The following is a 72,089-nucleotide window of genomic DNA, read 5'->3' on the forward strand; positions in this document are numbered from 1 at the left end:
ATGCCCTGCACTGTGAAAGGAAAGGAGACGTCTGGTAAACAGAGTGCTTCAGAACTGGTTTGGACTGGGCAAAGACCCCTCTCCCCTCAGAGAACAAAGGATTTTGGGGTATAAATATTGGGACCCTGATCCCATGAAATTAGATAAATTTTGGACTACAATAAGAAACCTTTACTGAGGAGAGGAACCGGAAGAAACTGAGGTGAGACTATTCCCAAGCTTAAGTGCTGCTTGGGGGATTGGCCTGCAGTGGTTGCCTTACTGCCAAAGGAAGGAGAAAGGAACTTTGTGTACTTTGCTTTCAACTTGTGAAGGATCTTCGAGGGCTTGGAAAAGAGCTTGCCTCCTGCTGAAGTCTCAGGGACAACAGACTTACCCCCAGCTCCCCAGAGTTCTTTGGAAGTGCCTGCTGCTGTTTTGGGGCCTTCTGAGGAACTGCATGTCACAAGTAGCTGGAAGCAAAACTCAACGAGAAGAAGCGTGTCGCCGTCGCAGTGCCTGCCGTCACAACTCCAAAGGAGGGTGTCGCCGCTGGAACTGTCGCACTACACCGCATCGGAGAGAAGCATGCCGCAACGAACAGGAAGCGTGGCACCGTCGCTGCTGCTGCCATCGCAACTCCGAAGGAGGGTGTTGCTGCTGTAGTTGTCACACTGCACCGCATCAGGAAAAGAATCTCGCAACAAAGTCGGAGTGTGTCGCCGTCGCTGTGCCTGCCATCGCAACTACAAAGGAGGGTGTCCCCGCTGGAACTGTCGCACTGCACCGCATAGACCAAGAGCACCTCCCATCCCCCAGAAGCGCACCGCCATTGGAGCTGCTGCCGTCGCATAGTAGATGACGCTGCTGTAGTTGTCGCATTGAGAGGAAGCTTCACGCATCGTGGGAGAAGAGTGTCACCACTGGAGCTGCTGCCGTCACATCGTCAGGGTGTCGCCTCTGCAATCCACGCATCGAACCGAGAACTTCTTGCAACCCCGAGAAGCGTAACGCATCTGGAAGATTTTCACGTCTTTATTTCTCTGAACTTTGCCACATTTTCCATCGCTGCGACATTGCTTGTCGTGTAAACGCAACTCAACCTAAGGTACATTGACGCAGAGTGTTGCATCTAAGAACTGAACTGAACTAAGCTGAAATCTACCATCTTAAAGTAACAGTATTGTGTATTTTTGTCTTTTATTGTCTTGGGGTAACTCTATAAAGTCTACTTATTTTTTATATAAAACCTGTGTGATGTCCATTTGTAGTGTTGTCACTGGGTTACTGTATGTGGACACAAATGCTTAACACAAAACGTCTCTGAGATAAAGGCTTGCTGCTCGTGCCAAGCTACCAAAGGGGGTGATCAGGGGTTATTTTAGAAGTATAATCCCCGTATCTTGACTAGAAGCGAGGGTACCTATTTGTCACAGGTACCTACCTGTGCCAACCAGAGACCCCCAGATCTAACAGGATCTTATTCCTTTCCTGCCAGGCTGCACTGTCATAAAAACCTCCTGCTATACTGTATAAATAAGACACCATTGGGGGGTCTATGACCATGGCCACTCAATCTCTTTTTGACTGTTTGATCAAGAAAGCCTTCTCATGCAACATATTTGGTGAATTATAGTTTATTTGGGCCTGAATTTTTCTTCACTGTGAAAACAATTTGTTCTCTTAGTCTTACAGTACTACATTACATATAACAGAGGGGTGATGGAAAGCTTACTAAAAAGATACCAGAAGAAAGCTACAGACAGGAGAAAGTCAGCTGGATAAACAGGAAATATAGAAAAACAAGATGATGCAGGGATAACAAACATTCCATTGGGGAGTTGAAAAAAAGTTGTTAGTATAAGGTGAGGATAATTAATTTTACTAGTGGAGAGAGTTAAAAGTAAGGAATAATAATAAACAGGACTAAGTTTGGCCAGCAGAACCATCTGCCATGGTGCTGGTGGTAGTCCCACCCACTGCAGCGCTGTTGGTGGCAGCCCCTTTGCCCTCCGATGCCCTCCTGCCCGTGGGTGCTCATGTAAGAAATAAAGAATATTTTAAAAAAATATGAGTTTTACAGATACTCTATTAAAAAAAACTTGACAGGCACACGCAGCAGCATTGCACTTTCTAATTCAGATAGCCTATTGCCTTTTTCCTAGCTTCCTAAACCTAAAATTACATTTTGAACTGCTAATGTGTTTCCACAAATTATTTTTGCTTTGCCCCCCCCCCGCTTGATGAGCAAAGTTGGTGTCCTTTTGCAATACATGCTACACATCAGGATATTGGGACAGTGTGAGCTACATGAAGACACAGACCAGAATGCTAGCACCGTGACACACTACTGTCTTAACAGTGACAGGACAAGACTAGATGGCTTCACTTCTTAAAGCATCCCAAGCGAGTGTTGTGCAACTGGCTTGCTCACATAAATCAGAATCCAGACTGTATCATTCATTTGATCCATTCCTACAGTGCAGCAAACACCTTGTCAGGCTGAGCCTGACACCAGGCACCACTACTCCTAGCCCAGGGCCCAGACTTATTACGGATTTGTTGTTGTGTTGGCCTTGCCTATGAGGATTGTTTTTGTGCAGGGGGGTGTCCCCTACCTGCACAAACAATCCAGGGTACTGTGTAATGTATGTGGCACCTTTGCACAATGGCACAAGGGTGTACCTGCATTGGCTAGGTAGGCAGCATTGCAAGAGAAGCAATGAAACATATTGTGTTGAATTAATAATTATATTGCATTCCTGCCCTCTTCTTTTGACCCAGGAGAACAAGTTGACTTGCTGCCCTGCGCTGCATGAAATATATTTGAATAACTCTGTGTCCGATGCCCTCAGCCAACTATGTAGATGATAAACCTAGCGCATTACTACATCACATGTCCACTTCTTTCAGAAGAAAGACAGTGGACACACACAACTGCAAACACTCGCTGATGCTAAAAGCATTTTTCAGGGGAGCGTCACATACCATCATTAACTACATGCAGGTGAGTGTGTGTTTGAGTCTCTGAGTGCATCTGTGAGTGGGTGCATGAGTATCTGAGTGAGGTCTCTGAGTAGGTGCATGAGTGCCTGAGTGGGTCTGTGAGTGGGTGCTCGAGTGTCTGAGTGGGTCTGTGAGTGGGTGTGTGAATTTCTGAGTGGGTCTGTGAGTGAGTGCGTAAGTCTCTGAGTAGGTGTGTGAGTGGGTACGAAACACTCCAAGTGAGTATCTGAGTGGGTGTATAAGTCTTTGTGTGGGTCTGTGAATGTGTGTGTGAGTATCTGAGTAGGTCTGTGAGTGGGTGTGTGAGTCTCTGATTGGATTTGTGAGTTGGTGTGTGAGTGTCTGAGTGGATCTGCAAGTGGGTGAGACTTTGAGTGGATGTATGAGTCTCTGAGTGGGTCTACGAGTGGGTACGTATGTGTCTGAGTGTGTATGTGAATCAGTGTGTGTGTCTGAGTGGGTCTGTGAGTGGCTATGTCTCAGTCCCAGTGGGTCTGTGAATGAGTGTGACAGTGTCTGCGAGTGCCTGAATAGGTCTCTCATTGGGTGGGTAAGTGTCTGAGGGGGTGTGTGAGTGGGTGTGAGAGTTTCCAAGCAAAACTGAGGCTGAGTGTTTCAATATATATATATTATTATATGTTACAAGGGGGCCCATGCTGAGCATCATGACAAATTCGTGTATATTGTGTGTGGTGCAGAAAAAACTTTTCTTAAACTTTTTCTGCCCATACTGTGTCCCAGAAACACCCCTATATCCCACCCATGGGGTCAGGGTACACATAATCTGACCCCTTATTCAACTTTCTCTATTTTTCTTTAGTCCCGGAGACTGTGCCAATAAACTAAACTGGTAGCTGCAACTATCTGCTCCAGTTACGGCCAGCTAATCACAGCATTCCTGTTGGTGCCTGTATTCGCAAATTGTTACAAAATAGTCGCAAAGTAGTTGTGATCATAGATATACAAATTTGGATATCCTTGCTTTTAAAAATTCTACTGAACATATTTTCACCAAATAACCGTAAGCGTGATCTGTGATTAAAAGCTACCTTTCAGCCAAATTTGGCGTAATTCCTTAGAGCAGTTTGGGCTGTAGTCGTGTTCAAAGCCCTCCCTCCCCAGGTCGATTTCAGCCCCGGTAACCTCATGCCCTAGGGCTTGGCCTTTTTTTTAAAGCTAGCCACTTCAAGTTGCTGGAGGCCCTGCCCCTTCACCACCACTCTGCTAACGCACCTCCTGGTGCACTACTAGTTGGGGGATGAAGTCCCATTATTCCTATGGGTCCGTGGGGGCCAACTACTCCTCCTGTTACCTCCAGTAAGATTCACTCAGCAAGATTGCTGAGGGGTTAATGAAGGCTTGCCGCCTTTCTCTACCACTCTGCAAGTTTGCCGCCTGATGCACTACTGGTTGGAGAATGAAGTCCCCTTGGATGCTGTAGGTCCTTGGAGGCCAGCAACCCCTCCTGTTACCTCCAGTAAGTCCCACACAGCAGGATTGCAGAAAGGTCTTCAGAGGCCAGGCCCCCTTTCTCCACCACTCTACAAACATACCTATTGGTGCACAACTTGGTGCACAACTGTTTGGGGGATGAAGTCCCCTCGGCTGCTGAGGGTCCTTGGGGGCAAAAACCACTTCTGTTACCTCCAGTAAGTCCCATACAGCAGGATTGCTGAGGGTCATCTAAGGCCATGCCTCCTTTCTTCAACAGTCTACAAATGTGACTACTAGTTAAAAAAACCATAGCAATGCACTTAAAAGCCAATGTTTACAGTGCCTTCATAGTTAGGAAATAGAATTTGAAAAACCTTAGAAGTTCACTGAAAAAAACAAGAACACAGGGATGTTATAATTAGGCTCCATATAAATTCATCAGTTATAGTCACCTCAGCTAACTATAACTTATGACCCCTTAACACACTGCTTATGACCTCACATATTACGTCACTCCATCACTGATGCAAGCTAAAATGACATCCCTGATGACATCACTGACAACATTATCCATAGAAACACTCACACCCCCATGCAACCTCTCATATGCCTACTTACATTCCCATTGAAAGGTCCATACAACTACTCACAAACCAACTCACTCATGACTAGACCCACACACGGACCTTGTCTCTCTCCCATACTGCTATTCACACAGCTGCTCAGTCACCCATGCAACCACTCACACACCCACTCATTTACAAATACATCCTCTGACTCACCAATGAAGCCACTGACACAGCCATTCACTCTCCCACAGATCTACTCACACAACCACTCACTCACCCATACAGTCAGTCATTCAAGGCCCCTGTGATCCCAGCCAGCTCCCTCCTCCTGTGTGAGCTGGCAATGCTTTGGCACACAAAGAGCTGCTGGAAGTGCATCCCTGTGTGCAAGAGCATTCGTTTAAACTCCTTCCCTGCCCGCATGTCTGCGGGCAGCGAAAGAGATGAAACCTCCACTTTCATGAGGCGGGAGAACTTTGACAGCTTCTGCTCACTGGAACCGCACTGTGTGTTTTTGCTTGGTCAGAGCTGTCAGCTCCCACTAAGCAAATGCAGACAGTTATGTTTTGGGGTTTCACCCTGTGACATAGCAGGAGCTGCCTCTGGGGGGTGGTGGTCCCCAGGGACATCAATGACACCTGGAGGGGAGCCACGCAGCCCCTTCCTTTTTTGTATTTGACCCTGGGGAGGTGGTGCCACCCAGGGCTGGGGTCCGAGCGCTCCCCTACTTTAATGTTAATTGTATCCCCAGGGAGGTGGGGGCCCCAGGGTTCCAGGGTCCATGTGGCCCCCCACTTCATTTATTATAGTCCTGAGTAGGTGATGGCCCCGGGGCCAGGGTGGATCAGTGCAGTCACCGACATTACATTAAACATAAACCCAGAGGAGATGGTGGTCCCTGGGGCTTGAGGGTTCTGTGGGCCCCCTCATTCATTTTATTTATAGACCCCTGGGCCCAGGGGTCCACGCAACCGACATTTGGTTTATCATAAGCCCTGGGGAGGTGGTGGTCCCTGGGTATTACTATGGCAATAGAGGGGTATCCATGCTCTCCCTCTTTAATTTAATAAAGGAGGCAAGGCCCATCCAGGTGCTTAATTCTGAACAAGTGAAGGAGATCGAGCAATTTTTTTCCTTCATCGTAATTTCGCAGCCAAACATTTTTTACATACTTTTTTTCCCTTTGTGGTCCCTTTGGAACCCCAAAACCAGAGCTAAGAGGTAAAGGTATTTGTACTCTGCCCCCTTTTCAAATTTTTTGCACTTTTTGGGGGGACCTGGCTGTAGTCAGGCCCAAGAGGGCTGCCAACACTTCCTTGTTGAAGTTTTGGCAGTCAATCAAAGGTCTGCAGATCTCTATACGAGTTTGTTATTATTCGCGAATGCTTTGAGACAGTAACTATACAAATTTTATTTGCCTTTTATTTCACCGAAACTACGGAACAGATTTACACCAAATAACTGAAGGCCTGATCTGCGTAACTAAATGTACCTTTCCAACAAATTTGGTGCTATCTAGTTAGCGGTTCGGGCTGTAGTGGTGTTCAAAGCTCCAATGGGAATTAACATTGGTAGCACACTTTTTCTTACCCCTTCCAAATGGCAACAAGCAGAAAGACGTTTTTCAGGGTATCATTAATGTTTTGAAATGAAGGGAGTGTGTAATAATTTTTCTTCTTTGGTGGAAACTTAAATGAAAATGTATGTGAGTCTACCCTCATGTTGTGCGGCATCTGTCTTGTGAGAAGCAGCAGCTTTGGTGGCAACATCAAACGCAACATAGTGTAAACAGCCAACCTGCCAAAAGTGTTTCCTCCAGTTACCAGATAGTGCAAACTACTGGGATGTACATTTTTGTACATCGGATCGCATTGAGGAAACTGCTACCAATGGTGAAAACACCCATCGCAATTGAGTCGGAGTACCGGTGCCGGCGGGATGGACTCCTATTGTAAATCCTCAGACAGGGATCCTTTGTCTATCTATTAATAATCCTGGCAAGGACTAGGTGTCAAATTGTTAAATGGACTAAGATTTAAGAGACTAATGGTCGGTGACTCAGAGCATTAAGCAGCGGCAGCAAAAGTTTTCAAGCAAACATCTACTAATGTATCCAATAGAGCAAAGGATTCAACCCATGGAAAGATAACACCTGGCAGTTTGAAAGAATTATATGTACATCTAAAAAGAACTTATAAAAAAGAGATGTGTAAATGGTGGGAGGCAACCTCTCTCAGAAATTACCTGGAGGACCAACATATACCTAGAGGATTGAGAATCTATATGATTAAACCATATGAGAATCCTGTTTCCCAACCAGTCCAGGAGTGGGCGGAGTACATTGCTGGTTTCGCACATGGTATTGTGAAAATTCTGATCAAGTATGCCTGGAGCAATAGGGTGGAATTTCAGAGGGAAATTAAAAAGATTAAGGCTACTATAACACACGATAAGGATACACAAAGTAGTGAAACTCTGTGCCAACAGATGTAGACACACATATTTGCCTATGAAAAATCATTAAAACAAAGAAAAGTTGCGAGAAACCAACAGAACTATGAAACGGCCACGTTTTGACCTCAGCCAAGAAGTATGAGATTCTAAGGAGACAACTGAACCAAACCAACAATTGGCAAGCATCTACTAGTAGAAATGCCTTGGAATCTGAGGTTGAAACAGATGTGTCAGAAGGAAAATATTTGAGAGGAGCGAGTAAACTCAGTGCAACTGAAGAAAAGACTACTTTTTTTTTAGGAGCATCAACTCATGAGAAAGGCATGGCAAAGAATGCCTCAATGCCAGAGACTACTGGATCACACAAATGAAAAGCAAGGTGAGGCAGAAAAGGATGTGTGAGCTCCAACACCTCAAAGAATAACAAGGACCCCTAAGGGCGGCATATGATATTAAAAACAAGTCAAGTCAAGTCAAGTCAGAGAATTTATATAGCGCACTACATACCCAGAGGGTCTCAAGGCGCTTAGAAAGGGGAGGAGGATTACTTGTCAAATATCCACGTTTTAAGTTGCTTTCTGAATGCTAGGTGGTTCTGGGTAAGGCGAAGGTAAGCGGGGAGTGAGTTCCATGTTTTAGCAGCCAGGTATGAAAAGGATCTGCCTCCCATGGTGGTCTTGTTGATGCGAGGTACAGTGGCGAGGGCTTGGCTGGAAGAACGTAGTTGGCGGGAGGGGGTGTAGAAGGACAGTCATGAGTTGAGGCATTCTGGTCCGATGTCGTAGAGTGATTTGTGTGCGTGGGTTAGCAGTCGGAAAGTGATCCTCTTATTGACGGGTAGCCAGTGGAGGTCTTTAAGGTGACCAGAGATGTGTTTGTTGCGTGGGATGTCTAATATGATCCTGGCTGAGGCGTTTTGGATTCGTTGAAGTTTCTTCTGGAGTTTAGCGGTAGTACCTGCGTAGAGGGTGTTTCCGTAGTCCAGTCGGCTCGTGACCAGAGCATGGGTGACTGTTTTCCTTGTTTCGGTGGGGATCCAGCGAAATGTTTTTTTGAGCATGCGAAGAATGTTGAAGCAGGATGAGGATACGGCGCTGACTTGTCTGTTCATTGAGAGTGAGGAATCCAGGATGACGCCTAGGTTCCGTGCGTGGTCTGTCAGGATGGGTGCTTTTCCAAGGGCTTCCGGCCACCAAGAGTCGTCCCATGCAGAGGGGGATGTACCTAAGATGAGGACTTCTGTTTTGTCTGAGTTCAGTTTCAGAAGGCTTTGTTTCATCCATTCGGCAACTTCTTTCATTCCTTCGTGTAGGTTAGTTTTGGTGGTGCTGGGGTCATTGGTGAGAGAAAGGATTAGTTGAGTGTCATCCGCGTAAGAGATGATGTTGAGGTTGTGTTGGCGGGCGATGGCCGCGAGGGGGCTCATGTATACGTTGAAGAGGGTGGGGCTGAGTGAGGATCCTTGTGGTACGCCACAGATGACTTCAGTGGCCTCGGACTTGAATGGTGGGAGGCGGACTCTCTGGGTTCTTCCGGTGAGGAACGAGGTGATCCATTCAAGTGCTTTTCCTTGTATTCCGATGTTATTGAGGCGTTGTAAAAGGGTGCTGTGGCAGACTGTGTCGAATGCTGCAGAGAGGTCGAGGAGGATGAGGGCGACTGTGTCTCCATTGTCCAGTAGAGTTCGAATGTCGTCTGTTGCTGCGATGAGGGCGGTCTCAGTGCTGTGTTTTGCTCGGAAGCCAGATTGTGAGGAGTCGAGGGATTTGTTGGCTTCGAGGAAAGCGGCGAGCTGGTTGTTGACAGCTTTCTCGATGACTTTGGCCGGGAATGGAAGGAGCGAAATGGGGCGGTAATTTTTGAGTTCGGTGGGGTCCGCTGTGGTTTTTTTCAGAAGGGCGGTGAGTTCAGCGTGTTTCCAGTCTTCCGGGAAGGTGGCGGAGTTGAAGGAGCAGTTGATGACGTCTCGGAGGTGCAGTGCTATGACGGAGTCTGCTTTGTTGAAGATGTGGTGAGGACATGGGTCTGTGGGGGATCCTGAGTGGATGGAATTCATCAGGCGGATTGTGTCCTCTGTGGAGATTGGGTTCCAGTCGTTAAGGGTGTTCACGGGGGGAGAATGTTCAGCAAATGGTAGGGTGGGTTGGTCTCCGGGTTGGTTGTCGAAGCTGTTGTGGATGTCTGCAATCTTGTTGTGGAAGAATGAGGCTAGGGAGTCGCAGAGGGCTTGAGAGGGGGTGATGTCGTTGGAGTTGGCCGAGGGATTGGAAAATTCCTTGACGAAGTTGAAAAGTTCCTTGCTGTTGTGGGCGTTGTTGTCAAGTCGATCCTTGAATGCTGTTTTCTTGGCCTTTCGGATTAGTTGGTGGTGAGTGCGGGTGGCGTTTTTGAAGGCGTCCTTGGTGCTAGTGGTTGGGTCTTTTTTCCAGGCCTTTTCAAGGGAGCGGCAGAGTTTCTTGGACTTCTTAAGATCATCGTTGAACCATGAGGCCTTCTTGCTGCCAGGTTTGCTTTGACGTTTTTTCAGTGGTGCTAAGGTGTTGGCGGTGTTGGATAACCATAGGGTGAGGTTGGCGGCGGCTTGGTTTGGGTTAGAAGAGTGGGCTGGGGTGTTGACAACTCAAGTAGATATGTATAAATACATCTGTAAACTAAATATCCTTAAAATTCCTTTGATGAACCCAAAAAAAGAGAAATCAGGTGAGAGGTGGCTGTCCACAAAGTAGTGATAGCTTAACATGCAATGATCTTGCAACATTGGTAACATTGCAAAAATTACAAGAAATAACATCAACTAATGCTGCGGGAGAGTCGCTGGATTAGAATGAAATGTTGGAAACAGTAGGAATCTCACAAGGAAGTGGAATGAGTAGATTCAAAGCAAAATCGAGGTACATGCCACAAAACCCGCATGATGCTATTGACAGTTTCAGTGAAGAAGTAAGTAAAGAGTTGCAACATTTACAATAAGTACAGAAATACTATATTAACAGTAACACTATGGACACTCATGAGTTACAATTCAATTGTTATCAAGCCTTCAGATAAAGGTGGAAGCGTAATTTTACTTACAAGGGAAGCCTAGCGCAGTGAAGCTTTATGGCAGCTCAATTACAGGCAGTTCTATCACCCAGTGTCTACAGTGGTTTATTCCCAAAGTATCACGGCATTTCATCGCCTGTTCATTTTTTGGAATGTGAAGGGAATTTTGGACTATGAGGATTATCAATATTTGCACAGTAAATACACAATGGCACCAACATTTTAACATACTCCCACAATATGTTAAAATGCCCTTTGTCCCCCAGGGACTTCTATTGTTTCCTCCAAAGTCAGCCTTCTTGAAAACACTTCAGTGTACATCTACTCATTTCTCTCACCCTTTGTCAACATTTTTTAAGGAGTATTGAGGGAATACAATGGTAACAGGGTCAACTCCTTGAGACTCTTGACATCACAAATCTCTATACTGGTATTCTGCATCAGGTTGGACTATTGGCAGTGGAATGTTTTTTAAGACACCAGCTTTGAAGTTCTATGAACCTAACACAATAATTTTGAAACTCAATCGATTTTGCTTCTTCAACAACATTTTCTTATTCTCTGGACAGTTATATCAACAACGGGGGTTTGCTATGGGCACGTGCTTCGCTCCCAGCTACGCAATTTTATTTGTGGTCTGGTAGGAAAAGCACATGGCCTGGGCAGATGTTAGCAAACGGTGATTGGAGTCCCTAGTAATGTGGGCATGTTACATCGACAATATCTTAATAATATGGAAGGGAACACATAGTGAGGCAGAACAGAGCATTGAAAGCCTTAACAGTAGTTCACTAAATCTAAGGTTCACTAGTAACATCAGGAATACAAATGTCACATTTCTCGATGTTACTGTCTTTCTGGAGGGCAATAGATTACGAACAGCCCTCTATAGGAAACCCGGACAAGTAGGCATTACTCCCGTAAATTAGTGATTAGCATTCTGTATGGCGAAATACTATATGTCAAACCTAAGTATTAGACACCCCAGACTTTCCACCAGGCAAAAGAAGAGACCTTACATAGTTTAAGAGACAGGTATATTCATCTCCAGTCCTCAACAGACTGTTGCAAAGGTACAGGGGACTGAAAGGCAACAACTCCTCCTAAACAAAATCAAGGAAATGGATGGCCACTCAAAACAGAAGTCAAAGAGACTAATGGAGGAGGAGATCAAACAAGAAAAGTCAGACAATTGGAGTCTAGATATATAATCGCAATGAAAACAAAATATCCGAGATGCTTGAACTCGGCAGAGGAGTTATGGGTACACAATGGTTAGTGGGTTCAGTTGTTATTTCTGCCAATTTCTAAAATCACTAGAATTTTCTAAGAAAAAGTAAGCCAAGATGAATTCTAAAGATATTATTTAAAGGCCACTAAGAAACAAGGTTTGTGAGATCGAATACTAGCAGGCAACACCTAAAGTTATTTGAAGTGTAATTAGCCCATACAGGGCACAATTGTGAATTTACTGTGTCATTAGAGCATGAAGGGTGAAATTATGTTGAATGATTTTAACACATGAGTAACATGATTGTAAATATTTATACAGGAGAAATAAGATCTAAATGAGATAGATATGATGTACTTGTGAGAGAAAAAAAAATAGAAATGGTCTTAACCTGTGATATTAATGGTGAGTTCTTATTTTTTGTGGCGAAGGATATACATCATGTTAAGAATATGATTATATATTGTTTTAGAGGGGGCAGTGACAGTAACAAAATCAGTCCTGATAGAGAGATAAAGATGCAATGAACTCCCATGAATGCAGTTTCTCAAATATTTTGAGCATTAAAAAAAGGGTTGTATTACTGTAGAATTGTTAAGTTATTTTGCTGCTTAATATAATGCATTCAGGTAAAAAATTAAAGTGTCAGTATACGCCTCTGATAAATAATGACATACTAAAGGGTAGACAAAGGTGGCTGTGGTCCGGCATCACGGACAATCGAGAACTCAGTAACAGCAGCACATTCTTTCCTGTCACATCACGGAGAGAATGGTCTAGCTGCTGAGACATACGTCATGATGACGTTGGAGCCGGGACCAATCAGTGACTTAGCCACGCAGATGCAGGTGGCCAACCAGGAAGAAAAGGACGGAAGTGGGATGAAGAGGGGAAGAGAGGATGCAGAGAAATACCTCTACAGCAGCGGAGAGGCGTGATTGGATCTCAAAGACAACTGCAATGAACACCGTCAGGGAGTGAGTGGAGATAACGGAGCGGTTCCTGAGGGTCCAGGAGAGGCAAAGAAGGACGAGAGTACCCCTGCCACGACCACGGAAGGCCATGGCATCAGGCAAGTGCTGGTCTTTCAATATTTGTTTAGGCTGTAGTGGGAGAGAAGGCCGCGGGATACTCAGGTCCACTTCAGTCCCGCAGACTAAATAACTCTCTCACCCCTGTAAAATATAACGCAGCCCAACCTCAACCAAGCACTCGGTGTGGTGACGGGAGCAGTATAACAATACAACCACTAACCTAATGCCCTCTTTTTTGTACTGAGGACAGGGAAAGAGAAGAGGAGGGGAACACTGCTGGAGTGAAAAGAAGTGAAACTAGAAGGAGACACAAACAAAGGATCATGCTGAAGCCTTCAAACTTTGATTGTTTAGTTTTCTTATAAATATTTTCTTTCTAGAAAGCCAACTTAATAAAATCCTCCTACAGACAAAAGACTGGGTTGGGAGTCTCTTTAATTGCATGACCACAGTTGCCAAAATGAATTTAAGAACTGAATTGCATTTAGGAGATTTGTCCTTTGTCCATGCTTGAGCTTTGGAAATGTGACGCTAATACACAGAGTACAAAAAAGTTAATCATGGTGCCAGTTACAATGACATTGAAAAAGGCAACAAGCCGCAACCTGTTTGTCTGTGTTTCATAAAAGTTTTGAAATTACAGGACCTGTGAGTGCGCATAAACAAGAAATTCTCTTCTTTGGCAGAAACCTCTGTGTGAATATATATATATACATATATATATATATATATATATATATATATATATATATATATATATATATATATATATATATATATATATATATATATATATATATATATATATATATATATATGTATGTATGTATATATATATATATATATACATATATATATATATATATATATATATATACATATATATATATATATATATATGTATGTATGTATGTATGTATGTATGTATATATATATATATATATATATATATATATATATATATATATATATATATATATATATATATATATATATATATATATATATATATATATATATATATATATATCTTTTCCACCACCGCTGGTTGGAGAGTGTAGCTGTCACGGGCGGTCTTGTTGCAGCCACCAGCCGGCTGTATATAGTCACTCCAAGAAACACCAACGTAATGATGTAAACAAGACACCCAGAGCTCCGGTTTTGAAGATTTATTAGGCAGATGACATAATCTCCGCTACACGTTTCGCCATTACGGCCGTAACCAAGCCGTAATGGCGAAACGCGTCGTGGAGATTATGTCATCTGCCTAATAAATCTTCTAAACCGGAGCTCTAGGTGTCTTGTTTACATCATTACGTTGGTGTTTCTTGGAGTGAAGATATATATATATATATATATATATATATATATATATATATATATATATATATATATATATATATATATTCACTGAAAAAACCATAGGTTTGACACCAGTTATAGTTAGCTGGAAATTTTACTGACATAAAACCATTGAAATTCCCACGTTATAGTTAGTTGGACTCACTATAACTTGCACGCCTGCAATGCACTGCTGATGACATCACATATTACATCACTCATGACATCACTGATGACACCATCCAGTGAATGTGTGTCTTTCTGAAAAATAAATATGTTTTCTATATGTATATGAAAAAGGTCGATGTAAGAATAAATGTTTAAGTAAGTGTCTAAATGGATGTTTTTTTTTTTTAAATTGATTGGTTAACTGGCTTATTAAGTGCATCTTAGTGAATACATATATTAGTGACTAATGTTTAAACATTTAAATATATGTATCAGTGTTTCACTTTGTGTATAAGTGGCTGCATAGGTTGGTGAGTAGCTACATGTGTATGTATATGTGTTATTAGATGTTTTTTAGTATCAGTATGAGTGTCTGTATGGTTTGGTGGGGGAATTACTTAGCACATAGATGCATCAATGACTGACTCACTGTATGTGTTTTGAAGACAGCATATGTGCAGGACTGTATGGGTGGATGAGTGTGTATATGTGTGTGTTAGTGAGTGAATGACTGTCTCACTAGTGTCAGTAACTACATTTGTTTTAATCTAGTATATGTGAGTATTGATGTGTATAAGTGAGTATATGTGAGAGTGAGAGATTGTAAGAGTTCCTGTTTAAATAAGTATGTCTTTCTATAAGTGATTGTTTTAGAGAGTAAGTATGTGTAAGTTTCCTTAGAAGTAAGGTGGTAGTGGGAGTATAGCGGTATATGCAAATAAATGGATGTTGAATAGTTTATTTGCATGTGTGAGTATGTGTGCGAGTAACTTTGGATGACTGTCGGTGTGTAACAGGATGTATAGATGTATCACTACATATGATGAGTGAGTATATGTATGAGTGACTATATAGAACTGTTGGTGAATGAGTGGATGTGTATATAGTTGGTTGAATTACTGAATTGGTTGTTGTAACTGGTATGGGTATCTCCATTTTTTTGAAAATTTTAGTTTCTATTTTTGAATATGTGTTTCAAGGATTACATTACACTGAAAGGAGGTCTGTCACTCTGTCACAAGGATGGTGTCATCAGTGATGTCATGAGTGATGTCACTGACTATGTCATGAGTGATGTAATATGTGACGTCATCAGCAGTGCATTGCAGGCGCGCAAGTTATAGTGAGTCCAACTAACTATAACGTGGGAATTTCAATGGTTTTATGTCAGTAAAATTTTCAGCTAACTATAACTGGTGTCAAACCTATGGTTTTTTCAGTGAATTTAATAGGTTTTTTAAATGCTAATTCCTAACTATAACGATTGTGAAACCTCTGGTTTTTTCACTGAATTTCAAAGGTTTTTTAAAAGCTAATTCCTTTCTATATCGAGTTTCTAACCTACGATTTTTTTTTAATTTGCTGTTTTGTGTAGGTATTAATTATTATTTTTTTTTTTATAATAATATTTTTTTAATCATTTTTTCCTGGGGCGCTCTGGGTGCGTGCAGCGGTAAGCTCTCCGGAAAGCGCACCCAGAGCGCTACTTGCGTTCGTGTACAAAAATATGAAGGAAAAGTAAATAATAACGCAAGACATTTAGTACCATACATATAAAAGCAGTATTTTTGAATAAGGAAATGAAAATGATTTTGCATTTCGGTGAAACTATCAAAATGTCACTTGGGCGCGCCGCGTAAGCGCCCCCCGAAGCGCCTTAGTTCGCGCCACGTATGCGCCCCCAGAAGCACCTACGTTCGCGCCGCGTTAGCGCCCCCGGAAGCGATTCGGTGCGCGCAGCGTAAGCGCGTCAAGTCATGTGACCTTAAAATAACACTTTTTATTGGTTGCTAACAGTTTTTTTTTACAAAGAATGAAATCCCCACCCATTTCCTTTACTTTTTCTTTCACTTTTGTGACTGAAAGACCTGCCTTTTTGCTCTCAGTTCTTTGTTGGATATCTTGGATTATCATGGCTGCCAGACCATCCAGCAGTGAAGATGACTCCAATGAATTCATAGATGAAGAGCCTCCTCAGCCAAAAGTCAAAGAACATTTCATCTGGAATTTTTTTTCTTTACCTGATGACCAGAAGAAGGTAAATGCTCCAAAAGTGGAGTGCAGGATCTGTCACACAGTCCTGTCATGGGGTGACCCCACTAAAAAATATTCTTTTGGGAACTCCGCAATGATTCGCCATGTGGAGGGGAAGCACCCCCAGAATTTTGCCCGGGAAAGTGTCAGGGCTCTAGCACAAGAGGTTCCAAGTGATGGGGCCTCTACATCAACCGGAGGACCAACAACATCGGTGAGGGGGAGATCACAAGACCTGGTTCCGAACATTCAGCCTGCATTTATTAGAGGCGTCCTTAAATGCAGAGACTGTGATCAGCTACTTTGCTATGGGGAGCAAAGTGTTCTGCTCATGGTTCGAGCATTTGAGAACCATTGCTGCTGTTCCCAGCCCTAATTTTTTATTTTTTTTGCTCCTGTTGAGCAGTTTCCATTCCCTGTTTTTGTTTTTGTTCTAAAAAAAGAAAAAAGAAGAAAAAAAAAGTTCTTTTCAGAACTACCTCCAATTCTCATCAAAGAGCTATATTCTTAAAAAAATGAAAAAGAGTAAGTGAAGTGGAGTGCATTTATAAAGGAAAGGAAAATGAGTAAGAAAGAACAGAAAGGTATGAGAGGAGAAAGGAAGTGAAGTAGGGGGACTGAAAGAAGGTGAGTGTTGGGAAGGAAAGTAAGGAGAAGGAGAGTGAACATGGGGAATGTGGATATTCAAAGAAAATGTAGAAAAGGAACGGGGGTGTGGAAGGGTAAGAAAAGATGCACTGCTGGAGTTGCATCATTTTTGTGACACACTCCAGCAATGCATCACTTTTGCGCTTACAGATACGTATGAAATACTGACGTATCTGTAAGTACTTGCGACATAATACGTCATATATTTAATATGACGCATGACTAGAAGACTGAAGGCCTCATTTATGAGGCCATGTGTCACTTTTACGCCACCGGCGCGTCACTTTTTGTGACGCACCAGTGCTGTAAAAAATGCACCTTATTCAGTCATATTTACAAAGTGACGCATCTAGGTAGATGCGTCACTTTGTAAATCCCTGCGCCACATTATACCTACACCAGGTGTAAAGTATGCAAAAGGGACGTATTGACACAAGAAAGGGTCGTAGAGGTGACGCAGTAAAATCTATGAGATATCACTGCGTCACTTTTATGACGCTGTTGCATCCAAATCTTGCGCCTGTTTCACAGCAGGCGTAAGACTGATGCAGGCCCTTTCACATGGGCCTGGCCCCATGTGAAAGCATGCATTGCTGGAGTTGCATCATTTTTGTGACACAATCCAGCAATGCATCACTTTTGCGCTTACAGATACTTCTGAAATACTGACATATCTGTAAGTACTTGCGACATAATACGTCATATATTTAATATGACGCATGAGTAGAAGACTGAAGGCCTCATTTATGAGGCCATGCGTCACTTTTACGCCACTGGTGCGTCACTTTTTGTGACACACCAGTGCTGTATAAAATGCACCTTATTCAGTCATATTTACAAAGTGACGCATCTAGGTAGATGAGTCACTTTGTAAACCTCTGCGCCACATTATACCTACGTCAGGTGTAATGTATGCAAAAGGGACGAATTGACGCAAGAAAGGGTCGTAGAGGTGACGCAGTGAAATCTATGACATATCACTGCGTCACTTTTATGACGCTGGTGCGTCCAAATCTTGCGCCTGTTTCACAGCAGGCGTAAGACTGATGCAGGCCCTTTCGCATGGGCCTGGCCCCATGTGAAAGGATACATTGCTGGAGTTGCATCATTTTTGTGACACACTCCAGCAATGCATCACTTTTGCGCTTACAGATACGTCTAAAATACTGACGTATCTGTAAGTGCTTGCGACATAATGCATAATATATTTAATATGAGGTATGAGTAGAAGACTGAAGGCCTCATTTATGAGGCCATGCGTCACTTTTACGCCACCGGTACGTCACTTTTTGTGACGCAGCAGTGCTGTAAAAAATGCACCTTATTGAGTCATATTTACAAAGTGACGCATCTAGGTAGATGCGTCACTGTTTACGCCACCGGTACATCACTTTTTGTGACGCATCAGCATCGTAAAACATGCACCTTATTGAGTCATATTTACAAAGTGACGCATCTAGGTAGGTGCGTCTCTTTGTAAACCCCTGTGCCACATTATACCTACGTCAGGTATAATGTATGCAAAAGGGACATATTGACGCAAGAAAGGGTCATAGAGGTGACGCAGTGAAATCTATGAGATATCACTGCTTCACTTTTATGACGCTGTTGCGTCCAAATCTTGCGCCTGTATCACAGCAGGTATAAGACTGATGCAGGGCCTTTCACATGGGCCTGGCCCCATGTGAAAGGATGCATTGCTGGAGTTGCATCATTTTTGTGACACACTCCAGCAATGCATCACTTTTGCGCTTACAGATACGTCTGAAATACTGACGTATCTGTAAGTACTTGCAACATAATGCATCATATATTTAATATGACGCATGAGTAGAAGACTGAAAGCCTCATTTATGAGGCCATGCGTTACTTTTACGCCACCGGTACGTCACTTTTTGTGACGCACCAGTGCTGTTAAAAATGCACCTTATTGAGTCATATTTACAAAGTGACACATCTAGGGAGATACGTCACTTTTTACGCCACCGGTACATCGCTTTTTGTGACGCAACAGCATCGTAAAACATGCACCTTATTGAGTCATATTTACAAAGTGACACATCTATGTAGATGCGTCAATTTGTAAACCCCTGCACCACATTATACCTACGTCAGGTGTAATGTATGCAAAAGAAGCGTATTGACGCAAGAAAGGGTCATAGAGGTGACGCAGTGAATGAACTGGGTTTTCCCCATGCTACGCTCCCCCGTACGCTCTCCGGTGCAAGTACCGGGTGCTCACCCCGCGAAAATCGAAAAAAACATATTTCTTTTGCCCGGCGGGGCCCTTTTATGGCCCCCACATTAAACCTAGGGGGTGAGGGGGGGTCTACCCTGCCCCCTTTTGCTCATTTCCCCCTTTGTTTTTGCCACCTCTTGTGTCTCGATCCTACCGATACACAAGATGGCGGCCGCTCCGGACTGTTTGGAATGTTGACAGACACCCCAGACCAAATCAGCTCTCCGCTCGTGAACTCGCATAGCGCGCCTGGTGCGCGTACCGGGGCGCGCTTATAGATATATATTTTTTTTAACCTAAATTACTCAAATCCACTGTAGCACATATCTTGATACATAGCAAAGGCACATCGGACTACCAGCCCCTACAATTTTGCCAAGTTTGGTGGAAATCCATTCAGCCGTTTGGGCTAAAAGTGAGGTCGACTGCCCTATGTAAATTAACATGGGGAAAACACGTTTTGGGACCCCCCTTTTATCTCGGCCCCACTTGACGAATCCCCCCAAACTTTCAGGGAAGGACCGGAGCGCCGCGAGGCAAATTTGAGGAAATTTTCAGGCAGATTCTTCAACCGGCGCCAAAGTTATTCCCAATAGAATGTTGCGATTTCCCTATTGAAAGTTATCCTAACTATGACTACCTACTGGCGACCGCCAGTAGGTAATATATATATATATATGTGTACCTTGCATTACAATCGCTGTCATGTGATCAAGGCTCCGCTGAGCCGAAACGTCTGTGACTCTTTCTGCTAAATAAATCTGTAAAGCACCTCGAGGTCCGTGTCCGGTGTCTACTTGCTGGCTGAGGAAGCAGCGCGAGCTTGTGTGTAAACGGAGTTCAGGATATATATATATATATATATATATATATACACATATATTTATATTTATATTCACTGGAAAAAAACATGGGTTTCAGGAACGTTATAGTTAGAAATTTGCATTTAAAAAGCCTTAGAAATTCACAGAAAAAAACCATAGGTTTCAGGGACGTTACAGTTAGAAATTAGCATTTAAAAAACCTTAGCAATTCACTGAAAAAATAATAGGTTTCAGGGACGGTATAGTTAGTTGGACATTTCACTCCTATCTAACCAGAGAAATTCGGCTGTTATAGTTAGTTGAGCTAACTCTAAGTCACACTCCCGCAATGCACTGCTGATTACGTCACATATTACATCACTCATGACATGCTCAGTGACATCACTGATAACATCACTGATGACATCTCAAATTACATCACTGATGACATCACTGATGGCATCATCCATGTGATCATGTGATGCACATCCAAACACACTAATAAAACCTTTCATAGGCCCACTCTAAAATATAGACTACCAATATTGAAACCATTGACACACCAATAGCAGTTAGTACATACCCGCTCAGTGATTCATACATCTGCACACATCCACCCACTAACCCATACAGTTACTCATACAAGCAGTCATTCATTAATACAGCCACTGACATATCCACTCATACACCCATATAGACACTCACCCAAAGAGTTTCTCAAAAAACCTAGTCAGTCACCCAAAGAATTAATTACACTGACATTTACTAACCCATGCAGTTATACACACACCACATCACTTATTCATACAGACACATACTGTCTTCAACTATTACTGACATAAGCACACACTTATCCATGCAGCCAATGTCACAATCACTCAATGTTACATATATCACTTATATGCTCCAACATTCACAACTACTGTCTTTCACATATGTAGTTACTTACAAGTATACTACTAACACATCCATTCACTCACCAACACAGATATAAGTACACTCACTCACTGATACACTACCTATACATGCACTCATAAACGCATACACCCAGTGAATCACCCACTCACACATCCATGCAGGGAATCACACACACCCCCCACCCACACAGACACTCAGCCACCTATACAGGTTCTCAGGCAACCGATCATTCTTCAATATACCTTGGCATATATAGATATAACATTCTTGAAATTTTTAGAAAAACTCAGTCACTGGACGATGTAATCAGTGATGTCATTTGAGATGTCATCAGTGATGTCATCAGTGATGTCACTGAGCATGTCATGAGTTATGTAATATGTCACATCATTAGCAGTGCATTGCGGGGGTGCAAGTTACAGTTAGCTCTACTAACAATTACAGCTGAATTTCTCTGGTTTTATACGTGTGACATGTCAAACTAACTATAACGTCCCTGAAACCTATGGTTTTTTTCATTGAATTTGTAAGGTTTTATTAAATGCTAATTTTTAAGTATAAGGTCCCTGAAACCTATGTTTTTTTTCAGTTAATATATATGTGTATGCATATATATATATATATATATATATATATATATATATATATATATATATATATATATATATATATATATATATATATATATGTATATATATATATATATATATATTCACTGAAAAAACCATAGGTTTCACACCAGTTATAGTTAGCTGGAAATTTTACTGATATAAAACCATTGAAATTCCCACGTTATAGTTAGTCGGACTCACTATAACTTGCGCGTGCAATGCACTGCTGATGACATCACATATTACATCACTCATGACATGGTGAGTGACATCACTCATGACATCACTGATGACACCATCCAGTGAATATGTGTCTTTCTGAAAAATAAATATTAGTGAGTTATGTTTAAATATTTAAATACATATATTAGTGTTTCACTTTGTGTATAAGTGGCTACATGTGTTGATAAGTAGCTACATGCGTATGTATATGGGTTATTTGATATTTTTATTAGTATCAGTTTGAGTGTCTATATGGTTTGGTGGGGGTATTACTTAGCACATAGATGCATGAGTGACTGACTCTTTGTTTGTATGTGTTTTGAAGACAGCATATGTACAGGACTGTATGGGTGGATGAGTGTCTATATGTGTTTGTTAGTGAGTGAATGACTGTCTCACTAGTGTCTTTATCAGTAACTACATATGTTTTAATCTAGTATATATGAATATTGATGTATATAAGTGAGTATATGTGAGAGTAAGAGATTGTAAGAGTTCCTGTTTAAATAAGTATGTGTTTCTATAAGTGATTGTTTAAGAGAATAAATATGTGTAATTTTCAATAGAAGTAAGGTGGAAGTGTGTGTATAACTCTATATTCAAATAAATGGTTGTTCAATAGTTTATTTGCACGTGTGAATATGTGTGTGAGTAACTTTTGGATGAATATCGGTGTGTAACAGGATGTATAGGTGTATCTCTTCATATGATGAGTGAGTATATGTATGAGTGACTATATAGAACTGTTGGTGAATGAGTGGATGTGTATATAGATAGTGGAAGTACAGAATTGCTTGTTGTAACTGATATAGGTATGTCCATTTTTTTAAAATTTCAGTTTCTATTTTTGAATATGTGTCTCAAGGGTTACTTTACACTGAGAGGAGGTCTGTCACTGTGTCACAAGGATGGTGTCATCAGTGATGTCATGAGTGATGTCACTCACCATGTCATGAGTGATGTAATATGTGATGTCATCAGCAGTGCATTGCACGCGCAAGTTATAGTGAGTCCGACTAACTATAACGTGGGAATTTCAATGGTTTTATATCAGTAAAATTTCCAGCTAACTATAACTGGTGTGAAACCTATGGTTTTTTCAGTGAATTTAATAGGTTTTTTAAATGCTAATTCCTAACTATAACTGGTGTGAAACCTATGGTTTTTTCAGTGAATTTCATAGGTTTTTTAAATGCTAATTCCTAACTATAACTGGTGTGAAACCTTTGGTTTTTTCAGTGAATTTCATAGGTTTTTTTAATGCTAATTCCTAACTTTTTATACAGACTCATACCTATGTGTTTTTTAGTGAATTGCTAAAGTATGTTTTTGTAAAAATGAACACTATAATGTATATTGAGATAATATTTTTAATTTAAAATATTTTTTTTTATATTTCGCTTTCGGTGCGCGCACCGGTGCGCGTACCGTCAGCGCACTAACAAAAAAAAAGAAAAAAAAATGAAGGAGGGACTGTGTAATAGATAGTAAGACAGATAAAAAGTGTAAAAGGAAGTAACTGAGAAAAGAAAAATGAATAAGGGAGCAAAAGAAAGAAGAAATAGGAAGAAGACTAAAGCAGAGGTTAAGGGAGATTGTAAATGGATGTTGAAAGTAAAAAGAAGGACAGTTAAGTATGGGAATGTCAGGTAGTGACGGAATCAGAGGAAAAGAATAGCAGTGATTGAGGGAAAGTAAATATCAGTGAATATAAGTAAAAAGGGGTGAAAGAGGGTACATGTAAGTGAATAAGGGTAACACATGGGGAGTAATAGAGACAAACAAGAGAGAGAGTAAAAGAAGGACTGTCACAAAGGGACTAAGTGAACCAGTAAAAAAGGTAAGTGAAGGAGTGTGCATAGGCAGAAGTACTGAAAGAAATTGAATGTGGTCAGAAGTAAACATGGAACAAAAGAATAAGTGAGGGAAGCAAAGTAAGGAAATAGGGGTGCGGTAGGGTGACAGAAAAATAGTGAAAATAAAACAAAAGGTGATAACAAAAAAGATTTTGTAAACACACTTACCATATAATCAATGCAAACTTGTATCTATGAAAGATAAAAGAAAAAACACGTTATAATTTCTTAAAAATATATAATAAAATAGAAACAACAGTTCATGAGGTTTAAAAATCTACAAAAGTTTACTAAGAAATGATGCAATAGTAAAGGATACAAAAACAGAAAGAAAGTAATGTAGAAAGAGAAAAAAAAAGGAAAAAGAAATAGAAAGAGAACAAATTCCTAAAGGTAAATAAGATACTAAAAGAATGTAAGATATCAAATCAAAATCAGTAAAGATAAGAAAATAAAAGAAAAATGAGTGAAAACGAGAGAAGTCTGATTGAGAAACTATAAATAAAAAAGAGGAATAGAAGATGATTGAGAGTGAGTGAAGTAAAGTAACAGAGTGAAGGGATGAAAGGAATGAAGTTAGTATAGAACGATGGATAAAACAGGAGTGAGAGAGTAAGTACACAGAAAGACAAAAGGAAGAACTAAGTGAACTACAGTACAATGGATGCGAAAGAAAAAAAAAGGAGAAAAAGAAAGAGAGGGTTAGGAAACTAAAGCAGTGGTACTGTGAGAATATGAAAAAGATAAAAAGTGGTGGAAGGAACAGAGGAAATGCAGACAGTTCCTATTAGATTAAGAAGTTGTGAATGAAGTGCACTAAAGAAACAGCGATGAAAAAAGAGTGTAAATTAGTAAAGAGAGGTAAATAAGGGTGAAAAAGAAAATGAGTATAAGACAATGTGAACACAATATAAATTACACAATGCAAACTACACAATAACTTCTACAATATGTTACATTATTTATTTTTGCTGTTCTCAGAATATATTGAATTTCACTTAAATTAGTGAGATCAAAGTCTTCATCATATAACAGCGGGAAAAAAAAAACACAATCTAAAAGATTGTGTTTAAAAAAACCCATTCAAACATACATCTCATATAAGTACACTAATCTTTGATTCACTTACTTTTCCGTGGCAAATGATACTTCTATCAAAGTAAAGGTGGAAAAACCAGAAGATGAAAAAAAAGAAGTTGATTTCATGGATGACTCTTTGGATGAACAGTTTATAGAATGTTTGGAAGAAATTGAATCATGTACATATAATTATGAGGAAATTCCGGACAATATTATGTTAGAAATTTTATTAAATTATGAAAAAGAATCAGAGGAATAAATTTATCTTTAATAATTTCAATTGTTTCAGACAATATTCTTTTTTATATGTAATTCATGAAGTATTACCAAAAATGTTTAAAATATAAAGTGAGACTTATAGTATACTGTTCAACTATTTTTCTGTTACATAGTAAGTTTACTCATAGTTACTACCTTTCTCCCACTATATTATCTCATATGAATATTTTACACCTCATTTTCATAAGTGAACAGGATAGACTACTCATGATCCCCTAGAAATTCTCAGGGAGTGCTTAAAAGATCTGTTTCTCCTTTCCAGACAGACTATATTATGAATTCCATATACCACAAAAAATACAATAACAACATGCAAGATGTCTACAAAGAAGATGGTGAACATTAAATTTAAGTCTCTTCATTAGTACCTACATGTAGGTACTTACATAAAATAAAAAAAATAAAAAAAAAAACAATTCATAAACATACAATTTTTAAAGTGATTATTTTTCCATAGTACCCTCCTCGATACGCTCCCCGGTGCGCGCACCAGGCGCTTCCCCCGCGAAAATCGAAAAAAAAAAATTTTTTTTTGAGGCCCCGCGGGGCCCTTTAATGGCCCCCATATCAAACCTAGGGGGTCAGGGGGGGTCTACCCTGCCCCCTTATGGTCAATTCCACCCTTTGTTTTTGCCACCTCTTATGACTAGATTTTACCGATAGACAAGATGGCGGCCGCTCCGGACTGTTTAGAATGTTTACAGACAACTGAGAGCCAATCAGCTTTCTGCGCGCAAGTCGCGTGTCGCGCCGGGAGCGCGCACCGGTGCGCGCACCGGAGAGCGCCTATAGATATATATATTTTTTTGAACGTTAATTTCTCAAAATCCACTGAAGCACATATCTTGAGACATAGCAAAGGCACATCGGGCTACCAGTCCCTACAATTTTGCCAAGTTTGGTGGAAATCCATTCAGCCGTTCGAGCTAAAAGTGAAATCGACCGCCCTATGGAAATTAACATGGGGAAAACGCGTTTTGGGACCCCCCTTTTATCTCGGCCCCCGCTTGACGAATCCCCCCCAAACTTTCAGAGAAGGACCGGACCGCCATGAGACCATTTTCCTGAAAATTTCAGGCAGATTCGTCAACCGGCGCCAAAGTTATTCAAAATAGAATGTTGAGATTTAACATTGAAAATTATCCTAACTATAACTACCTACTGGCGACCGCCAGTAGGTAATATATATATATATATATATATATATATATATATTTATATATATATATATATATATATATATGGTGAGCAAGGCGAAACGCGTCGGATCGTGGCACTCCTGATTCACTGAAAATAGAAATAAACAGTTTGCTGCAACTTATACCGGATTCAAGTGTCCGTTTTCTCCTGGAAGGTGTTGTGTATGCGGCGTGCTTTGGGAGCGTTTGTGTATATATATATATATATATATATATATATATATATATATATATATATATATATATATATATATATATATATATATATATATATTCACTGAAAAAACCATAGGTTATAGACCATATATAGTTAGGGATTAGCATTTAAAAAACCCTATTTTATTTGCACAAAACCATTGAAATTCCATATATAGTTAGTTGCACTAACTATATATCGCGGACCCGCAATCCACTGCTAATGATGTCACATATTACATCATTCATGACATGGTCAGTGACATCACTGATGACATCACTGATGACATCTCAAATGACATCACTGATGACATCACTGATGACATCACTGATGACAACACCCAGTGACTGTATGTTTCTGTAAAGTTAAAATATGTCTTACATATTGAAGAATGAGTGGATGTATAAGTGTCTGGATGAAGGATTTAGTAGGTGCATGACTGACTGTATGAGAGAATGATTAAATGTGTCTCACTGAGTGTATGGGTTAGTGATTAAAGTGTCTTAATTTGGCAATCATTATTTATGTTGTTCTGTAAACTGCTGCATGTTTAAATCAGTAGCTATATCAGTAACTATATGGGTTATTGAATGGTTGCCCAAGTATTTGTATGGGAGACTGAGTATGTGTGTGGGTGGCTGGGAGGTGTATAACTCTGTGCATAGATGTGTGAGCAGTTGATTCCCTCGGTGTATGGGTTCAAAAGTGCATGTAGAAACAGCTGTATGGACAGTTGACTGTGTGCATGAGTATATTGGTGAGTGAATGGATATCTCAGTGCTACATGTCAAAGTAAGTACATATGTAAAACACACTCCATGTGAGAGTTGACATATATAAATAACTGAACATAAGAGCCAGTGAATGTGTGAGTGGCTGTATGAATCATTGTGAACTTGTATCAAGGATTGTTGCTGTCTATTCTCAAAATCCTCGAGTTTCCAGTTAACATCTTCAGCCACCTTCTGATGCTCTTCCTTATATGATTTAATCTCTCTCAGATCGTCCTCCACTTTCCCAGTTCTTTCTTCCACGTGTGCAACACTTTCCGCCATCTCGTCCTGCCTTTGACTTATCTTCCTCAGTTTGTTCTGTACCTTTCTAGCCTCATGCCTAGCTCTCCTACTTTCCCCTCTAGCCTCGGATTGCATCAATTTCAGAGTGTTGAATAATAGGTCCAGAGTAACGGGTGGTTGTGTGGGCTGCGAAGAACCCTGCTCTCCAATCATTGTAGCCGGGCTATCCTGCTCTAAAAAGGAGAATGTGGTAGTAGAGTAATCCCAGGCTAGTTTTTTAGTGGGGTCTGTAGTGCTGCTTGCTGAGGATGGTTTTCTTCTGGATAATCACTTTTTTTGAGGAAATTTCTGAACCGGAGAGCTACTACCTGTATCTCCCCCAGTTGACTCATCCGAACTCTCTCCAGTAGGAAGCGAATGTGACTGGGAGTCTTCTTCTACCGAGTAGAACCTCTCCGCGGAGGCTGCCTCAGATATAAAATGCAATTCAGTAGAGTTGGAGGTAGAAGCTGAGGATTCGCCACCTGATTTCGCTCCTTCTCTTTCCAAATTTATTTCTACTTCATTCTCCCATAGCGGAGGCATTGCTTGTGCATCGCCAACTGTTACCAAACCATTCACTAATCCTGTATCACAATCCGTGGATATTATCAAGCAGCTATCTTTATCTGGTAATTGCACATTCAAAGCGCTAACATCAAGCACTTCATTACCAACCTTGTGCAGTGAAAGGTGTTCTCCTGGGCCCACTTTGTTTGAGAGCTGTGTAGGAACTGAAGTGGCCACTGCGGTACTCTCACCCGCTGCATCTCTCTCAATCGCCTGACTTGCAGCGCTAATAGTGGAAGCAGGCATCGCCCCAGCCGGCTTCCCTGCAGCGGGTCTTTCTCCTTGTTGCTTAGTTACCGCTATCCCAGTGCCCGCGCTGGCGCCCTTCACTGTTTTCTCTCCCTCTCCCACTGCCGGCGTCAGCCCAATGGACCTCGCTGACAAAATCCACATCTCCTTTAGCTTCCGTGGCAACTGTAGCAGCAGGCACTGGGCGAGCATCGGACATGGATACATTCTTACCGCTGCAAATCCCGCTCGGATTCGAAGGTATATTTGAAAAACTCTCCGTCACTGATGGTTGGCGCATAGCACTCTCTTTTGTCTTCTTGGTGTTTCCACTATCCTTAGCCGAGGCTGAATTGTCACCGCCCGGTTTTCTCAGAGTTGGTTTTTTGGGAATAGCACCGGCTTTCTGTGCCGCGTTCTGTGATACTTTTGTATCCATCTTTGTATCTTGTTTGGTGTCTTGTTTCATATCGGTCTTGACTTTCTCTTTAGCATTAGGGGCTTTGTTAGATTCAGTTTCACCGAGCTTCCCGCTTTTATTTTCTCTGCCATCTTTTGCATCATGTACTCGTTGCAGCCTCAGTGGCATTCTGAACCAAAATTTAAGAATCAGCTTAGTACTTGCTGTGATGTTTCTCCACAGCTTCAGGGCAACCCGTTTTGTTAAACTTAATTCCTGAGAAAGGAATCCGGCGTCTTTCCTGCAACTCCTGTTGCAATGAAGCTGTATATTATGCTGCCAAGTACTCTTTCCCAAACCAGGTTCCAGCATCGATTCCGTCAACCATTTGGCCTGTGGCAGGGAGAAGTGAAAATGTGCGACTTACTCGCTGAAACCCTCAGCGGCCATCTTGCCTCGATGACCTCACCTTGTATCAAGGATTGTATAAGAGAGTAAATATGTGTTACTATATGTTTGAATAAGTAAGGTGTGTATAACTGTATAGTTGAGGAAATGGAGATGTGATTGATTCTTTGCATGACTGACTAGGTGTGTGAGTAACTCCATGGATGTGTGACAGTCTGTGAGTGCCTGTTTACACTGAGTGTATCTAAGGTTATATTAGAGTCTGAAGATGTATTATCACATAAATGATATCATCAGTGATGTAATCAGTAATGTCAAATGAGATGTCAGTGATGTCATCAGTGATGTCATTTGAGATGTCATCAGTGATGTCATCAGTGATGTCATTTGAGATGTCATCAGTGATGTCACTGACCATGTCATGAATGATGTAATATGTGACATCATTAGCAGTGGATTGCGGGTCCGCGATATATAGTTAGTGCAACTAACTATATATGGAATTTCAATGGTTTTGTGCAAATAAAATAAGGTTTTTTAAATGCTAATCCCTAACTATATATGGTCTATAACCTATGGTTTTTTCAGTGAATTTTCAAGGTTTTGTAAATGCAAATTCCTAACTATATATGGTCTATAACCTATGGTTTTTTCTGTGAATTTCATTGGTTTTTTAAAAGCTAATATCTATAGCTGTAAAATATATTCTTTATTAAGTGACGTATCACGTAGCCCGTGAGACGCCTCATGATGCATCGCATAACCGTGACGTATCGTCTCTACAGCGCAAACCAAACCCAAAACGTAAGCGCGCCAGAACACGCTTAAAGATATATATATATTTTTTTAACCTTAATTAGACAAAATCCACACGTGCACATATCACAAACGTTCAAAAAACACAATATGTCGAACTCCTGTTGCGCTGCCGGTTAGCTGCCCGGTTAACGTACCAGGAAGCACCTTTACCGCGAAAAATCGCAATTTTTTTTTTCTTTTGCCCCGCAGGGAACTTTAATAGCCCCCTCATCAATCCTAGGGGTTCAGGAGGGGTCTGCCTTACCCCTTTCATTCATTTACACCTTTTTTTTTTCCACCTCTTGTCTCTCGATCCTACCGAGAGACAAGATGGCGGCCGCTCAGGACTGTTTACAATGTTGACAGCCAATCAGCTACTCCTCAGACTCCCGTTACACTGCCGGTTAGCTTCCCGGTTAGCTGCCCGGTTAGCTGCCCGGTTCGCGTACCAAGACGCGTCTCTACGCGAAAAAATCGGAGTTTTTTTTTTTTTTTTTTTTGGCCCCGCGTGGCTTTATAATATCCCCCTCATCAATCCTATGGGGTCAGAAGGGGTCGACCTTGCCCTCTTTCCTTCATTTCCCCCTTTGTTTTGGTCTCCTCTTGTCTCTCGATCCTACCGAGAGACAAGATGGCGGCCGCTCCGGACTGTTTACAATGTTGACAGCCAATCAGCTACTCCTCAGACTCCCGTTACACTGCCGGTTAGCTTCCCGGTTAGCTGCCCGGTTAGCTGCCCGGTTCGCGTACCAAGACGCGTCTCTACGGCGAAAAAATCGGATTTTTTTTTTTTTTGGGGCCCCGCGTGGCTCTATAATATCCCCCTCATCAATCCTAGGGGGTCAGAAGGGGTCTACCTTGCCCCCTTTCCTTCATTTCCCCCTTTGTTTTGGCCTCCTCTTGTCTCTCGATCCTACCGAGAGACAAGATGGCGGCCGCTCCAGACTGTTTAGAATGTTGACAGACACCGGAGAGCCAATCAGCTTCGCTTCGCAAAGTTCCGATACGCGAAAGTTTGCGAACCGGAGCGCTACCCGGAGCGCTGTTACAGATATATATCTTGTTTTAAACGTTAATTTCTCAAAATCCACTGAAGCACATATATTGAGACCTAGCAAAGGCACATCGGGCTAACAGTCCCTACAATTTTGCCAAGTTTCGTGGAAATCCATTCAGCCGTTCGGGCTAAAAGTGAGGCCAACCGCCCTATGGAAATTAACATGGGAAAAACGCGTTTTGGGACCCCCCTTTTTTCTCGGCCCCCCCTTGACGAACCCCCCCCAAATTTCCAGGAGCTGCTCAGAAACAAAATGTGCCATTTTCCTGAAAATTTCAGCCAATTCCGTCCACAAACGCCAACGTTATTAGGCATAGAATTTTCAAAAGTTCCATAGAGAAAAAATCCTAACTATATATACCTACTGGCTATCGCCAGTAGGTAATATATATATATATATATATATATATATATATATATATATATATATATATATATATATATATATATATTTTTCAATGTCTGCTCAGGAAACGCTGACGGCGGCCCCTCGGGAAGTGGCACCAATGCCGGCCGAGCACGCCGGTACTGTAAAAGCTTTCAAAAGTTTCAAAGTAACAAGTGCTCTCAGTCCGCAAAATAACACAACACCACTGAAGTCTCCAAGGGTGTTTATTTAAACTAACAACATGTTTTGGCTGCGGGCAGCCTTGATCACGTTAGTTTGAAAGTGAGCAGTTTCCTGTTGATATTACCAAGGTACATGGACAAAGAAACAGGACTTCGTGACTGGCATCGTCGGAGTGAGGAACTGTGAGGACAGAGGGACTGAGGGAGGAAGTGAGAGGAGTGGAGTAAGTGAGTAAGGGAAAGGGAATGAGTGAGGGAGTGAATGAAGCGAACACAGGGTAAGGGAAGAAAAGCAGGGGGACTGAAAGAAGTTGAATGTGGTAGAAAAGTAAGGAAAAGAGAAGTAAACATCGAGGATAAGAATAAGTGCGGGAAGCAGAGTAAGGAAACAGGGGTGAGGTAGGGTGAGAGAAAAGTAGTGAGGTTAAAGCAAAGGGTGATGACAAACTACATTTTTTTAGTCACACTTACCATATAATTAATGTAAACTTAATTACATGTTTTTACTACACTTTGTATCTGTGAAAGAGAGAAGAAAAAATAAGTTATAATTAGTAAAATATATATTTTAAAATAAAAGAGACAGGTCAAGAGGTTAAAAATCATAAAAGTGTACTAAGAAATAAAGCAAGAGTGAAGGACACAGAAAGGGAAATAAAGTAATGTAGAAGGACAAAAAGAGGGAAAAAGAAATAGAAGGAGAGCAAATTACTAAGAGTAAGGCAGATAAATTCAGTGACAGAGAGGAAGAGAAGAAGAGAGAAATGAACTGAAGGTAAGTAAGATACTAAAAGAATGTGAGTTAGCAAAACTAAATCAGGAAAGAGGAGTAAGTAAAAGGGGAATGAGTGAGAGGGAAAGGAGTCTGATTGAGGATCCATTTACAAGAAGGAGGAATGGAAGATGGCTGAGAGTGAGTGAAAGGGAGTCACAGAGTGAAGGGATGAAGGGAGTGAGGATAATATAGAAGGATTGAGGGAAAAGGAGTGAGGAAGTAAGTAGACAGAGGGACTAACGGAAGGACTGAGTGAAGTGGAGTGCAATGAGTGAGGAAAGGAAAATCAGTAAGGGAGCAAAAGAAGGAAAGAGAGGGGAAGAGGACTAAAGCAGTGGTACTGAGAGAATGTGATTCGGTGATGAAAGTAAAAAGAAGGGCACTGAAAGATAGGAAATAAGGGGTAGTAATGGAACCGGAGTAAAAGAACTGGGGTGAAGAATGATGAGAGAGGAGCAGTGAAGTTGTTGTAAGAGAAATTATAGAAGGTAGATAAACACAAGTGAGCATAACACAAGGAGAGTGAGGGACTGACGACATAGAGGTAGTGAACGAAAAAAGAGGACAAAAGAAAGGAGCAAAGAAAGATAAGTGAGGGAGAATGGGTGAGTTATAGTGACAGAGTGCGACAAAAGAGGTGAGTGAGTAAAGAGGAATTAGTAAAAGAGCAAAGGAGGAAAAGACGGAAAAGGGAAGTAAATCAGAGAGATTAAAAGCTGAAAAGTGGTGCAAGGGAGAGAGGGAATGCAGACAGTTGAAATGGGATTGAGGGGTTGTGAAAGAAGTGGAGTAAAGGAACGGGGATGAAACAGAGTGAGAGAAAGGCAGTGTGAGTGAGTAAAGAGAGCTGAAAGAGGGTGGAAAAAGGAAAATGAGTGTGAGACAATGGGATTACAATATAAATTACACAATACAAACTATAGAATAACTTGTACAACATGTTAGATAGTTTATTTTTGCTGTTCTCAGAATATATTGAATTTCACTAAAAACAGTGAGTTCAAACTATTCATCATATGACAGCGGGAAAAAAAACACAATCTAAAAGATTGTGTTTAAAAAAAACATATAAACTTACAAATCACATATGTACACTAATCTTTGATTCACTTACTTTTCCTTGAGGCCAAATAGTAGAACGTGAAGGTCCTTTTCGTTGGAAAATACTCTGCTGTTCTCTAAAACTTCCATTTCGTTGACTTTCTATAAAAAAAAGCTCCAAGAACATCTGAAATATGTCTCAATGCTTTCATTTCCTCCTTGTGTTAAGTCATGACTCTTTGCTCATTCCTTCACCTTTCCTTACGGCCAAATAGTGTCAGATATATCAGTATGTTTTCAAATGACTCAAATCAAACTCTGAAATTACCGTTTACCTGATGTTCTGAAAGAAAAGCTCATGCAACATTTTCACAATGTTTAAATATTCATATTCCCATCTCTGGATCACTCATGTTCAACATTTCCTATAATACTGATATCACTTACTATGAGATCCATTTACAATTCCTATATGAGAACTTGATTTTTTATATTATGTAGATCACTTTTACTCACAATATAATTCTAAACAGTAGACTAACTTTTATTAACTGCTCCCGTCTTCATAGGCCAATTACCTTTACTTAAGTTTTGGTTCTAAAAACACTAGGTAAGAATTTTTTAAGTCAAAAGACAAACGTTGTTTGAAAGTCAAATGAGTATCATTACAGTAAGTCCAGCCTTTCGACATTTTAAATAAGCTGTATAATGCCCTGATGTTGTCGAAGGACCGTCATGATAAATCATAGCTACAGTTGCAAAGGTTCTTCTTGAAATTGATAACTGAGAAGCCACAACATTTTTAATAGAAGTTGTCAATTTAATTCCATCAGGTCTACATCATTGGAACATTAAAATGACATACTGACCATAAGTTTGTATAAATAATGTGGACAGCATTGGATACTTACATTGGGTACACACCATATTGTGATCAGCTGCTTTAACTAGATTATTAAAAGACACTGATTTGTAGTCTGGTAAAGTCAAATATATAAATCTTTCAGTGTCTATTCTAGTAGTACTTGATAAACTACAATTATCGCAGTCATGCTGCCATTGATAAGAAAGGCTAAAAAGATTTTCTACATCTACACTTTCATCTTCCAAAACAACAAACATATACATTAAAAATTCGTGACAATCCTGCTGAATGTTCTGTGAATTTTTTTTTTGACCAGAACATATGTCTAAAAGATTTCGAATTTCTGAAACACTTTCTATTTTTGCTCTATCACTGCTACATTTCTCAAACACAGAATTCAATAAACCGCAGAATCTTTGATCCCGATTTACAACAATCTGTTCTTGTAAAGTTTGAAGAGAAAAAACAACATTAACCACTACATTAGCATAGCAGTTGACACCAGAACTGTTTTCAAACTGAAATCCAACAATATCTTCAACAGAATCCTTTTTCTTTCTGCTTGCAATTATAGTTTCATCTACTTTTTGTCTTTGTGCTACTACCTCACTGCAACTATTCTCATTTCTTCTTTTTCGGCCTACCATACATTTTTCAAGCAGAGGATATTGAGGCAAATGTGGAGAATACTCTCTTCTTAACCTATTGTATTCTTTAACACAATCTAGATCTGCACAAATCTTTGTCTCATCACACTTAATCAAGTACAATCCTGATAAAGTTCTGACTCGTGATAATGCCACATATGCCATACCCTCTTTAAACACAGAACTTCCAATGTTCACCAAAGCACTATCTACACTTAATCCTTGAGATTTATGAATTGTCACCGCATATGCCAAACAAACAGGAAACTGTTTTCGGCGAACATAAAGGTCTTTTACAAGCAAAAATCTAGCAGAACAACAACTGATTTGTTGTACTTGCTCAATGCCATCAAATTTAATTTTTAAAAATTCAATTCCCTCTTTATTTCTATAATTCACAAAATCAACAACATGACCCATTGCTCCTCTTTCAACATTTAAATTCCTTCTCAAAATGATACGACAATTTAAACACACATTCAGAGTCTTTTCAAAACCAGCTGTTTTAGATATACTCTTCTATAATAAATCCAATTTTGATTTCAAATTTTCTGACAAAATAATTGTTGCTCCCATATGCTCTATTTTATCTATAGCTTCCAGTTTCACAATCTCTTCATTTTCTAATTTTAACATTTTGTTGTTGAAAATGGAACATTCTTGCAGAGTTGGCATCAAACATATCCCAGATTTTTTCTCAGTAATTTTCTTAAAAATATTCTCTGGAAGAATGTTTTCATTTGGATACAAATGTGAAATTAATTGTGCATGTAAATCTTCTTTCCCATGCTCACTTAGTTTTCCGATTCTTACATCTTGTAGAATATTTTTATAATCTTCATCCTTTGCCTGTCGCATATTTTGAAGCAGCTCTGCATATTTGAAATATAACCATATATTAACGTTTCCAATGCTTCCTAGGGTCTTCCTGGTATCTTCATGCGTAAGCATTTTAAAGACTGGTTGTCCTTTCACTGGAGTCAACTGCAGTAGATCTCCAAAAACAATAATGTGTTTCCCTCCAAATAACACATCATACTCTGTTCTAAGAATGTCTTGCATTCTCAAATGCACAAAACCAAGCATTAGATTTGAGACCATGCTTACTTCATCAATAATAAGAATTTTCATTTTTTTCAGGACTCTGGAAACTTCAGAAACCGCATCTCCAGATAGCTTGTTGTATTGCAATTTATTATCATGCTAAACTGGTAGCATCAGTAAACGATGTAGAGTAATCCCTTTAATGTTATGTGGTGCTGGTCCAGTTGGAGCGGTTACAACACAAGACAGTGGTGATTCAGTCCTTTTCTGCAGATAAGTTGCAATTGCTTTAATCAGAAAACGTTTTCAAGTTCCTGCTTCTCCACTTTCGCACAGTCGGACAGGCTTAAATGATGTACATGAGCACTCTTTCTTCTCATGACTGAATTAATGTTCAATCTGTTCGGTGACTTCGTCATATATCTGTTTCTGCTCAACGTTTAGCTCTTTCACCAAATCTTCTAAGTTAACTACATCCTCATGAGCTTGTTCCATAGCTCTTTCCACCTCATCCATGGCAGTGGCAGCTTCAATTTGGATAATTGGTCCTCCTAGTGGATCTTGACTCAAAGAATTCGAACTCTGACTGTCTTGAGAACTGTCTCTAGCAATCTCTGCAGCAATTGTGGCTTCTTGCTCTATTTCTTTGTTCAACATTTGCAGATAATTTGGAAAAACAGGACATTCTATGGTATCCTTGGTTGCATTAAAAGAATCTTCGTAACAGAGAAAATCTCCAAGTAGTTCCTCTTCTGTACGCCATGGCTTAAAGAATTGCAAAAGAGCTAAATAGTAAAATTCCCTTTTGTCTGGAGATTCGCAACTCAATTTTCGATGATTGATCAAATGGCCTTTTCTCTGCTTCACTAGACATCCTTCATACCCAATGACATCATATTTTCCATTATTGATATCTTCTGTGATGTTCCTCTTATAACTATAGTTTTGCAGAACTTCATACAAACAAGGGTTCTAAAGATGACTACTTCAATTTGGATAGTATGTATCCAACATGTTTGTCTTCAAAATATCTATACTGTTTGGTTCTTTCACCGGCAAATACTCAATTTCTTGTACAGATTTCAAAACTCGGTTTCGTGTTGCAGCAAGACCTAGACTCACCCAAATGATTGTTCTACATTTGGCATAGAGACTTGCTGATGATAACCGATCAGAACATTCATATTCTCTAATTTCTCGATACGACAACATCTTCAGACTGAAACTGTATAATTTTTTACTTATACTCTTTTCATGTGAAATGTCCTCCCACATTTCCTTCAGTTCTGTCTTTTCTTTTTTTGTGATGTAAGACGTCACATATCGAGACACAGCAATAGAGTTGTCAGCAACGAACTGAATATCCATGTTAGCATTCCACATGGACAAAATCACTGGGTTGTAGTCGTTAATGTACTTGGACTCTTCGTTTCTTTTTAAATTGTATGTATTTTTTGGTGATTTCCTCGTCACAGTATGTCGCAGAGAAGACATCAAATTAGTTACTCTTCCTTTAGAAACCCCTGGTCGTGGAAACCCGAAACAACATTTTGTGTAGAACTTGTGCTTGTTTCTGAATTTTCAACAACAGTACTTTCCACAACGATGGGATTGAAACCGTAAAACTTGTTGCCTTAAACTGTTTTCTTCGGTAGTTTTCGGAACAGCACATGTTGAAAACTCTTCATTGAAACTCATCACTGTGTCATCTGAATCAGTTCCAAATTTGGGTGCATCTTTAATCCATAACAACATATGTATGTGAGGAGTACCTCTCGCTTGATACTCCTTTCTCCAAAAGAAATCCAAAACCTCTCCAAGGGGAGGATTTTTTTGTTGGTAATAAAAGACAACATAGCTTCAAATCTATGATTGAAATATCTGCATACATTCACTGGATCTAAAGAACACAGTTCTCCAGGTGTTTTGAATTCTATATTTTGTATGTTTCCATTTGCCTCTCGCAGAAATTTAAGTAAGTTGTCCCATGCATACTCAGCACAGCTAAGAGTGAGGAACCATGTAGGAGTTCCTAGGTTTCTTAGCATACATTTCAATTCCCCATGACGACGGAACCAATACTCGTTTGTACCACGGTGACATGCCATGAGATTGATTAGCTGAGATTCCAAAATACTGTCTTGCAGATTGACTTTCTCCATAAAGTTCCTCGCCGAAACATTTTGCAGATGTGCTCCACTTTTCAGTATATGGTTCACTGCATAAGAAAGCCCAGACAAGTCACTTTCATACAGTAGATGAAACAAATACGGAATGCATTGACGAAACCTTGGATCTTTAGCATATATTCTTAAAGTCCGGTATTCAGCTGCAGGAATTTGAACTGGTCGATCGTCATATCGTCCACCTCGACCTGTTGGAAATAACTGTGGAAACCAACGAGCTTCCAAACTTTCTTCCCATACACTAATGGGACTTCCTTTTGCTGCTTTTATTTGAAACAAGTCAATTGCATTCCCCATTACTTCTTTGGAATGCAAAGGATGAACAGTATAATGTTCATATATTTCTTCACTTCTAGACGCATCAACTTTTTCAATTTGGCCGGCTGAACAATCACTGTCTTCTTCTGTAGCTGTTTCCTCTGTTCCAACACATACATGTTTGTAGTACTTATTGTTTTTGACCAAATACAACGTTGCCTTTTTGACTTTCCTAACATCCACTAAATCTTGCCAGATTTTCTTACTCTTTGTCGGAAACCCCATTAACTAGAATACCCAGAGGTTCCTCTTCCACTCTTTCTACACCAATTGTATCAATATTTTTCTTGAAATCTAGAGGCAAATAAACAACTCTTCCCTTTAATCCTCTTTGTAAATCTGAAGGAGGCAATTTCCCTATCTTAGGCTCCATGCGAACAATAGCCTGAAAAGGATGGACACATTGAATCAAAATAGATTCATAAGTATTTACATCCATCAATTCAGAAGGAATGTCTACCAACTCAAGATCATTATGAACAGCTCTAGCAGGCATTCTGTTTTCATTTAATTTTTTTAAACAATAATTACAAATACGCTGATCAGAACTCAAAACAAAAGAATTCTCCACCAACAAATAAGTTGCAAAATCCTTCCATTCACTATTATTTTCCATTTCACTTTTTGCATATAAATCAACTAACCTAGTCTGAATCTTATATTGAGTCCGTCGACAACACACACAAGTAAAATTAGGCCTTTCACTTGATTTCACCTTAAACTTGGTAATTTCCTTGTCAAACTTTTCTGAAATCTGTACATTGTCTTCCACATTATCTTCTATTGCTGTATCAATTTCTACACTGTCCTCTTTGTCCCCAAAATAACAAAACTCAATTTCTTCACAAATGTTCTTCACATCTAATTCAGATCCATGCAAAAGAGCACTGTTTAACTGTTTAAGCTTAAGTGCTGGACTTTTTGCATAATACAACCTTCTCACAAATTTCCTCATTTTATTATGATGCACTGCTAACATCCTAAAATGATGAAAAATACTCTGACATACTCTTCTAGAAAGACAAGCCAGTGAATGCCCATGCAAACCGGCGTTTTCTCTCACTCTGCAAGTATCTAAGTCTTGCAACATCTTCATTTTCTGTTTTAGACTTTTCTTACTGTATGTACGTAAGAAATTACGAAGCAAATCGATTGAATCTTGTCGCACACTACAAATACTACTACACTTCCAAGTGTAGACTGGACCCTTAGTACGTCTCCCTAAAACTTCATCAGCTAACACCTCTTCTGCATCTCTAGACACAAGTTTCTGTTTTTCCATCAGACAACCGTCTTTAACCTCATATGCTCTACAACTGGTGTCAACTGCATGCACCAAAACATTCTCCTGGAAGTAACTCTCCTCTTTAAAAAATGGCTCAGAACTTGATCTATGCATCCATTCTCCAGAAAAAACTTCACAAAAATTAGTCCGATTAATTATTCTTTTCCATCTACTGTTCGGTTTGAAAACATCAATTGCCTTGTTAAATATCCTAATTCTATTGATTACTAAAATAAATAGTTTTTACTTCAAAAGGCTGATCTACAACCTTCTCTACACTTTTCTTTTTCTTGTAAAAAGCAACTCCCTGTTTACCTTTCTTAACATTTTTTAACAAATTTAAAACTACCCTATTGCGAAACATTCATCTACGAATGTCCCTAAATTGGTTTTGCCTTCTATTCCTATACATACTGTTCTCTCCTGCTCCAGTAGTAAAATTTTTGGGGGGCCTCTCCTTCCTTTTCAAATTTGCTCTCTCCTTCTGTATATTCACATTCCCATTTTTTGCTCTACATATGTTCCGAAAAAAAGACTTAGTTGTCTTACCAGGAGCTTTTTTTGTGTTTTTTGAAGTACTTGTTGTAGGGGAGTGCTTTAATTCCGTTGCTGTTTTTGATGTTTTCCGTATGACATCTTTCCTTCTCCTCTGCCTTGAGGGCATATTTCCTTACTATTGAAATGTTGATTTCAATCTGTGGTAAAGAAAAAAATAACACATTATAGACCACTATTAGCAAACAACAAAGCAATGACAATAAGCAAACAATATAAACACTAGTTTACAACATATCTAAGTTTATACCATAGCAACTATATACTAGGAGTAAGACAGAGAAAAAGAGCTAGAGGGAGTAACACAAAGAGACAGAGAGAGTCAGACAAAGAAACAGGTAGAGGGAGTAAAACATAGAGAAGGAGTACGACAGAAAGAGTGTATAATATGTTGTAAGACAGAGAAAGGATGTAATAGGGAGAGGGAGTAAGTCAAAGAAAGGGAGAAAAAGAGTGAGTCAGAAAAAGGTTGTAACAGGGTGTAAAACAGAGAAAGGGTGTAAAAGGATGTAAGACAGAGACAGGTTGTTAGAAGGGAAGAGGATGTAAAAGAGACTAAACAGAGAGAACCTGTAAAAGGGAGAGAGAGAGAGTAAGTTTGAGAGAGGGTGTAAGAGGAAGTAAATCAGAGAGAGGATATAACAAGAAGTAGGTCAGACAGAGGATGTAACAGGAAGAGATGAAGAGAATAAAAAAGTCAGAAAGAGGGAGAGAGGGTGTAAAACAGACAAAGGGTGTAATAGGGGGTAAGTCAGGGAGAGGATGTTACAAAGAGAAATGTTGTAAGATCAGGAAGAGGATGTAAGGGAGAGTATGACTTAGAAATTGCTGTAAAAAAGAGAGAGGGAATAAATCAGAGACAGGGTGTAAGAGAAAGTAAGTCAAAGAGAGAGTGTAAGAGAGTGTAACACAGAGTCAGGATGTAAAAGGAATAAGTCAGAGAGAGGGTGTTAGAAGGGGACAGGTGGAAAAATAATAATAACGCTTGGTAAAGAAATGGAAACATAAAGGAATTGTATTTTGTAAATAAGTGAGGTTTCAGTAGTGTAGTGAAATGCTTGTACATATGACCTGTGCTCTGTTTTTTTTAATGTTATTTAAAAAAAGATTTCTGGCACATAAATTGGTTTTACATTATTGACAAGGATTAGATAGTATCTGCATAATTAAAAAAATATATTAGCACATTTCACAATCATGTCACCTGTGTTTCCTCGGATTAGTAAACAGATTGTTCAGATGAGGTGAGGCCTGTCCAGGGGTGCAGAGGAGGTGAGGCCTGTGTCCAATAGTGCAATGGGCAGGACTCACCTCCTCTGACCCTTGGGCAAGCCTCACCTCCTCTGTGCCCCCTGGACAGGCCTCAATGTATTGGGTATAATTGATGGTAACAGGGTGCAGATGAGGTGAGGCCTGACCAGGAGTGCAGATGAGGTGATGCCTGTCCAGAGGAACAGAGGAGGTGAGGCCTGTGTCCAAGAGTGCAGTGGACAGGACTTCATAAAGCCTCTCCCCCACTGCACTCTTAGACACAGGCCCCACCTCCTCAGCACCTTTCACAATCATGAAAGCCATTTGGGCTTTCCTCGCCTCCTCTGCACCTTTTGCAATCATGTCAGGTGTATTTCCTTAGATTAGGAATCAGATTGTGTTTTTTTTATTGTTGCTTTCTGTTATGTTTTTTGTTAATGCTTGGTAATTTTTTTTGACTCATAGAGGAATTGTATTTTGTTAAAAAACTGAGGTTTCAGTAGTGAAATGGAATGCTTGTACATATGACCTGTGCTCAGTTTTTCTTAATGTTAATTTAAAAACGATTAAGGGGCAAATGAATGCCTTTAGCATTTTTCAGAAGGATTAGAAAGTGTCTGCATGATTAAATAAATATATTTGCACTTTTCACAAACATGTCAGCTGTGTTTCCTAAGATTAGGAAGCACATTAAGCTTTTTTATTTTTCCTTTGTGTCATATTTCTTGATAATACTTGGTAAAGAAATGTTAGTGCATAGAGGAATTGTATTCTGTAAAAAAGTGAGGTTTCAGTTGTGTAATGAAATGCTTGTACATATGACCTGTGCTCTGTTTTTTAAATGTTAATTAAAAATTGATTTAGAGCACATGAATTGGTTTTACATTATTCACAAGGTTTAGATAGTGTCTGCACAATTACACGTTTCACCTGTGTTTCCTCAGATTTGGAAGCAGATTGTGCAGATGAGGTGAGGCATGTCCAGGGGTGCAGAGGAGGTGAGGCCTGTCCAGCGGTCAGAGGAGATCAGTCCTGTTCAAGGTTGTTGAGGAGGTGATGCCTGTGATCAAGAGTGTAGTGGGGGAGAGGCTTGTCCAAGGGTGTAGATGAGGTGAGGCCTGTCCAGAAGCGCAGAGGAGGTGAGGCCTGTCCAGAAGCGCAGAGGAGGTGAGGCCTGTCCAGGGGAGCAGAGGTGGTGAGGCCTGTGTCTAAGAGTGCAGTGGACTGGACTTCATGAAGCCTCTCCCCCACTGCACTCTTAGACACAGGCCTCACCTCCTTTGCACCCCTGGACAGGCCTCTCTCCCACTACACTCTTGAACACAGGCCTCGCCTCCTCTGCACCCCTGTACACGCCTCACCTCATCTGCAACCCTGAACAGGCCTCACCTCATCTGCACCCTTGGACAGGCCTCACCTCATCTACACCCCTGGACAGGCCTCACCTCATCTGCACAATCTACTTCCTAAACTGACGAAACACAGGTGACATCATTGTGAAAGGTTCAAATATATTTATTTATTCATACAGACACTATTTATTCCTTCTCAAAAATGTAAAAGCCATCCATTTTTCCCAAAATCGTTTTTCGCATCACATTTAAGAAACACAGCACAGGTACTATGTACAAGCATTCAATTTCACTACTGAAACCTCACTATTTCACAAAAGACAATTCCTCCATCTTGCATATGTTGATATCAAGCACTTCCAAAAAACATGCCACAAACCAACAAGAAAGAACCTCAATCTGCTTCCTAATCTGAGTTAACGCAGGTGACATCATTCTAAAAGGTTCAAATATATTTATTTAATCTTGCAGACACTATTTATTCCTTCTCAAAAATGTAAAAGCCATTCATTTACCCCAAAATCGTTTTTTAAATAACATTTTAGAAACACAGTGCAGGTCCTATGCACAAGCATTCCATTTCACTATTGAAACCTCACTATTTCACAAAATACAATTCCTCTATCTTGCATATGTTCATATCAAGCATTATCAAAAAACATGACACAAACCAACAAGAAAGAAGCTCAATCTGCTTCCTAATCTGACGTAACGCAGGTGACATCATTGTGAAAGGTTCAAATATATTTATTTAATGGGGCAGACACTATTTATTCCTTCTCAAAAATATAAAACCCATTCATTTACCCCAAAATCGTTTTTTTAATAACATTTTAGAAACACAGCACAGGTCCTATGTACAAGCATTCCATGTCACTACTGAAACTTCTCAATTTTACATAATACAATTCCTCTATACAGCAAAATCTTTTTACCAAGCATTATCAAAAAACATGACACAAACCAACAAGAAAGAAGCTCAATCTGCTTCCTAATCTGACGTAACGCAGGTGACATCATTGTGAAAGGTTCAAATATATTTATTTAATGAGGCAGACACTATTTATTCCTTCTCAAAAATATAAAAGCCATTCATTTACCCCAAAATCGTTTTTTTAATAACATTTTAGAAACACAGCACAGGTTCTATGCACAAGCATTCCATGTCACTACTGAAACTTCTCAATTTTACAAAATACAATTTCTCTATGCAGCAAAATCTTTTTACCAAGCATTATCAAAAAACATGACACAAAGCAACATTAAAAAACCCCAATCTGCTTCCAAATCTTCTCCATAGAGCATACAAGTCTCTATCTAAATTAAATGAATCATTACTCACCTTTACAAATGCTTTGGGAGATTGAGAACAGTGTCAGACACACACACCAATTTTTCTTTAGCAGAGCAAAAGGTATGCACTCCAGACACTGCAACCATGATTGGCACAGAAAACCTCTAATTCTACCCACATATGCCTCATGTCAACCAATTAAAACTCTTCCCTCACTATTTTCAAACCAACACCCTTCCCCCCTCAGCCCTTTCTACCTGTTACCATAGCAACTCCCTCCTCACTGAACTCTCAGGTTCAAAAGTTTATTCTTCATTGTTGCAAATGAACTCAGCAAGAATGTTTGACCTCTCAATACACCAGCTTATCCGGTGCAATGTTTCTTTAAATGACTTTTTCTTAACCATTCAAATTACTTCTTTCACAGAACACAACCATGCACCCTAACTTTCAGGTTTCAACTATCTGAATCCACCAATCATTGCTTGTGATTCAAGAGCAGTGAAACTCCACAGTTATTTTTTTGTAAACTCCTACTGTTCCAACTGCCATTTCATTCCCACACTTCATCTGACTGCACCAGAGCCTTCTCTCACCATGTATTCTGTCTGGATTATTGGACATAGCTACTTCCACTGGGCTCAAAGGTATGCAGCTATCAGAAATTTTCACAACCTTGATTTATCAAATGTGGACATCAAGTGGATTGGCCAGAGATGATTGAGATGTCACCAATTGATACCATTGGTGAAAACCTTTTTGCATCTGCCACACCCTGACCTCTTAATTGTGCACTGTGGTGGAAATGACTTGGGCACTTTGACTATGGTAGGTCTGGAAATGCATCTAAAGGACACCTTTGGTCAATTGATGGCACTTTTTCCACAAACTGCCTTGGTATATTCCAATATATGTCAAAGACAGAAATGGAAGTGGTCCAACCAATTTTGTCCACAATTTGAGAAAGCACGGAATCATTTGAATAAATCTGTTTCTGCTTACATGAGAGACTATGGAATGGGTTCAATATACAACAATAACTTGCGTTACAACATGCAAGATATCTACAGAGGACTTGGTGTGCACTTCTCAGATGAGGGGAATAGAATATTCCTCCTGAACTTAAAACTGTGCATTGGAACCTACTTGTAGGTACCTAAATCAGCCACAGAACCCAAAAGCTCTTTTCAGGGCTACCCTACCTCTGATCACTCAAAATGATTATCTTAGTCTAACTTTTTTTCACTATTTTTCACCAAAGTACGCTCCCAGGTGTGCTCCCTGGTGCGCGTACCGGGCGCTCCCCCCGCGAAATTTTTTTTTGGCATATATGGACCTTCTAAACTCCCCTCAGAAAACCTAGAGGGTCGGGGGGTGTCTACCGTGCCCCCTTTCACCCATTCCCAATGTTGTTTTTCCTCCATCTTGTGTCTCAATTCTACCGAAACACAAAATGGCGGACTCCCGTAGTGCTCCAGGTGCGCGTACCGGAGCGCGCACCGGTAAGCGCTCCCCAAAAATTTGGGAAGTTATTTTACATAAAAACCACTGGAGATACTTTCACCAAATATATAATAGGCCCTACTACATACCAGTCCCTACCATTTTCCCAAATTTGGTGGAATTCCATAGAGCCATTTGGGCTGTAGCCCTGCCTAAATATCCTGAGGTAAATTACATGACAAAAACACATATGAAAGTGTTAGAATTTACTACCAATTAAAATGTTACTTTCATTTTGTACTTTTATGTGCTGACATTTGATTGGTTATGTAAATGAATATATATGAAAAATGAGAGGGAAACACAGCCATTTTGACTAGTACTACCTGAGGTACATTTGGAAAGGATTTTCACTGAAAACTTCAACTGCTTTGACAAAGGTAAGTTGTTAATGTGGAAGGGGAACTATGTTGTGCACTTTAAGTTAATTTAGAAAAACGTTTTCTGATAGTTATATACTGTCCCTCTGTAATAGTTATAGATTGAGGCCTAGATGTATCAAGCATTTTGCGATTCGTTAAGGCCGAAATTCGCAGAATTTCGGCCTTAACGAATCGCTATTGATTATTTTGCATTTTTCGGGATGTATGTATTTTTTCGCAGCGCAAAATAAGAAATCGCTATATTTTGCTTTCGTTATTTGCGTTTTCTTGTTTATGCGAATATGTCTTAGCGATTCTCTATTTTGCATGATCGCATTTTAAGAAGTCGCTATGAAATGTATCAAAGAATCGCAAATAGCGAAAAACTGTAAATCGCAAAATAAGAATTCGCAATTAACACTAAATCAAACCAGGTGTAATTTTTATTGAATCTTTAAAAGACAGCTCCAACTGATTTTTTCAACACAACCATGGCTGGACTTTACCTGATAGCTAGAAGACTGCGCATCCAAGCTCTTGCACAGATGAGACAGAGGCAGGAAAGGATTTTCAAACTGAGGATTACCTTATTTCAACAGACTGAAGAAGACATTTTTGAGAAATATAGACTGCATCCACATACCATTTTGGACTTAATTGAGGAGTTAAAGCCTTTTTTGGAGCATGAGACACACAGGACACATTCTATACCAACTCATGTGCAGGTCTTATGTTCCCTGCACCTTCTTGCCTCAGGATCTTTTCAAAGGGTGATTGCAGAGGTGGGAGGAGTATCTCAGAGTGCCTTTTCCAGGTTTTTTTAGGGTATTTTTGGATGCAATGATGAACAGGTTGCAACATCATATTTACTTCTCCAGCACACCTCAAGATATCCAAATTTCTAAATTTGATTTTTATCAAATTGCCCATTTTCCACATGTAATTGGATGTATAGATGGGACACATATTGCCATTACACCTCCAGCTGCAACTGAGCATGTATATAGGAATAGGAAAAGTTACCACTCTTTAAACATTCAAATGGTGTGTAATGCTAAATATATTATTACTGACATTGTTGCAAAATTTCCAGGAAGCACTCATGATTCATATATATTTAGACACAGTGGATTACATGGACGTTTGAGTGCTGGTGAATTTGGAGATGGATTTCTGCTTGGTAAGTGCTACTTAAAAACACAAAATCAATTTTAGAAACTTTTGTGAATCTATTTTTAAAATTGTCACATTTCTGAAATTACAATTTAGGAGACAGCGCCTATGCAGTTCGTGATTTCATTTTGACACCTTATCTAAATCCAAGTAACATTCATGAAAGGAGATACAATAAGGCACACCGTTCTACACGTGGAGTCATTGAAAGAACTTTTGGAATTTTGAAAAGCAGGTTCAGAAGAATCCATAAAAGTGGAGGATCCTTGCAATATAAGCCAGCATTGTGTTGCAAAATAATTACAAGTTGTGCTATGCTACATAACATGGCTATTAGAAAGGGAACAGAATGTGAAGTGAGTGACCCTGAATCTTCAGACAATGATGATGTCCCTCCACCAAGAAGATGTGCTACAGGTTTAGGAGCTGTGGCTGGGCGACAAAGGCGTGCAGAAATTACTAACAATTATTTCTAGGTAAGAAATAAAAACACAACATCTTTGTTTTCATTATGTAAACCTTTAATTTTTCAAAATTAAATGTGTAACAAAAACCTGGAACCTGTTAATCCACAGGACATACATCTGAGAATGTTTGCTCACAGTGTCATTCTCTTTTTTTAATATATATGTTGATATTTCTTATTAATTTTTTCCCCTTCTGCTACTCCTACGTTGGCCTGGCCCACTTCTCCTCACAGATGTAGGTTGGCTACCAAGGCTTCCACTCCTCATGTCAGGGGTGTCCAAAGTGGGCGTAGGGTTACTGCTGGTTCGACTGGAAGTGTCCTCAGACTCAGTGGCCTCAAAGAACGCACTTGCCCCTTTCTGACAAGTTTTTAATAATTCAAAAGAATGGGATACTATATCCAGGCCTTTGGCAACATTTGTACTGCATTCACCAACCATGCGTTGCATGGCAATGCTTCTTCTATTACTCTGTGCTGTCACATAGCACAGACTATTTATAGCTGCATAGTACTTCTTTAGTCTGATGTTATGAGTGCGAGAATCCCTCAATCTGTTTGACTCTGATCTTTCAATTGCTTCACAAAGTCTGTCCATGGAGTCAGCCATCCGGGCCATACCATCACCCACCTTATCGTTGCTCTTGTTTAGTTTATTTAGTTGGGCATTAATTGACCTTAATGCTTTATGTTGTTTTTGTTGCACTGAAAGCATGTTGCTTTCCAAACCAGCAAAAACATTTGCTGCCTCTGTGACTTCTCCCCTGCTTCTCCTGGTGTTATTATTAGAATATGACCTTCTTGAAGCAGAATCACTAACTGTGTCAATATGTATGACTTCCTGTTCTGACACATTTATGTTATTTGCTGATCCCTCAGGTTCATCATCAGATTCTTCAAAAGGTTGCAGTTGTGCAACTGCTTTTCTTTTTCTTCTCATAAAAGACAATGAATCATGGTCATCACTGACATTTTCTTCTTCTGGGGCAGTAATATGTTCCTGTGAGGATTGGCCCCCATCACCATCATGTGAATCTACAACATGATCTGGGAATAAAGAAAGAGTCACATGAGATGCTTGCCTGTCTGTGTGCTTCATAACTATTAAATTAAGCTAACTAAAGAGGTAGTATTGTGTACTTATTCAGATGCATGTATGTTGGTGCAGCTTAAATGTACTGCATATCATAAGTATGCAGTAATGTGGAACAAAAGAGGGGATCATTTTTCACATTTAAGTGCAGTTATTTATTAAACACATGGAATAATGCTCACACACTCATACACTCATGCTTCTAAATTATGCAATGAAAAAGTCAAGCATCCTGCTTACCATGTTCAGCAACTGTGTGATCAGAACTGTCAATTGTTGAGACTCCGGAAACACTTTTGTGCTGAATTGTAGATTCTATGAGCTCCTCATGTGGGGTTGGTTGGTCCACATTTCCAGATCCTCCACCAGTTTTATTGGCATCCTTTAGTCTTTCAGCAAGTTTTTCCTTTGCCCTCAGCCTCATGTCGTACCAACGCTTTTTTATTTCATCAATTGTTCTTGGGATGACACCAACTGCATTGACTTTTTCCTGGATTTCCAGCCATAACTTCCTCTTCCTGACTTCAGGAACATATTTGGATTGCTTTCCAAACAAAAGTTCATGATGGCAGGCCATTTCCTCCACCAGTGTCTCCACTTCCCTCTCAGAAAATTTTTGCTTCCTTTTTCTTTTCTCAACAGAGGGGCCTCCTTCAGAATTTGCAGCCTCCATCCTGTAGTCAAGCAGCTCCTCTCTCCAGCCAAACAGGTTTCCAACTGCCACTGGGTGTGGCTCAGGCATGCAGGTGAAACTAATCAAGCCCATTTCCTGAGTATGACTCAGCTATTTTGTAGTTGGCAGCAGCAGATTCACGCTTTTTTGCGATTTCTTAATTTGCGAAATTCGCAAATTAAGAAGTCGCATAAAATTCTAAGAATAAAATGCGACTTCTAAGGAATCGCAAAAAAGTCACAGAAACATACATACATCGCATTTAACGATTTCTTAATAGCGATTCGCAACGACTCGCTATTAAGAAATCGCTAACGAAAATCTTGATACATCTACCCCTGAGATAGGCTTCTCTGTTATAGTTATGGATTGAGTTAGGCTTCTCTGGTATAATTATGAATTTACTTAGGCTTCATCACATGCACTTTTTAATAGTTCTACTTTCTGCCGGAAACCATACACTGCCCAGAAATTACTTCACTGTTAAAAACTCAGTACCTGTCTGAACTTAAACCCAACAGTATCCTAACTCTACTGATATAGTTATTTTTATGCAATTTACAGAAAGAAAATGGAAGGAAAAGAACAATCCAATATTATTTCTTTCGAAGTAAAGGTTGAGAACAATCCAGAAGAAAAAAAGATGACTTGGATTTCATGGATGACTCTCTGGACCAACAATTAATTGACTGTTTGGAAAAAATAGAATCATGCAATGAAAATTATGAGGAAATTCGTTGGACTGACTACCCACTTTAAATACTGAAAAGGAGGAGGCATTTATAAGGACAGAGAGTATGGTGCAATAGTTGTTCCAAATACTAAGTTGGAATGTAGCAGGGGTGATGTCCATATTGGCTGATGAACATGAGTTCAATTTTTTTTAAAACCTTTGAAATTATTTGCTTACAGGAGACTTTGGATTGCCAGGGGTCTCTTGTTTAGATGGTTATGCAGGTTTTTATGTCCATGCTATACCTTCGCCCCACGGCGGAGCCAAGAGAGGGTTAGTAACTTTTGTGAGCCTGGGCTTTGGATGTGACAGGAGGCTTATCCTGCACTCAGCTATGAATGTTTTAAGGGTGCTTCTAACTCTCCCCTCTAATATCTTGCTGTTCAATATTAATCTTTATAACTCGTCTAGCTCAGAGGAAACGATAGAGAGGGAGCTAAGATCTTTATCTTGAAGGCTGGTTTATAGCCCAATATTCTGTGACTATAATCTTGCTTTTAGGGGATTTTAATTTGCACCACTATTTGGGTTGGAGGCCCAGTTTAGGGGAGAATGACTCATGCCACTCTTTTATTGGAATATAATCTCTTTAACCTTTTGCCCAATCAATCATCCTATTGCCCGATATATTATCTACTTATAAGGGTCGGGAATTTAGTTATATTATAGATTTTATACATGTTCCGGCTTGTTTTCTGTCTTACCTAAATAATTGTAAAACTATCTGGAAAATCTATAGTGACCATAAAATTCATAAGGTGGAATTTGGTTGGTTCAATATAGAAAGGGCTATTTCAACAGCCTATAAAGATCCCCTAGTACTGGGGAAAGATTATTCCTGAGGATTTTTTGAGGAAACTGTTGCAATTGCTTTTATAAAGCAAAAACTTTTAAGCTTGCCTTCGTTAGGACAGCCCTGATTATGCCATTCTGGCAGCTTTCTGTAAGGAAGTCAATCTAGCCATCTCAAAGAAAGAGAGAAGGGTCGTTAATGAGGGGTATAATTGGTTCGACAGGAGTTGCTCTAAGGCCCATAAAGGTTTGATGATAGCTCTGTGCCAAAGGTCGAGATCTCAAGAGGCTGTAAGGCTGGCTAGATTCCAGTAGACATTGGCTAGTAGGATGCAGAAGAAAGAGCCTAAAGAGGAAGCCTGGGATCATGTATTATCTGTGTGTGATTCTAGAAATAGTACTGCTTTCTGTAAAGTGGTGAATTGATCAATATGGGTTTAGACCAGGCTGGAGGACGATTGAGCAAAGTTTTAGTTTTCATTTGTTGATTTCTAAATACACGGTGGCCAAGAAGGAGTCAGGAAATTGATGAAGCAACCGCTGCACTCCCAAGTAAAATAGTTTATCTGGCTTTCATAGACCTCAACACAGCCTTTAATACAGTGGATGGTTCAAAATTATGGGCTTTGCTGGGGGACTTGGGTGTGGAGAACCCTCTTATATCCTTTTTGCGTAATCTACATGCTGGCTTGATCGCCTCAGTTAGATATGGCACTTTGGGGGAATGCAATGTGCATTGATGATATAGTGCTTACGTCACATAGCGCGAATGGCATGCAGCTATTATTAGATCGTTTTTTTGGAGAAAATGGGCCTAAAAATAAATCTTTCAAAATCTCACTCAATGGTGATAGTTCCTAAACATGGTAAAACAAGGACTTTTATGATTTATGGCCATCTCATTGAAGACACAAATTAATTTTGTTATCTTGGCAGTTAGTTTGATTGAAAATTGAATAGGAAGGCTTGATTGAGTAATTAAAGTGCACTCCTTTAATAGGGTCGCCCATAGTATTGAGGCCTTTGCAACATGATTGGGCCATGTTTGCGTAAAATCCTTATCAAATCTGTACAGAGCAAAGTATATTCCATCAGTGTCTTTTGGATCAAACGTTTGTGGGTATGAGTCTTGCCATTCTATCCAGGTAGCAGAAAACAAATTCCTGAGAAGGCTCATGAGTTTTCCTTAGAGTGTGCCTATGGAGATAGTACATGCAGAGCTTCGGACAGAGGAGGTTACTTTGGATCCTAATAATATCCACCCCATACTATTATGGATAAATGTGTAGTAAAAAATAACTTGATCTAAAAGATTGCTTGATATTGGACTATTGTCATCATGTTCCCTTGCTACATAATGTTCAAAACATCTGTGATCTGTGCCATTCACATTTATTTTCTAATCCTGAGCAAATTACCAAGGCAGATGTTGGACAGTTCACGAGGCGGTCCGAACAAAAACATATGTAGATATAACGGCATGTTGATGAAAAAATCTGGGGCCCACTATGGTATGGTTAAATCTATGAGTAATACAGAAATGTATTTGAATTTAGATATGCCAATTTTGCACAGACGTTTATTATCTTGGAGTGGTGTGGCTCACTAGTTAGAAGCGGCAGACTCAGAAGCAGAGAGCGGCCCGGGACAGGGTTCAATTCCCGACGCGGCAGGGTCATCGACCAGGGTCAGCGGACTCGATAATTCTCGCCTCGGTGCCTACTCTAAGCAGGGCTCACACTCGGCAACTCTGGGCATGAGCTTGCCTCATCTCTACAACGGCCCCCCACTTTCGCCGGGGATGCCTGGTTTCACCTTGGAGATACCCAGTAGGGACCATCTCACCGGGATAGCCAGGACGGGTTCCCCAGCGGTCTACAGCGCCACAACGCCTCAGGGCAGCAGTGCAGTTTACAAGAACACATACGTTACATTACATCTTATTTTCACCTGAATTTGTTCCCTTAACTGTTAGTAGGCAGGCATAGATCCTTTGAACTGTCAATTTGCTCATGTGACATGGTCAGTGCAATTAATTCCTTACATGTAGTGTTTATCTGTCATAAATATGCTCCCTTATGATAGAAGTATATTCCCCTAATTCTTGTAAATACAGATAAGTCCGGCCAGCACTGCTCTATTTGCTGTTTTAATCTAATGTTAAAGGCTGCTTTTAGCTGCAGTTTTTCAATTTGTAAGGTCATATCTGATTATTTACTTTAATACTTGCTTTATCAATGAATTTTATTTCATGTACTTTTATAATTTACTGTGTCTAAATCGAATAAAGTATTTTTGAATTGAATCAAATTGAACTGATACTCAGCTCTTGTGCAATATCCAACTCTGTTCACTTGGTAGCCCTTCTCCTTAGTCAACATTGTTTCTTGATTTATCTTTTCTTGGGTTGTGCTGGGTGCCTTGCCATTTCCTTATTTTCAACTGATCCCGATTCACCATCACACTGTGAAAATGCCATACTCTCAAGGTCCTTTATATTGTTTCTCTTACTCATGCAGACAATAGAGTGGTTGTAAGTTGGAATTTGGGCACAAAGTTCTTCGTTGTATCAGATCTCGCAAGACTGTTGGAGTTGGTTCTGTTTTTACGCTTGTTCAGGTCAGAGAACAACCACTTTATTGAGTATACAGGGAGAGTTGGCTCCTTCTTTTGCATTTTTCTATTTTTGCTCTTCATGCCATTATTCTCAGTTATTTTAGTGTTATATGCACTTTTTCCTGAGGTTGTTAGTGTTGCAGTGCTCTGCAAAGTGCATGCTTCATCATTGATTATACCTGTTGTAATGATCCCTGTCTTGCTTAATTGCTTTCAGATTTTGCCCTTGGGTGATTGATGTTAATACTAGTGATGTTACTAGTCGTGCTGCCCTCATTGCTCACATCTTTCATTGTTTGGGCGGGATTCCTGGTCGAAAGGCTACTAGCTATTCATATAGCTGGCAATGTAGTAGGAGCTATATATCTGACTGCCTGATCTTCTGGCACGCTATCTATAAATGTCTGGGTAGCTGCATCACAGTTTCATCCCACAGATACTACGGAATGTAGTATCAAGTTTAGCGGCGATGATATATGTTCCGACCCGCCTAGGAATGTCTCTGGTAGTGAAAGTCTTGATGACAAGACCATGTGTAGAGCACTCATGGCTTCTCAGATGATAAAGTCTTGGGGAGTCTCTGTTTTGAGAGTGAGGCTCTCATTAAAGTTATTTGCTGGGATACTGAGGAAGATCGAATCATCTGATTGGGACCCCCTCATAGAATTTCTACTGTTCTCTGCAGGAAATTCATCAAGCTGTCTTGAGTTGTCCATACTATCGGTTCTTCTTTTTGCTCAACCTCTTCATTGTCCATCCTCCTAGAAGTGATAGCATTTATAGGTAGTTCTGTGTCGGAACTGGTCTTTTTTGCAGGGTCATTCCCAAAGCTTTTGCCTTCCTCCTGTATTTTTTCTGACCTGTTTTTGTTGGTTTTCTGACTCTGGGTACTTTACCACTGCTGATCAGTGCTAAAGTGCATGTGCTCTCTCTTGTGAACTCGGTAAGATTGGTCTAAACCTGTTTGGCATATTTAATTTACCTGTAAGTCCCTTGTACAGTGGTATTCCATATACTCTGGGCCTGTAAATTAAAGGCGACTAGTGAGCTTGCAGAGCTGCTAGCACCGCCCACCGAAGTATCCTTTCAAACCTGTCTCAGGTCTCCTGACTCTCAGGGCCTTTGTAAGCATTTTACTGCAGCAGTGACATGGGATTTACAGTGGTTGCCACGTCTGAAACTCCCCTTTCACTACACATACGTCACTCCTAAGCTAGGCCCTAGCAAGCCTTATGGGCAGGGTGGTGTGTAGGTAAAATTGCCTATTTGGTTTCTCACTGCTGTGAGGCTGCCCTCTCATAGGTTTGCATTGGGAATTCCCTGACATGTACCTCAGTGGTAATTTCTGATATGAGAGGGGGTAGAGTGCCCATGTTTGGTATGTTTGAAATATTAGTAATAAATCCTGCTTATTGGTGAAAGCTAATTTTTATTACTATTTTTGAATGGCACTTATAAGTGAGTATTTCTGCGTACTTATGACTCTTTGTGCCCTGCCTCATTGTATATTCACTGTCTGGTTTATACTGACAGGAGAAGGGGATGTGCATCCACTCTAGACAGTCACATGGGAGGTTGAGGTGTGTCCAGCCTTTCCTGGGAGACTTAGCCCTGGGATGAATAGACCTTGGCTGCATTTAGTTTGGTGGGAGGAGTTTCCCTTGCACATTAATAGGCTTCGTCTGCATTTAGAGTGGTGGGAGGAGTTGCACCTGTACCTGAATAAGGCTGTGCCTGACTTTCACAATGCTGTCTCTGCCTACTTTAGAGTGTCTGGCGCCAGTGCTTGGGATTGAATGGGGGTGTAATTATCTTCTGAAAGTTGCTTGAAGTGCCCCAGAACAAATACTTTTGGACTATGAGAACAGGGTTATTCATTGATTGAGTACAGGGATGTGACCCCATATTTTGAGACACTGCGTGGGACTGGCAACCAGATGATTCTGACTGTGCATGCTACCAGAAGACTGCCCAGGGTTACCATCTTGGGACTTGATGACTCTGGAGTGCTAACCTGCTGCCTATTGGGCTGGAAAAAGAACTGCCACTTTGCTCTGTGGACCCTTGTGCTGGCCTGCCTACGTGCACCCTGCTCGTGTGGCCCCAGTGCTGTCCAAGGAGTGCTGTCAGACCTCTTGTTCCTGCAATCAGCATGTGTGATGTGCTGAATTTTGGAGCTGGTTAATCCTGCAACTTGGCGTGCCAAGAAAGTGCATGAGGAGCACCTTTTCTGCCACAAAAAAACATCTCCAGGTGGATGCGTGGGGAGCACTTTAGCTTCTGAAAAGTTCTGGTGCTTGCACTTCATTTTGCACCATTCTGGGGGGTCCACTTTATTTTAGAATTCCTGGTGCCATACCAGAGTGAAGAGTCGAGGATTTCCTTATGTCCATGGTGGGTGGGGCCTGGTACCGGAAGCCGAGCCCACCTCACTTCACAGTTCCCAGGGACGGCCCCTACAACGGACATTGGTCGCAGTTACCACATCACTTGTTGGCTCCCCTTGAAGCAGTGCTGCGCTAAGGGCAATATGCAGAAGCTGCAGAGGGAGCCAAAGGAAGGATGAATAACCAAGAGCAGAGGAGTTCAGCTGATGTTGTGCAGCAGGCAGGTCCAGTGCGGAAGGCCAGGGATAATGGAGCCACTACACTGGGATGCAGCAACTACTTTGCCAGCACCTTGAGACCACAGGGTGAGTCGGTCTGCGGGAAACACCCTGTCTGAGTAGTGGCACTGACAGACCCCCCTGCTAGAGGGACCAGCTTTGCTGATAGCTGTGCGACGCTGTCCCAACTCCCCGCTTGATTGCTCTCTGTGTTGTGGGCATCCCCAGTGCTTAATTTGTAAAAGAATAAGTGCTAGGGCTCCTATCGGATGTCACTGCAGCGTGCACCACACACTGCCAGTGACAGTACAAACACAGCTACTAATCAACACAATCTTACAACTGTGACAATTCATAATAGTCCAGGCCCCCAAAGCTATAAGTATGGCTTGACAAGCAGGTATCTAACAATGTAAATGTAAACTGAACTAATAAGCAGCTGTTGTGCTCATACCTAAATTAACCTTTCTGGTCACGTGGCAGACTATCTTAAACCCCAGTGATGGCAATTAGGTGCCTGTACCAAGCACTGGAAACCACTAGTTCAAAGTGAGCACTGAGTACAAGCCTTTTCAAGTTAAACTAAGGTCAGATACCCCTCACAGAGTCAGCTGCCACAGATGAGGATTTCCATTTGAAGACCTCCGCCCCCAAAATCAAGCTTTGCAACGTAGCCCCAACCACTGTGCTACATGTGAGAAAGCGTCTGTTACATGTTGTTCACACAACCTTTGTCATGTCATGGCACAGTAATGCTGGTAAAAATCTGAGATACCTGAAAGTGGCTGATGGATAATAAATGTTCTCTTATAAAACCCAGCAATTAACAACTAATGTTTATTTCTACATATAAGTTGCCATCTTGAAAATATCCAACCAACATTAATAAGCAAATGTCAAAACCCTATACTGAAAATCTTATAGTATTGTTTACAACTTATATGTCAGTTGACAAGTAAATTAATGAAGACCTCCACAGGCCTGCTCTGCTCCAAGGAAGCATAACGGTCACAGGTGCTGACGTTGGAGCTGGGGAACTAGGTTGGAGTCTCTGCATCGGCTTAACATGCGGTGATTCGGGACAAATAAATAATTTAGTCTCCCCGTGCCTACCAAAAACAAACAAAAAAATGAATGTGTCCTTGTGCAATGTAACTGATGCTCATGTAAAGCTCTCCAATTACTTTGGGTCGAGTTTGCACTAAAAAAACTGCAGGAAAAAAAAACATCTTAGTAACACCAAGAAACACGAACATTAGTGACAAGAGATCTGACGTCATAGCACACCATTTTTGGGACAGCCTTCCCTCAGACATCCGCACCACTCTGTCTCCCCTCTCGGAAAATGTATATAACTGCTGTATTTGAAAACCCCTCTCACCGATATAATTGTAACTGTGGATGTCTCTTGCAACCCCAGGCCCTGGACCAGTTATTTTAAAGAAGACAGCACTCAGTTGAACGATGACTCGAGTGGTCGGGTGCAGGAATGCTGGGGTGGGGCAGTGTAATCTTAAGAAATCTGGGCACGCTGCTGCTGCCACACAGCCCCAACTCCCACAGAACCAAAATCCAGCCCAAATCAATCTCCCGCCCGCACCCACCGGCCCGGAACTTCGAACTGAGGGCTGAACAGGAGCCATCAACATATCAGATTGAACCTCATGGCTCAGGCAGGGCAGGCTCAGTCTCACAGCTGCGCCCGCAACTCACTTCACCGGGGTGGGACGAGAAGTTGAAGACAACACTTTGCGCCAAGTCCAGTAGTGAAGTAAATTTAATATATCAATGAATGACGTGCAGCAAGATGCTTGTAGACCCGGCCCTGATAATTAAGTGCCGGTGCTTAGCACCGGCACAAATTAAGCACTGGGTGTCCCTCTCTTTATACCTATTAGGGGGCACCGGTTCTCTGGTGAACTTGCGAGGTGAACCCGGGACGGGGCCTCCAATTTGGAACTGTCTGACAATGGGAAAAACATCTTTAGGAGTACCATAATCCAGGTCGTAAGGGCACAGATGCTGCTGTGCCTGTAAACCCTGTGTGGAGTACTGCATAATATTTAAGACAAGCACAGGGGTGCTGTCAAAAGTTTTCCTACCATTTCAGGCCCTGAGGGGGGTATATGTATTGTTTTATTCCCTAAATGGCTTCATCTAAATTCACTGGTGTAGAGATGTATGATGTGGTTAGGCCTTCGATGCACAAGATAACAAATACATTTTCAGGACCTGCATAAGCAGGCAGTGATGGTGTTTTTGTGACATGTGAAACCGTTCAGTGTTTACTTCAACATGTGAAGTTATGACAACTGCCTGGTTGGCAATGTGATTTTACAATCTATGTGATGTCATGACAAGTGCCAAGTAGCACATTGATTTATGTGATTGTGGTCTAATGTGTTTTATGAACAATACAAAGGATATTCTTATATAAACTTGTGTGGAGTATTTTTTTTAGGGATGTGTGTCGCTGGTGTGTGAGTTGTAGGAACCCTTTACACATTGCCTCTGGGATAAGCATGACTGCTCTGCAAAGCTACTAAGGGGGTCAGCAGGGGTTATCTTGTATGTGTAACTCCCTTACCATGACTAGAGTGGTGGGTTCTGCAAGGCTTACATTGATGAGTACAGGCCTCAGCAAGGCCTGTGAGAGCAAAAGGGTTCGCACTTCTGTGCACAAAGTCTTCAGACTACAAAAGAAATTGGCACGGAAACTGGAAATACAAAGACATAGTTTAATAAACCTTTAAAGGTGGTACTACAGCCTACACAACACTCTACAGAATTGTACAAGGTATCACAAAGAACTCAGACATGCGGTCCCCTTTTATACACAAAGAAGGGGCTCATAAGTGGGCGGTTACAGCTCAAAGCATGATTTACAACCATATATGGACATTTCTCGAACATGATCGATACATGGGTGGAGTTAACGGTTCTTGAGACCCGCCGAATGCACATTCCAATCTGCGCTAATCAGAAACAGATGTGACTCCTACTGGACATGCGCTGGACGCACAAGGAACTATTTATAGCCTGTTGCTGGGCAAACTTCAGGGGTAACAATCAGTGAGGTAGGGATTGCCTTGTGGCGAGCACATGGCAATGTATGGTATACAAGATGGACGCCAGAAAACAAAATGGAGTCTGGCCGTATTTCAAGCACAGGCGGAAAAACTAGAAAGAAGACATGATAGCATGTCTTCAGCGAAAGCTTAATACTATCACTGTTTTATTTACAACAGACGACCCTTTCAGCATTTACTGAAGACATTCGGTTTCCTTGGATAATCTAAATACTCATCGTTTATGTCGATGCTCATCATGTCAGTCTAGTTATAGTTTTCTTATGGGTAGCTTCTGCGACAGATTGTTTATTAGGCACACAAAAAGAAACACATAAGAAACATATCATTGGACTACATTGAATACATACACAACACGTGAATATTATAGCAACAAATATACATAGCCCAGTGAGAACCTTCCAACCCCATGTCGAAATCAAGGACCAAAACCACCCAGAGAAGGTCCAAGATCCATTTTCAACATGTATATCAGCTGCAATTTTATGTAATTTGTTAATGGCTTTATACACAGAAGGAGTATGGTCAGGGATAAAGACGCAACAGCTGCTTCCGATAATCCTACAAGATCTGCCTCTATCCGATAACATAACATCTAGAACCATTCGGTTCTGTAATGCAACAATCCTAGTAATTTGCAACTCTTCAGTAAGATTCCCAAGGGCTGCAGCAGCTTGATTGGTAACAGCTTCAACTACTCTTGTTAATCGTTGTATCTTTCTGCTATTCTGAGCAGCTCCCACAAAGAAAAATAATCCTAGGTTGAAATCTATATATTGCTGCAGACTAGTATCAGTCTGGTCAACGTCATCTACAGATAAAGTTAGTTTGAATCTATTTACAGACACATTATTCAATAATTTCAAATCTTTGTGATATGATGCAGGTGCCAGGAATTCAGGTGGCAATAAAAATGATACATAACATACTCCAGAACATCCGGCTGGTAATCGATAATAGCCTTTGTTCCCGCAAACAAAATAAGTATTATGTGAGGCAAGGAAAGTACTATTATTGAGACCATCAATGTTCAATATAACAATACAATCACTAACACCTACAGGAATATGACCTACACTCTGTACACATAAATCTGCTTGTGCTTGGGCCACTGAGATCACAAACTTCTCTTGTCCAACAGTGTCTCTAGTGTTCGTGAAAATATAAGGTGTCGATTCATTGTCCGGCCGATACTCTTCCCACTCCCATATAGTTCCATTGGCTTGTGGATAGCTTTCTTTATCTTGATGACATTCTTTATTCATCCTAAAAAGCAATCTTCCTACTGTAGGCTTTCTCATAGCAAAAAGCAAAGTGTGCCATGCTCTACAAGAGCCATTTTGAGAGAAAGGAAGAGGTATGAACGGTGTTCCCCGTTTCTTTTGATGCGCGGGCATCATTCCACATATCCAACAATATGTAGCATCCGTAGCAACGTGGGTATGATGCAACATCTGGATGAAAGTGTTATTCAGATATGACTGTCGATGTTTCAACTCTTGATATGGGAGTGTATAGAAAAAGTGTTCATCAGGGACTGGAGTGGAAACAACATATAGCTCTCGAGCAGGTGCTTTATCCTCCACAAACCACGTGACTATAGCGATAACTACTATAATGATAATGAAACCTACAGAACCAAAATCTTCTTTTTATCCATTCGAACAAATGTACACAGTATCTTCCTGAAACTAAAGTGTTGTCAGAACTCTTACCCCTAGGTAACCGTTGTTTTCTTCACCAGCGGGCCAAGACGGGTGTCACTACACTAATGCATGGCTGATCCCCCCCCCTTGCCTCATCGGCTCTCCGTTTCACTGACCTAGGGACCGTTCTGACAACTTCTCACACAACTGCAGGTTCTTTTTTCGGTCATAGATTATATCTTCTTGATCCAGGGATTGTCTGGTCCTGGAAGAACTCCTCAGATTCGTTTGGTACCACATCAGGGCCTCTTTCCGTAGTCAGGATATCTCGATGGTCGGTCAATTCAGCAGGCTCCACCAGGTCAGGTTGCACTTTCCGGCAATGGATGGAATGGATCCAATTTCTTCGATCGGTCACCCGCACTGTCGTTCTCGTCGCGAGAAGGACCTGTTCAGGACCGCACCATCTCGGCTCCAGACTACTCGACCTCTCGAAAGACTTCACGAGGACAAAGTCACCAGGCCGGAGATTATGGCCTTCTCCTGTGGACCGGTCAGGAAGTGCTTCTCGAACCTGTTGATGAATGGAAACCAAACTATCAGTTAATTGTGCCAAATAGTCATTCATTAAAACACAAGGTACATCGTACACTGAGCTTGGTTTGGGCACCCCCATATGTTCATGGGGCGTCCGAATACAATCTCAAAGGGCGTTAGGCCCATCCGAGAATGAGGTACTGATCTGATAGACAATAATGCCAAAGGCAAAGCATCTGGCCAAGTCAGAGAAGTAGAAGCCTGTATTTTCGCTACTTTTAACTTCAACGTGCCATTGTACTTTTCCACCAAACCTGCTGATTGCGGGTGGAACACGGCATGAAACTTTTGCACAATGCCTAATCCCTTCAGGACATACTAGTGTGTGTGGGCTAAGCATGGGCGGAAAATCCGTTCCGCTCGCGGATTTTGCGGATTTTCGGTAAATTCGCAATCCGCGAACGCTCGCGAATTTACCGAAAATCCGCAAATTCGCACGCAGCGGATTATTTTTTCTTGGTGATACAATTTTGCGGCGTGCGGTGTAAGTTCGCAATTGCGAACATGTAGGTGCGGCGGGCAGCAACAATCTTGCACTCGCGAAATTACAAAATTTGCAATTCTGCACAAGAAATCCACTAGCAAGCAGCATAGACCTTCTGAAAATGATGATTTTTATCAGAATAACTCCTCAGGTTGACATTTGCCTGCCCTTTTTTGGATTTGAGGCCTTTTGACTTTCTTTGGATCACTTTAGGATTAGAAATAAACTTTCACAAGTAAGTTTGTTGGCATTACATTTGCTGTTCTGCAGAAAAACGAGTTTTGCTAAACTGAAAGCACTCAGCAGCAGGTGCAAAAGTTCAAATTCATGATTAGTAACCATTCCCTGTAGTGCTTCCTGACTGGGGCCTCTCCAGAGTTCAGTTGCTAGTTTCAACAATTGTATGACCCTGCTCTGACCCTCACAGCCGTATCATAGAATAGCTACAAGTAGGCCACAAAGGTCCTGGAAAAAAAAATTGCACTGCAACAGAAAGCAAATTACAGATAAGGAAGCAGGTGCAGACTGGAATTTTAAAACAGTGACACATTAATAAATCAGCCCCAAATTAATTCATGTCAGTTGAAGCAGGGCAGGTGTGCTTGCTTTTCCCCCCATAATCTACAGTGATGATGAACCGGAGGGTGGCATTGATGTACCAGAGGGTGGCATGGGTGAAACAGAGGGTGGCAGTGGTGAAACAGAGGGTGCTGGGAACCTGTGAGGATGAACCAGACGTAGAAACAACATAATCGCGACCGTTGCGAGCCGACATGTAAGTTCGCAATTGCGAACTGGTACAAAACGCTCGCGAACTGGCAGAAATCCTTGCGAACACAAAAAAAAAATCTGATTTTGCGGATTGCGAGTTCGCAAATCCGCAAATTCGCGAACGCTAGATTCGCAAAATTCGCCCATGCTTAGTGTGGGTAGTGAGGGTGCTGGAGTGTGATTGGCTGGGGCTGGCTGGCAAGCCTGGCTCCAGGAAGTCTGGATGGGTCTGCCCAGTTGTGAGTGGAGAGATTAGCAGGAGTGATGTGAGGGAGGGCTGCACCTGGTTCCTGAATAGGGCTGGGCTTTACCCACACAATGCTGGCTCCACCCCCTGTGGTGCGTCTAATGACCCTAGCCTCCCTAGTAAATAGAGTGAGGGGCTGAGCACATCAAGGGTGCTCCAAAACCAACTGCGACTGGTTTCGGCCCCACCATGCACTCTGAGACAAAGGATTTAGTAGTATAGGAAGGCGCTGTGTCCCCTTACAATTTGTTCTGTTCTGTTCCAGGATCCTGCCTGATTGTCTCCCTGCCTGGAGACCCAGTGAGCTGGCTCTGGGCCCAGCCTTGCCCCCTTGCCTGCCTCCAGACTTTGCTGGAGCTTTACTTTTGGCCCATAGCGCTGTGAGCGCTTTATTTGTAACCTAGCGCTGAGGAGCGTTTTATTTTCCTCATAGGGCTTGGGAGCGCTTTGCTTGCTGTGCAGGTGCCCACCCTGCTTGTGGTTGCCAAGCCGGTGTCCACCCGGTATTTGCCGAATTTGCTGTGCCCAAGAACAGGTGCCCACCCTGTTTTATTTAATTATTTAGCGGCTGCCCACACCGCATCGGTACTTCGATTTGGCTATTTCAGGAGAGCCCACCACGTGTAAACCACTGCGCCACCATTCTTCTGCACGTCCCAGAGTCAAGGGGCCTGTCCCCAGGGCCGCGCTGCCATAGGCGGCCCGAGGAAGAATTACCGCGCTGTGATTGGTCCCCGACACCAGGGACTCCCGTCGCGTCATCCTGGCTGAGCACATCAAGGGTGCTCCAAAACCAGCTGCGACTGGTTTCGGCCCCACCCTGCACCCTGAGACAAAGGATTTAGTAGTATAAGAAGGGGCTGTGTCCCGTTACAATTTGTTCTGTTCTGTTCCAGGATCCTGCCTGAGGGGGCTGCTGCTGTTGCTGGGGCCAGGAGGACCGCCACTTGGATTGTCTTCCTGCCTGGAGACCCAGTGAGCTGGCTCTGGGCCCAGCCTTGCCCCCCTGCCTGCCTCCAGACCTTGCTGGAGCTTTACTTTTGGCCCATAGCGCTGTGAGCTCTTTATTTGTGACCTAGCGCTGGGGAGAGCTTTATTTTCCTTATAGCGCTTGGGAGCGCTTTGCTTGCTGTGCAGGTGCCCACCCTGCTTGTGGTTGCCAATCCGGTGCCCACCCGGTATTTGCCGAATTTGCTGTGCCCAAGAACAGGTGCCCACCATGTTTTATTTAATTATTTAGCGGCTGCCCACGCCGCATCCTTACTTAGATTTGGCTATTTCACGGGAGCCCACCCCGTGTAAACCACTGCGCCGCCATTCTCCTGCGCGTCCCGGAGTCAAGGGGCCTGTCCCCAGGGCCGCGCTGCCATAGGCGGCCTGAGGAAGAAGTACAGTGCTGTGATTGGTCCCTGACCCCAGGGACCCCCGTTGCGTCATCCCGGGGCCGCACAGGGATTGGCCAAGCCGTGAGGAAAACAGGAAACAGCCAACCACCAGAGAGAGAGAGGAAGCGCCCTTGCTTCTCCGCGAAGCTCTCCCAAGGAAGAGAGCCCCGCCCGCCAACTGGTGAACCTCCCGGCCCAGGAGCAGCGCTGGGACCGAGAAAAGTTCCCAGCAGAGAAGCCGGTGAGTGTGGGATTCCGAGGGGGGTGCTGCCTGGCTATCGAGCGGCCCCGATCAGAGGGCTGCTCCAACATAGCTCTGGGACCTTTGTTCTGAGTCCCCCGAACGGGACTCCACCGTTATCAAGGGCTCTGGGTGTCTATTTGTTTTCAGAGCCGGAGAGGCTCCTCAAGGTGCCACAGCTGTTGGAAGAGCCCACGAGGCTCTAGGGGCATTCTTGCTCTCTGAGCCTACGAGAGGCTCCCAGCGCCCTTTTGTTCTTTCGAGCCCCGAGAGGCTCCAGGCGCCATCTTATTGTTGTAGAGCCATGAGAGAGGCTCTTGAGTGCCCATATTTTTTTTACGAGCCCAGAGAGGCTCGAGGTGCCACTGCTTTGCAGAGCCCATCATGGCTCTTGAGGGACAGTCAGTTGGTTAGAGCCCCATGGCTCCCACGCTGTGTTTTGCATCCCCATTGTGTTCTTGAGCCCACGAGGCTCCAACGTTGGCATCATCATTGTTTACAACTGCCCTGCACTTAGTGGGCAGTTGCCTCGTTTAGGTTGGTGTTCTTTTCTGCCTGCGCAGCCTGCCCTGACATTTTGGACTAAGGGCATTTCCGCCCTTGCGAGGCCAGTTGGTCTGAGGGACAGTTCTAGTGTTGTGCCATGTGCACCTTGCGCAATTTATGATTTACTTGCTAATGTGATTCCTTTTTTTTTATTTTATTTTTTATTTTTTATTTTGAGAGTTCGTGAACACATATCACATAACAAAATACAATTCGTTTCAGATGCAAAAATGCAATATACAAATCCGACATACATAAACAAATAATGGTCACGTATAGATAGAGAGTAAAAACAAAAACAAGAAACGAGAAAGGCAAGACCCTAACTAGTTAAATGAAATTAAAACGTAGCCATTCTTACATTTCATATCTCACACTCAGCATTCTAAATACAAGAGAGCTATACAAAGAAAAAACCTAAGGCTGAACAATTGATATCCCACTCCGCTGACCCCTCATCCTTGCCACCCTCCAACTAGCCACTGGTGCCCAAAGCTGTAGTCCCATCTCTCTTGTTTTTAAGCCCTTGAGTTCATATAGGGCACCCTCAATGTTATGGATGCCGAGGAGCCTACATAGCCACATTTGAAATGTTGGAGCCTCTATATCTTTCCAGGCGGCTGATATTAATATTCGGAGTACAGCTACTGCTATGAAAACTAAAGCTTCCTCCTCAATCCTTAGATTTAATTTAATATCGCACCCAATGATCAGTAATGTGGGCGATAGAGGTATTTTGACATCTAGCAGCCCCTCTAAAAAGGCCACGATCTCCGATATAATTAACTCCAGTTTCTCGCACCCATAAAACATATGTACGATATCTGAAGGTCCTTTACCACATCTAGGGCAGTCACTATCAACCCTCTTCCCCCAATCAAACAGCTTGGAGGGCGTATAATATAAATTAAATAAAGTTTTAAAATGCTGAGCTCTAAGATTGGAGGAACGCAGAAATCTTTTATCAAATGAAAGGGCTCTATCCAGATCAGTCTCTGGGTCCCCCAGTTTTATAGCCCAGGCTACCTCAGTCTTGACCATATCATCTGGAGATCTTTCCATAAGAATTTTGTACAGTCCCTTGATTCTGCGCCCCCCACCCTTCAGATAATCCAGAAGTGCACTTCTTTTTTCCAAAATTATTCGGGGTCTTACTGCTCTAATTGTATTAACCACCTGAAGATATTTATATTCTTGCCCTTCCTGTAATGAATATCGCATCCTTAGATCCTCCAGTGACCTACAAACATCCTTCACCATTATTTGCCCAAGTGTTACAATGCCTTGATGTTCCCAATGTCTCCAGGATCCATCCTTACACAAGTTTGGGAAAAGTCCAGAATTCCATAGAGGAGTATGATGATTATACCTGGGAACTGCCATTACTTTCTGCACTAATGCCCAAACCCCCACTATACCTTCGAGCAATTTATAACGTGTTTTCTTATAATACCTTCTTTCCGTTCTCCTCAAGAGTACCCCGAATGCTTCATTACCCAATGCCAGCTGAAATATGGATGGGATATCATCTTGGCCCATTCCCTGTCCCGCCCCCTGATCAAAGAGTATTGCCATTTCTGTAAGGAGACAGGACCAGTGATAATTCCTAATATTTGGGATACCTAACCCTCCCCTTTCCTGAGGTAGAGACATAAACTTATTTGATCTTCTAATCTTGCCGTATTGCCATAGGAATTTCATAAAAATGGCTTCAATTTCCTTTATTAGTTTATCCTCTATTTTAAATGGAATAGACCTGAATTTATACAAGATCTTGGGAAACATAGTCATTTTAATGACATTGGCCCTACCTATTATCGATAAATGTAATGTATCCATCCTTTTTAGATCCTGTTCCATTGATTTCAGGAGCGGTGTAAAATTATCTCTAATTATATTCCCTGGTTGTGAATTAAGTGTTATACCAAGGTACACCACCGAATTAACATACCTAGCATCCCGTTTAATTATATTCTTGGAGCACAGAATTTGGGTCTTAGCCTCATTTAATCGGTATCCTGAATATTTCCCAAACAGACTTGTCATAGTCACTATTTCCCTCTAGCAGACTCCGGATCAGTCGTGATGACAGCTAGGTCATCCGCATATGCGAGCAATTTTGTTTGAAAGCCTTTTATGACTACAGGTTTTATCGCCATATTAGACATTATTTGAGTTATTAATGGGTCGATGTACAACACAAATAGAATAGGGGAACGGTCCACCCTGCCGAGTCCCCCTCGTTATACTAATTTTTCCTGAGCTCCCCCCCATCAACTGGATCCTAGCTGTAGAAGTAGAATACATTGCCTGTATGGCCTGTCGGAACCTTGGTCCGAACCCCCTCTCCTCCAACACCTTCCACAAAAATGACCACCTTACACGGTCAAATGCCTTTTCCGCATCGAGGAGGACCATCGCGGCCCCCTCCCCCCCGGCATCACAGATATCAAACACGGTAATCGCTCTTCTAATATGATCCGTCGTGCCTCTCCCTGCGATGAACCCATGCTGCCAGGGCGATACTAGAGCCCCGATGACCGTCCCAAAGCGGATGGCGAAGATCTTATTATCAGCATTGACTAGGGAGATAGGCCTATAAGAACCTGGATTTTCTTTAGGTTTACCTTTTTTGTGGAACACCACGATGTTGGTACTCATCCATGACTCCGGTATTTTGCCCGTTATCATAATCCCATTAAACAGGTCTATAAGAAGAGGGGATATTTCTTCTCGCAGACACTTATATATTTCAAGTGGTAGCCCATCCGGGCCCACCGCCTTTCCTAATGCCAGACTTTGTAATCCTCCTATTACCTCATCCATAGTAATAACCTGTTCGAGAACATCCCTCTCTTCCTGACCCAGTCTTACACCTGTGCTTTCCCAGTTGTTAATTAGGGCATCTGTCACCACCTCCTCCTGGTATAGGTCTTGATAATACCGTCTAAAAGCCTCCAAGATCTCGGATGGTTCCTCATATACTCTCCCCTGTTCTTCTATTTTTGTAATTACATTTTTTGACGTAACCTGTTTAATACGCAGCGCTAGTGCCCTCCCGGCCTGTTCCCCTGTCTCATATAGCCTGGTTCTTTGTATATGGTATTCTGCCGCTGATTTTTTTGCCAATTGACTCTGTAATCCCGCTTTGATAGTATTGATCCTCTCGAGACTTTCCAATCCTTGCCACCCCTGGCATATATCTCTTCGATGTTGCGCTTCTGCCTCACTCAATCTATTCAGTAATTGCTCCTTTTCCCACTTGATCCTTTTCCACTGCCTGTTAGTATAGCTAATGGTCTCCCCTCTTAACCCTGCCTTATAACTGTCCCATACTACCCCCCTGGAGGCACTGTATCTGTTGGCATCAAAAAAGGCCTGTGACCAGTTTTTAATATATTCTATGTAGACACTGTTGGTTAATAGTTTCCTATCAAAAGTCCATGGTCTAGGTCCTTTCGTAGGTCGATTAACATCCATTGTTATTACCAGAGGGTTATGATCGGACATTATCATTGGAAGTTTGGAGATTTTAACCTTGTTCAATTCAGTAGCTGATACGAAGAAGTAGTCTAGTTTAAAGTATTTGTTAAAGGGATGTGAGAAGTAGGTAAACCCAGTAACCCCTGCTTCTTTATTACCCCAGACATCTCTCAACCCATGTGACTGCAACAACGAGGAAATAACTCTATATACCCGGGGCTTGCGTCCAGTATGAGCAAAGTGAGCAAGAGATCCACATCTGGGCATACAGTGCCAACTTAGGGTGAACAATACAAGCACAAGGAGATGATGGACAAAGCGCTGGAACTTTGCCCTGACGTGGGTCCCGTGCTCACTTTGCCACTGGATTCAAGCTAGCCTGGTTGATTAGGGGTGTTATCCCATAACCAGTCCCAGCTTGCTTATTTCCAGCCCATGAAAGTCCTGGCTTGGCAGTTCAGGCTGGACTGTTCCCATAAGGAACAGGGTAAAGACAGATTTGCATGTGGCTGGTTCTGAACTGGGATGGCAAATTAAGCTAAAGAACAATGATGGTGATAGATCAAGCCCTGATCTGCCGACTGGGTAGGAGTATTCTGCTTAATTCAGAAACTCTGTCCATCACCACCCCCTTTTCTGAATCGTTTTGTCCACCATTAGCGTGGAAGGGTAGTTTGGTTTGCCCTGTTCCCATGTAGCACTGGGACAGGGACAGACTAATTTGCATGTAGCCAGGTTCTGAGCTGGGATGGTGCAGTGAGCTAAAAAACGGTGCTGGATCAAGCCCTGATCTGTTGACTGGGTAGGAGTATTCTGCTTAATTTAGAAACTCTGTCCATCACCACCCCCTTTTCTGAATCGTTTTGTCCACCATAAGTGTGGAAGGGTATACTCAGATGTGAGTCCCTTGCTCATTGCACCATCAGGATTCAAGCAAGCCGGGCCGATGACGGCTGTAATGCCAGAAACTGGTCCCCGGAAGCTTGTTTCCTTCCCAGTGAAAGAATTGGCTTGGTAGTTTGGTTTGCCTTGTTCCCATGATGCACTGGGACAGGGACAGACTAATTTGCATGTAGCCAGGTTCCGAGCTGGGATGGTGCAGTGAGCTAAAAAATGGTGATGGATCAAGCCCTGATCTGTTGACTGGGTAGGAGTATTCTGCTTAATTCATAAACTCTGTCCATCACCACCCCCCCTTTTCTGAATGATTAGGGGTACTATCCAATGGAGGCTAGTACTACTGGTTGTGGGGGGGATTAAAAAGAGGTATAATTTCACCACCAGAGTGTGTACTGCGCATACCCAATTGTTGTTTGTTGGTAAAATTGTTAGTAAACCTGTTGAAGACATGTTAAAAACATGTTACAAAGGAAAAAATATTGAATGGTGGGAACAGTAACGCTGTCTACCTTCCCTTTAGCCCAATTTTGGATCTGTGCCCATTGCTATAAGGGAAGCGGCACGAGCACTCTACTATGGAGCAGTCATAGCCACGGTATAGTTAGCAGGTCATTCAGCAAACAAGCAGCACCAGCATAATGCTGGCTGTCTCCCTTGCAGAAATCGCCTGCCCAGTGCCTATGCCCTAACCGCCAGCTTGTTCCCCCGCAGCAGGTTGCTGTCAATAATACTGCCACTGCTATACCTACTCCTCCGCCATCTACTATTGCGTTCCCCCCATGAGCTTCTTGCAGGACCCCTCTAACTCCCTTTTATGGTGGTGGGGTACGGTGGATATGGAGGGGATATGTCAAATCCTCAGAGGGCCCCTCAGCTCCCCATTCAAGATCCAAAGATGAACCTCAGGCGCAGGACTATGGACATGACCAAAATATGGTCAAACATGCCAGAAATGCTGTGTACATGCCGGGTACATATCTTCACGGTGCTGTAGTTTCGATGTCAGGCTGCAGGATCTGGACTCTGTCCTCCAGGTATGAGCAGGCAGGCAGGGCAAGCAGACCAGTCACCGGGTGTGTGGCGGTGGATCAGGGGGAGAGCCTGCTGCCTTGCTCATGCCCTCTGGCAAGCAACCCATGGCTCACCTTCCCTAACTCATCAGTGTTTCCCTCGGCATTTTCTCTAGCAGCTATGTCTCCGGATGTGTCTCCGCCCCTCACTGTGTCTTTCCTCTCAGCATGCATAACCTCCTCACAGTGTGCATCTCCTCCTTGGACGTCATTTAGACGTCACCACGGTTCACTATTGTGACCTCTAGAATGTCCCTTGTGACCCCTGCCACTGCCTTTGGGACTCCTAGAGTCAGCAGTGGCAAAATCACTGATAGGAGCAGAAGCAGCTGGTCCTTATGGACGACGGTGGGGGCTTCACTCACCTCGTTGTTTGTCAATTTTGTATTATGCCAATAGTGACAAATATTGCATTATTCGCTATTAGTTTGATTAAAAATAGAGTACAAATAGCTGTAATATGACTTTCCCTGGCAGCCGAGGTAAGCAAAAATAAAGGCTTTTAAATGTATGGATGTTGTATGCGTGCTTGCTGTTTATGTAAGAGATAGTGTAGGCAGAGTGTTTGTGTGAGTGTATATGTGAATGTGTGCGTATGTATAAGCATATGTATGTGTAAGTGAAAGATTAAGGTCAAGGGGAATGTGAAGTCACTTTCGCTACCCCTGGCATTTTGGTGAATTGACGTCCATGGTCTCCTCGTGGAGTTTCTATGGATTACTTTCATTTATTTGCACAATTTCCACTATACGTACTTTCTTTATTCTGGAGGAAAAGTATGGGAATTTCTAAGATTCGTAAACTATTTATATTTCCAGGTGTAAATAACACAACAAGAACATTTCACTTTAATCTGTGACTTGCACTCATTTGTTATTTTGACACATCATAACATTTTGGGCCCCATGCATCAAACTAATAAAAACTGGTCATAAACGGGCAGATTCGCAGATTCTGCCCCTTTGCGACCAGTATTTTTGCATTTGAGATGCATCATCTCAAATGCAAAAATCACAATTTGCGATTACTTAAATTGCGACGGCATTTCAGGAATCGCAAATTGAGATACCTCAAATAAAATGCATGATGATATTTAAAATAGCGATTTCACTATTAGGGAATGCTAACTACCGTCAAATGAAACTTGGTGGTAATTAGCGAACACTTTAAAAAATGCACTAAAGTGCATTTTTCAAAGTTCAAGATAAAACACACATGCATGTCCTTGGGACATGTGTGTGCGTGACATGGGTTCACTAAGCAATTTCAGGAGTGCTCTACAGGATGTCATCTAGGCACCCCGCACCCTTTAATTTGCATGCGCAATTTGAGAGTACCTATTGGGTACTCGCAAATTGCGCATGCAATTTCCATTCATTCCTACGGCCTCTAGGCCCATAGGAATGAATAGGAAGCAATTCCTTAATTAAGACTCGCAATTTGTGAGTCACAATTAAGGAATTTGTTGGAATTGCTAATGTATTTGCGATTCCTACATGCATAGCCAATAGCAAATCTTTAATGTGATTCCTTAAAAATCGCAACTAAGGATTTGCTATTGGCTATTTTGTA

The 72,089-nt window shown here is 41.5% G+C and overlaps 1 protein-coding gene across 1 annotated transcript; it reads right to left on the reverse strand.

The window, feature by feature from the left end:
• Window positions 1-28,257: 28,257 nt before the first annotated feature.
• Window positions 28,258-49,340, reverse strand: LOC147722669 (uncharacterized). Its single transcript, XM_086967346.1, has 3 exons — window positions 48,880-49,340; window positions 47,779-48,593; window positions 28,258-28,989 (listed from the first exon to the last, which is right to left on the reverse strand). The coding sequence occupies exons 1-3, from the start codon at window positions 49,310-49,312 to the stop codon at window positions 28,258-28,260; spliced, it is 1,980 nt and encodes a 659-aa protein (XP_086823472.1). The 5' UTR covers window positions 49,313-49,340.
• Window positions 49,341-72,089: the final 22,749 nt, after the last annotated feature.

Source organism: Lissotriton vulgaris, chromosome 4_1 (genome assembly GCF_964263255.1).
Source record: "Lissotriton vulgaris chromosome 4_1, aLisVul1.2, whole genome shotgun sequence".
NCBI lineage: Eukaryota > Metazoa > Chordata > Amphibia > Caudata > Salamandridae > Lissotriton > Lissotriton vulgaris.

Excerpts from the sequence above, each read along its gene's own strand:
- LOC147722669 (XM_086967346.1), bottom strand. The coding sequence starts at position 49,312 with ATGGAGGCTGCAAATTCTGAAGGAGGCCCCTCTGTTGAGAAAAGAAAA. Across the intron at positions 48,594-48,879 it reads TCACACAGTTGCTGAACATG|ATCATGTTGTAGATTCACAT; the intron begins GTAAGCAGGATG and ends CTTTATTCCCAG. Across the intron at positions 28,990-47,778 it reads TTGGTAGCCAACCTACATCT|GCCAAATGGTTGACGGAATC; the intron begins GTGAGGAGAAGT and ends TCCCTGCCACAG.